The 60,948-nt window shown below is 32.6% G+C and overlaps 3 protein-coding genes and 2 long non-coding RNA genes across 11 annotated transcripts; 1 reads left to right on the top strand and 4 right to left on the bottom strand.

Annotated features, from left to right (window-relative positions):
* Positions 1 to 3,774: 3,774 nt before the first annotated feature.
* On the bottom strand, positions 3,775 to 5,677 carry LOC105797187 (oxysterol-binding protein-related protein 1C). The gene is made up of 2 exons (XM_052628118.1): positions 4,981 to 5,677; positions 3,775 to 4,901 (listed from the first exon to the last, which is right to left on the bottom strand). Exons 1-2 carry the CDS (start codon positions 5,329 to 5,331, stop codon positions 4,494 to 4,496), a joined length of 759 nt encoding a protein of 252 aa, XP_052484078.1. The 5' UTR covers positions 5,332 to 5,677; the 3' UTR covers positions 3,775 to 4,493.
* An 807-nt stretch (positions 5,678 to 6,484) lies between these two features.
* LOC128039754 (uncharacterized) lies at positions 6,485 to 7,397 on the bottom strand. Its single transcript, XR_008194289.1, has 2 exons — positions 7,101 to 7,397; positions 6,485 to 6,814 (listed from the first exon to the last, which is right to left on the bottom strand). It is a non-coding gene; the product is annotated as an uncharacterized LOC128039754 (long non-coding RNA).
* Positions 7,398 to 11,383: 3,986 nt separating this feature from the next.
* Positions 11,384 to 17,169, bottom strand: LOC105797188 (uncharacterized). 4 transcript variants are annotated; one of them, XR_001134671.2, is made up of 7 exons: positions 16,929 to 17,169; positions 16,372 to 16,745; positions 15,845 to 15,986; positions 15,581 to 15,691; positions 15,355 to 15,471; positions 11,824 to 12,210; positions 11,384 to 11,721 (listed from the first exon to the last, which is right to left on the bottom strand). It is a non-coding gene; the product is annotated as an uncharacterized LOC105797188 (long non-coding RNA). The 4 variants fall into 4 exon arrangements; XR_001134673.2 differs by lacking the exon at positions 11,824 to 12,210 and having other exon boundaries at positions 15,365 to 15,471; positions 16,929 to 17,157; XR_001134670.2 differs by lacking the exon at positions 11,824 to 12,210 and having other exon boundaries at positions 16,929 to 17,156.
* An 18,262-nt stretch (positions 17,170 to 35,431) lies between these two features.
* Positions 35,432 to 40,539, top strand: LOC105797186 (histone-lysine N-methyltransferase ASHR1). Of its 3 annotated transcripts, none has more exons than XM_052628116.1 (14): positions 35,432 to 35,651; positions 35,816 to 35,961; positions 36,049 to 36,183; positions 36,278 to 36,332; positions 36,438 to 36,556; positions 37,025 to 37,113; positions 37,193 to 37,274; positions 37,957 to 38,061; positions 38,173 to 38,257; positions 38,336 to 38,455; positions 38,623 to 38,729; positions 39,045 to 39,114; positions 39,444 to 39,507; positions 40,039 to 40,539. In XM_052628116.1, exons 1-14 carry the CDS (start codon positions 35,552 to 35,554, stop codon positions 40,214 to 40,216), a joined length of 1,455 nt encoding a protein of 484 aa, XP_052484076.1. In that variant the 5' UTR covers positions 35,432 to 35,551; the 3' UTR covers positions 40,217 to 40,539. The 3 variants fall into 3 exon arrangements, with proteins under 3 accessions (XP_052484076.1, XP_012482585.2, XP_052484077.1); XM_012627131.2 differs by having other exon boundaries at positions 35,434 to 35,651; positions 38,167 to 38,257; XM_052628117.1 differs by having other exon boundaries at positions 35,483 to 35,651; positions 35,816 to 35,956; positions 38,167 to 38,257.
* Positions 40,540 to 57,012: 16,473 nt separating this feature from the next.
* LOC105797185 (ubiquitin-fold modifier 1) lies at positions 57,013 to 59,736 on the bottom strand. Of its 2 annotated transcripts, XM_012627128.2 has the most exons (4): positions 59,564 to 59,733; positions 59,369 to 59,466; positions 58,140 to 58,172; positions 57,013 to 57,221 (listed from the first exon to the last, which is right to left on the bottom strand). In XM_012627128.2, the coding sequence occupies exons 1-4, from the start codon at positions 59,629 to 59,631 to the stop codon at positions 57,154 to 57,156; spliced, it is 267 nt and encodes an 88-aa protein (XP_012482582.1). In that variant the 5' UTR covers positions 59,632 to 59,733; the 3' UTR covers positions 57,013 to 57,153. The 2 variants fall into 2 exon arrangements, with proteins under 2 accessions (XP_012482582.1, XP_012482584.1); XM_012627130.2 differs by lacking the exon at positions 58,140 to 58,172 and having other exon boundaries at positions 59,564 to 59,736.
* Positions 59,737 to 60,948: the final 1,212 nt, after the last annotated feature.

The raw sequence follows: 60,948 nt of genomic DNA, 5'->3' as shown, positions 1-60,948 counted from the left end.
ACTCCGAAGTAAAGCCGTGTTTTCTTCTATTGTAGGCACCAAATCAACATTCTCGAACATGAAGAAACTATAAGCGGGGTTCCAAAACTGGGCGAGAGCCCGAAACAGACATTTGTCTACCTTCATATCAAGCAAATAAGGTAAATCCCCATAATTTGAAAAAAATAACTGTCTAACCTCGTTATTCCACTGATCCCAAATCTCCTTCAACTTTTGCAAGTCGTTCTGGGTTACGCTAACACGGGTGAAGTCCCATAATTCTGATACGTATCTCTCGGCCAAGCTATCACCTTTTTGGCCCGGGTATAAAAGGTCCAAACTACAACAAGCCTATATGGCCCAAACCCGAAATACAGAAGCCCAAAATACCAGCCCAGTGGCCCAAAACAATGTTAGAAACCCCTAGGGTTTCTGGGGTAAACATTTGTGCTGCATCCAAGCCCCCGCATGAGTCGCACGCCTTCACCTGCACAGCAAGAAAGGAAACATTATATGGAAAGAAAAATCAAAAGATTGCGAATCAAATCGATGTAAACAGATTTGCTTTCTATGTTATTATTTTATTACGGCTATAAAAAGCCATTTAAAAATATTGTAAAAAAAGATCAATAAAAAAAGGCAGCATTTCACAAAAAGAGCAACTGAAAACACCAACAGAGAATCAATCATAAACACGAAGGTTGATACTTTTGCTTCGTTTTATATATGTTTTCTTTTATCTTTTACATACAAAAATAAAATAAAATAAAGGCGAAGAAACTTACCCCCATTCGATTTCGAACGCATTGGGACAAATAGAGATCGTCTCCACTCGACACCAAAAGCCGAAGGGTTTCACGGGGTTTTGGGGTGTTTTTGTTTATTTTTTGAAGGGGTCGAACTCAGATCTGGGCTTGGAAGGGTCGAGAGAGCCGAAATGGTCGTTTTCCCTTTTTTCGGCCACCGCAGACAGCGATGCCGTCTCCAGAGAGCGGCGGCCGGCGCGGTGGCCGACGATCGGCCGATGCCCGGACCCTGGCCGGACGAACTAGGGGGGAGAGCTTTTTTTGAAAGGATTTGTTTTTTTTTTAAATATGCTTAAAATGAATTTTTTTGGAAAGTTAGGGGCTTATATAGGGTACCAAAACGGTGCCGTTTTGGAGATGCCCCATAAGTCCAAAACGGCGTCGTTTTAGGGAGGCCGACCTGAAATCGACCCGACCCAGCCTAGGATCTGCGTGTTTTTATGCGGAGGGGTAAATTGCGCATTTATCCCCTGCGCCTTTTAATGTTTTTACAATTTGGTTTATTTTATTTTTTAAAAATTTACCTCATTACTTTATTTTTGTTTTCAATTTGGTCCGATTTGAACGACGCCGTTTAGAGGAGAAGGGAAAATTTCCTTTCCAGCCCCTCTGCATTATTGGTGTGTTCAATATGGTCCTTTAGATCTCACTTATTTGCGAATTTGCCCCAGATTTTTATCTACAGTTCAATTTAGTGTTTTTTTTATATTTTTTAAATTAATTAATTTCAATAATGTAATTATTATTTTTTATATATATGTAATTTTTTAATCTATATATATGTATATATATATATATATTTTATATATGTACATGTAAATATATTTATATATTTTTAATAAATATTTTTATATTTATATATATATATACGTATATATCTATGTTTTTATTTTCAAAATGCATTATGTATTTTGTTTATATAAATTTTATAATCCAAAATTTTATATGTAAATCATATGTTTTTTATTCTTCATAATTTCAATGTATATATATTATGTACATTTTATTCTTTATATTTTGTTTATTTCCTTCATTTGTTTATTGATTTATATTTTCATTTATATTTTAAAAGAATGTTTTTTTATTTTGCTCATTTATTTGATACTTTGTATGTCATTGATTTTATTTATTTATTTATTTATTTGTTTGTTTGTTTATATTATTTCTATACCATTGTTGTAGTTATTATTGTTATTTGTTAAAGCGACATTTATTCATGCATCAAAGATAGCATTACATCATTTTTTTACTCGAATTTAAAAAAATAGAAAACTTTCAAAATTGAGATAATACTCGTATTTAGGATTTTCAAGAAAATTGAGCCCTAACGTATTGGGTTCCAATTTTCTTCGTTTAATCTAATAATCGAGAATGCTCTTTAATCAAAAATAAAATGAAAAGCTTGTTGTCGAGAATTTAATATGTTGTGTCCTAATGCATTGGATGTGACGTATTGATTTCTCGAGACAAAGATTTTTTTTTTTAAAATTAATAAAGGAAATATTCAAAGTTTAGGATTTTGAGAAATTGTGCCCTAATGTATTGGGCTGCGATTTCTTCATAAATTTTAAACAATTGAATATTCTTTTAAATTTTATAACACAAGTCTTTTGGACAAACTCATTTTTGAAGAAATAAAATGTTGTGCCCTAACGCATTGGGTGTGACATTTCTTCTCCTAAATGAGAGAGTCTTAATAAATAACTTGATTTAATTAGGGATCGTATTTTTTAACTCTCGACATTAAGACATTAATTAATCAACTTGGTACCAATTTTTGGGCGTTACGAGGGTGCTAACCCTTCCTCGTGAGTAACTGACTCCCGAACCTATTTTCTCAAAATTCGTAGACCAAAATAGTTTTTAAGGTGAGCCGATCACACCTCAATAAAAGATCGGTGGCGACTTAAATTTTTTATTTTTTAAATCAATAACTAATTTTTGTTTTTTCAAAATAAAAATGGTTTCGACAATAGGTATACATATATATATAAATGAATAAAATATATATTTATAATATTTTGTTTAAAAAAATACTCATATATATAACATAGAAGATGCATGTATACTTGTATTGTAAAATATAACGTAAAAGATAAACATATTTGTGTATATGTATTATAAAATGTAAATAGATATATATGTATATAAAAATTATGAAAATAAAATATAAAATATATATATGTATAAAAATATATACATGTATTTATAAAGTCTAAAATATATACATATATTTTAAAATATATGCATATATATGTTATAAAAAATATACGTGTGTATATGTATAGAAATAATAATGATAATAATAACAATAATAATAATGCAATATAACAGTATTGATGATATTAAAATATAAAAAAATCTAAAATGACAGACTAAGGATTAAAATTAAAATAAACGAAAATTCAGGGGCAAATCTGAAACAAACAAAACGCAAATGGATCAATTAGAACACGCAATTAACAGTGGAGGATCAAAAGAGAAATTAATCTCGTTCTCCAAAACACTGCGCTGCAACCGATTTGAAATAAAAATAAAATGTGTAGAAAAATTTAAACACATGGCAAGAACAGGGGGACCAATTGCGAAAATATCCCCGCTAGCGAAAACACGCGGGTCACCTAGGCGGGTCGGGTCACACACGCGGGTATAAGCCTATACGGCGCCGTTTTGGCCACTGGAATCAAGGCTCGAAACGACGCCGTTTTGATCCTTTATAAAACCCAATTTTTTTTTGAAATTGTCATTTTCTGTTACTCTTTAAAAGCAAATCAACCCTAGCCTGATCTGCTAGGGTTTCAAATCCCTTTGGCCGCCGCCGCCAGTCCTCCTTCGTCACCGATGCAATCCCACTGCAAAAGTGGTCAAGGCTGCACGACGCTTGGCTTACAACGGTAAAGACTCCTCTACTTTTTCCTTTCTTTTTGCACACAATTTAAAACAGAGAATCAAAGAAAAAAATGGAAAATAAAACACAAAGAAAATCACCTTTCAAAAAATTTCTTATTTTTGCTCCAATTTTTTTTTTTATATATTTTCTCAATAATCTTCTGATACAAAAACGTAACCCCTCTCCTCTCGATTTCTTCTTTTTTTCTCTTAATTTTCGTAACCCCTTTACAAAAAAACAATTGGCTTTATATAGCCAAATCTTTACAGAGAAAGCAAAATAATAATCTTTTTACAATTTTTGCTATATTTTTGGTCATTCTAGTGTTGTTCGTGGTTCGTTTGCAGGGAAAACGTGCATGGTTGGTGCGGGGCGACATGTGCGACGTGCGGGGCGACGTTGAGGCGGTTGCTGCGGGGGTGGTTACTGCGGCGCCAATTTGCTGTCACTGCTAGGTTTTTTTTTGGCTCCGTTATGGGTTTGGGCCATTAGGGTTAGGTCTAGGTGGGCTTGGGTGTAATTTGGGTTTTGGGCTAGGTTTAGTTTTAATTTACTTTAGTTTGGTGTTTATGGCTTTGGGCCCCGGGCAATAATTGGGTATTACAACAATAACATCTATACAACATCTATACCGATAATTTTTCCTCTCATGTTCATTCAAAAACTTCAGAAAAGGGAAAAAAAACAAAAAATCAAACCTAAATTAACACCAATTTAATATAATGTGACATATTTACCTGTTTTATTGAATTTTTTTAAAAAAATATCAATAATCTGAAAATATAATTTTTGATTAGTGAATCGAAGTAAATGTTGGATCAGTTTTTGAAAATTGAATGTTTTTTTCTCATTTTCATAACATATACCTCTAATTGTTGCAAGATGTCGATGAGTAGCCATTGTTTCTGTTTAAGCAATACGAGCTGCTTCTGCAACGTGGCGAATTCGTTCCTCATGATCTGTTCGCTATCTTCGATTGTCGCTGAGTCTAACCCTTCCTGCACCAGCCGTTGCCTCAACTTCTCGGTTGAAATCGCCACTTTGGCCACCATCGGCGCCACTATCTTACTATGGAACACCCTATGGAACATATCCTTAACAGCCTGAAGCGCCTCCATCCACGCTTCTCGATCGTCCTGCGACTCGGCTCGTAAATGAAGCATCTTCGTTCCGGTAAAGATTGAGAATCTCTTATCGTGTGATTTGCTTTGCCTGAAAGTAGAAACCTGAGACAAAAAATAAAATCAATAACTCAAAAATCAAAATCATTTTCGTTTATTTTAAACCTTTTTTCTTGACTTTGACCTCTAGATGGACTTCACCGAAGGGTTTGCGATTGGTTAGCGAATTATTTGAAAAGGAATCGCGATGGCGGGAGATAATACGGCGAGATTTTTCGCCGATAACTTTGCATCCTTTTTCTGTTTCTTGGCTAACAAGGATCTTATCAGGTCCGTCGATTTTATAATACGATAAAACTCCGTCTTGCAAAACGAACCATCTCGGTTTCCATCCTTTCCCGTAATTCACCCATTTGTAAAGCATTCCCGATATCCCATTCCCTACGATGTCGTTTATCTTCAGATCCACTTGCAGCGGAGGGATCGGATCATCCGTTCCCTCTTCTCCCAAAGGTTTCTCGTTTCTCTGGCTCATCCGATCTAAATCCACGCTATCACAAAATAGGACGCTGATGTCGACGATAGTTTTAAGCCAACTGGCCGTCGACCGGTCGGAGAGGAGAAGTAGTTATTAGAGGAGGACAGGGGAATGATCCAATACGGTGGAAGCACAGCAAAAAAGATGCTTTGGAAGATTTAGAGAAAAGGTGATGCGGCGACGGAGCAGGGCGGTTGGCGGGATTGTTTTAAATTGGGTTTGCTTGGTAAGCAGTTGGATTGGCGCTTTGGGAAAGAGAAGAAAGAGAGGAGATGGTTACTTCCACAATGCTTTTGTTTTTGTGGGGAGAATACCTTGCGGAGACGGTTACTGAATTATATTAAAAAACAATAGACGAAATGAAGGGATAACTGCCAGAAGATCGGTGGAGTAAGAGGAGAGGAAAAATACTAAAATCATTTAGTATTTTCTTAAAATTTAACTAATAATGTGAAAATAAATTTAACCATATTATTTCATAAAAAAATGTTATATTGTAGAAATTGTATTATAATATTGTACATTATAAAATTTTAAAATAATATATGAATAACGGATACCTTTTTACAAATTTATAATAATAGCAATACATCAACAAAAATATGTTAATTTAATTGTTTGTGCGAATAAGACTTGAAAGAAAAAAAGAGATTGAGAATGTGGATATTATATTTTTAATATTTAAGAAATTAAACTGCACAATTTTTAATTTATATTAAATACTATGGGGTGTCAATGTAAAATTGATACTTTAATTTATGTCAAATTGTAATTAGAATAAAATAAGGAGGACCAACATAGTAAAACAAGAAGATGGAAGACCCTCTAAGAATAACTCAAAATAGCGGAGGGGTTAAAGTAGCAATTACTCCACCCGCTTTAACTACAAATAGTCTCTTATTTTCTTTTTCTTTCATTTCACTTGTATAGAGGGTAAACATAGTAAATACTTTATTGATTTCCAATACCATGTTAATTAAAATAATAAGGTAAAATATATATCTTTGATTTCACACATTTTTTTATATATATCTAAAAATATTTGTACTTAAAACAATAAGGTAAGTAAATATGAAGGGTAATTAAAGCATATCTATTATAAATTTAGTAATAAAAATTTTAATTAAATTAAATCCGAATGCTTTGCATGTATTCTTAAAGTAATGAATATTTATGCTCGGTTAATTAGTTTTTACATATATTTATGAAAATTTTATTAAACTCTTATCTATCCCAAAAATTATGTTTGTAATTGTAATACCCAATTATTGCCCGGGCCCAACTAAGCCTAAGGCCCAAACCCATTACAAGCCCAAGTCATTAACCCAAATCCCTAGCCTAACTAGCAGAGAGCCTCGACGCCACCATCGCCCCATGCCGCAACTGCCCACGTTCTTCCCTCGCAACAACATCCCACGTCTCAGCAACCTCCAGCGCCGTGCATGCCCCACGTCGCAGCAATTCCCATACACGCATGTACCTGCAATAAAAAGAACCGCGAGCAGAAAGCAAAATGGGGGGAATAGCAAGTTGTGAAAAAGATTTAGGGGGGCTATATAAAAGGGAAATCGAATCTGTAAAAGGGGGTTTAGAAATTTTTTGGTATTGAAATCAAAAAGAAAATATACAGAAAAATAGTTTTGAAGGTAGAATTTTGTTTTATTTTTCTCTGTTCTTTTACTGCCTTTTTTTTAAGTTATTTTGGTTCTTTTCTTTTTATTTCTTAAAAACAAAACACGAAAAGGGTGAGGGGGAGGAGGACTTACCGTCGAGAGATTCGTTGGGCGCTCTCGTTAGCCGTTATCTGGTCGGAAAAGGGAGGAGATTGGAACGGCAGAGGAGGGGTTTTGAGAGGAGTTGTGGCAGAGAAAGGGAATGGCCTTAGGGTTTTAAAATGGGATTTTATTAGGGTTCAAAAGGGGCCATTTGCGCGATTGGTCCTTTTCTTTTTGGGGTTGTTTAAATTAAATTTATTATTTCCTTTAAATTTTACTGCATGTTTTATAATTGTTTTAAATTGGTCCAATGCTGCGCAACATTGTAGGTTTGGGTAAATTTCTCGTTCAGTCCTCCCCCTGTTGTGCGTGTTTTAATTTACTCCCTTTCATGTTATTTTGTAATTAGCTTTTTAAATTCTGTTTTTTTTAATTTAATCCTTAATTTATTATTTTTAGTTTTTATTATATTGTCAATATGGTTCATTTACGTTATTATTACTGTATGGTTATTAGTTCATTATTATATGTTATATTATTATTATATTTGTTTATATGCGCATATGCCTCTTAATATACATATATATACCTTTTAAAACGTTTTAAATATATACTACATACATATCATATATTTTATTATTATTTTATTTTTCTTAGCTTTATATTCATATGTATGCGTATATATTTTATAATATTTATATTTTTTTATATCTTATGATCCAAAATAAATATTTTTATAATATGTATACACATATACTTACGTTATTCCATATTTTTATAAATATATATCCGTTAAATATATATATATATATATATATACATACATATGTCAATATTTTTATAATTACTAAATATTATGCTTATATTTTAGTTTTTATAAACTTTATATATATATATATTTATTTATTTATTATGTTTATTATTTTGTATACATGAATATATATGCATCAATATTTTGTCATACTTTAAAAATAAATATTTTGATTTTATCAAAACATTAAATTTATTTTTATGATTCAAAGGTTTTGAAAATAAAAAACGATATTCAAAGTTAGGGATTCTCGAGGAAAATTGAGCCCTAACGTATTGGGTTCCGATTTTCTTTGTTAATTCCAAATAACCGAGAATATTAGTTATTTAAAATATATAAATAAAAATTATTTTCGGGAATTCAATATGTTATGTCCTAACGCATTGGGCATGACATATTGATTTCTCGAAATGAGGATTTTCTTTAAATTTTTTTTTTAAAAGGTGATATTCAAAATTCGGGGATTTTGAGAAATTGTACCCTAACGTATTGGGTCTCAATTTTTTCGCATGACTTGAATAATTGATTATCCTTTTCGGATTTCAACATTTGAGTTTAACAAAATCTTTTTAATTTTCGACACCAAGACATTAAATAATCAATTTGGTACCGATTTTTTGGGCGTTACTAGGTGCTAACCTTCCTCGTATGTGAATCGACTCCGAACCCATTTTCTCAAATTTCGTAGACCAAATTTGTTTTTAAGGTGAGCTAGTCACACCTAAATCATGGATCGGTGGCGACTCCAATTTTTGTTTTTTTTCGATAACCAAATTTTTGTTTAAAAATGGTTTCGACAGTAATAATAATGAAACTAAGAAAATAAACTTATTTGTCGATTGAGTCATAATTCGATTGATATGGATATTGTTATCAATTCAGGAGGATGTGGATTTGAGTGCGTTGAAACTTATATCCTCATATTTATGTGTTGGGGAGGGACTATAGATGATTTTAAGCATTATGTCAAAAATATCATATATGATTAGAACCGAAATTATTTTTTAAAAAAATTTAACAACGTATCCATTGACAGTAACTCAATAATAAATTACCTTTGCCAGTATTCTAATTGGTATTTATAGCTGATTTTATCACTTTTAATTGAAATCTATTTTAAATTACTTTTAAAATATTTCTTATATAAAAAGCATTATTGATATAAAATAAATTAATTTTACAGTTTAGGTTCAACAATTAATCATTTTCAATTTTTTTTCAATGATCTAAATGTTTTTAATTACCTAAATCATTTTCAAAAGAAAAAACCCCTAAAATATATATATATTTTAAAAAACTAAAATGTTTGGCTGTAAAGAATTATTCAAAACAAATTTGTAAAGATAAAAGATTGACATTTAAATTTAAAAATTCTCTTTTATCTATTAAAAAGAATTGGCCATTTCCTTTTAGGATTTTTCCTCTTGTTCAAATACATATATGGAAATATCAACTACGGAAAAGTAAAAATAACAATGTAAATAGAAAAAAATAATGAATTGAAATTTAGCCGAATTTCTAATTTAATATATAAAAATTATAAGAAAAGAATAAAAATAACTATGAAAGGAGTATTTATCTAATTTAAAAAAGCATTTAAGGAGTAATTTAAAAATTAAATTAACATTTTAATGGGAAATATATATATATCAAAATATATTTTAAAATTAAATATTTTGAAAGGATAATCTGGTTAGAAAATATAAAATAACTTTTTAAAATTATAGAAATTAAACGGATTATGAACAATTAAATAAATTATTTAAAATATAAAAGAGAGATATATGACGTGTGGTAATATGGATTTGTATACCTTATTATATTATATTAGCAGTCAAATTAAAACCCAATAAATAAACAAATATATAATTTTAAATAAATAAGCAAGAGTAGAGTTTTATAATATAAATCCATTTATTTAAACTCAATTCTTTTAAGTCAAAATTTTATGATATATTTTAGTTGAATAAAATTTATATTATTTAAGATAAGCGAGCAACATATTCAACCATCAATGTTAATTAAAATAACCATTTTTTTGGAGTGATTAGCTAATAATAATAGACGTATTTATGATTTTATTTTCAGAGATATTTTATTTGCATTAAGGCTTTTAAAATTTTAAAAAATTATTTATTTAGATAACTATATTGAAATTTTTAAAATGAAATTTCGGTAGCTTAATTTTTTTATAAATTCCACTTAAGAAAGTGGTTTTACAAAATCCATTGTAATTGTACTTGGTTTTATACACATGGTCTCATGATATGATAAAACTTCAAAAATTATTTTATTCAATTTTAATATATATTTTAGAACTTTTTAAAATTTATTTTAAATTTTTACAAATATAATTATGTCCATTTGACTATTTTTATACTATTTATTTTAATATAATATTCTTTTATAATTATTTTTTAATTTATACAGTTCCAATATGATTTCTTTTCTAAGTCACTTATTTATCCAATCAAAGCAATTCAAATGCAAATATTTTAAATTGATAAATTTTGAAATGTTAACATTTTAATAATCTCAAAATTTTAAAATTCTTTATCCAAACACACTTTAACTTTTGATTAATTATATCAAAAGGCAAATTATAATCACTACAAAGAAAGGCCAGACAATTCTAAGTATGGTACAATTATACAAAATAAATTCAACACAAGAAAATAATATAATATATTTATTAAAAATTCACATAAAATTAATTATTATTTTGGTTACAATGGTAAAGTTAATTGTTTATCATACATGGTGCTCTAGATTCAAATCTTAATCTCATCAAATTTCTATTGATTTATTATATAAAAGACTAAAAACACCATATAAAATATAATTTAATTTGTATATGAGAATGTATTTTAATATTTTATAATTGAGCTAATACCTGGTTGACATGTGACACAAACTCAATAAAACACTAAAATAAGTATAGATATAAATATCTCAACTTTCATATGGTATTAGTATAGCCAAGGCTTAATTGGAGTAGTGGTTAGAACTTTTGTCTAGCACCTAGATGACACGGGTCAAAACCCTTTCATCTCCTTCCCCCTCTCGTAATATTGTATGATCAAAAAGAGAAAAAGAATAGTTAATGTAAATTAAAACTTATATATAAACATAAAATATCTTAAATATAAATATGATTATGATGGTTAAAGTTTACCATAAGTCTCCATAAAATTCATTTTAGTCTTTCTACCATTAAAAGGAACATTTACCATTTTGGAATGGTGTGGCTTAACTATGGTTGGTATGACATTAAATTGAATTAAAAAAGCTAAACAACAATTTTGAAGAAGTAGAGGTAAGAAATTGATTTTGCTTTTATTCCGAATTATTTTTGGTTCTATTGTTTTTTTTTACATAATGTTGTGTTTAAATTATTTGCAATTTGGTCCACATCATTCACTACTAAGTCAAGTCATTATTGATATTTTTAATGTGATTTAATGACAAGTTAAGGCTAACGTGAAATGTTAGAATGGTGCGATGGATAATGTGAAAATACATGAAATGGGCAGACTTAGTAAGTGTTTAGTATTCGAAGACGATAGAAACAAAATAACTTTACATTATTTTACATGTTTACAAGTCTGCTCTCTGAGTAGCACGTCTATTGTCTAGCTAGTCTAGGGTTTCACAATTGGTTCATTTCATTGAAGCAATTTTCTACCGCCTAAACCTTTTTATCTTGCAATATTGATTTGTCAACAGATTTTCTTCTTGTTTTTGTTCTCTCACCGCCGTAGAAGTTTTATTTTTCACGATTGCCTACTTCTCTCATTTTGCTCGCGGTCAACGCTAGATTTGGACATCTTTCTTCTAGGTTGTGAACGCAAAATATTAATACTGCACAAAGTCAAAATTTTGGTTAGGGCAAGACAGAGATGGCACTAATGGAGTAAGACCTAATTGATTTGAGTCTTGATGAGGAAGAAGACGAGGGCATACAGTTTGAGACGGAGGCTAAACCACAGAAATCGCTGTATGATTTATGTTTGGTGGGTTGCTGTCTTACAGCAAGTGTGGTACATTTTCTAGCACTAAAAAACACGATGGCCAATTTATGGCATCCATTGGTGGGAATACAGATTTCTGACCTAGGAGAAAAACGTTATCTATTTAGATTCTTTTATGAGGTTGATGTGGAGCGAGTGATAAGTGGAACGCCTTGGACCTTTAACAACCATCTTCTTCTATTTCATAGGCTACAAGTTGGGGAAGATCCGAACTTAATTTCGTTGGCATACTCTGATTTTTAGGTGCAGGTACATGATTTTCCACCGGGATATTTTTCGGATTGTGGCTCAGCAATTAGGAGATTTTATGGGCAAATTTCTGGAACATGATACAAAACAAGTTAAGGCCATAGGAATTTTATGCGCATTAGGGTTCAAATAGATATAAGGAAGGCGTTAAAGAGGAAGAAAAAAAATCATAATTCCCCAATCAGATCCGGTCTATGTGAAATTTAGATATGAAAAATTATCCTTATTTTGTTTCCTTTGTGGAGTTTTGGGGCATGGTGATAGGTTTTGCCAAAAAAGGATAAATTTAGGATTAAGAGAAGTGGAATATGCTTGGGATGCTTCGTTGAGGGCACAACCAAAGAGAGTTATTGTTACACCAAGCGTGTGGATAAAGGAGGATAATTTGGGAAGGCATTTTGGGAAAGTTTGTAGTAAGGAAGAGATGTGGAATAATGACAAAAGGTTAAGCAGTTTCAATGGATATCAAGATATGAGGTTGATTAACCAAACTTGGGGAATTAACTTAGAGGGTAGTTGGAGGCAAGATAAAGGGAAATGAGTGATTTGTCTCAATGAGGGGGAAAATGAGGATATGGAGGAGGAAAATAAGGAGGTACCGCTAGAAAATAGTAAAAGGAAGAAACGACACAGATCGGATGGTCAAGCTCGAAGAAGATGCACGTATGGAGGGAGTGGACAAGGTGAACAACGACGAATAACCAGCATAAAACAAATATCGGTGGCTGCCAATAGGCAAACCGATTGGACATAATGAAAATCCTAAGTTGGAACGTCCGTGGATTGGAGAGTCCATAGAGCGTTAGAAGACTTCAGCATATGCTGAACTTGTATAATCCCTAGGTTGTCTTCTTTATGGAGACTAAAATAGACAATTTTCGAATGGAAAAAGTAAGATGACAGTGTGGTTTTTTCTATGGTATTGATGTCCCGATAATTGAAACTAAGGGTGGTCTAAGTCTCGGTTGGAGAAGTGAGGTATCAGTAATTTTAAGGAGCTTTTTCAATAATCATATAGATGTGAACATTGAGGATACTGAAGTTAGGGCAACTTGGAGGTTGATTGGATTTTATGGGGCTCCGGAGGCGTGGGGAAGAAGTGAGGCATAAGATAGTTTGAGGAGACTAGGTTGTGAGCAGATAATGCCATGGCTAGTTTGCGGAGATTTTAATGAGATTTTTTTTTCTTTTGAAAAAGGAGGATTGCCACGAGATGAAGGGTGAATGAAAGAGTTTAGGTCAGTTCTGAGTAATTGCCAATTAAAGGATGTGGGATATGTTGGTAGGTGGTTTACATGGGAATGATGAAACCTCCTCGAAACAAATATTAGAGAACATCTTGATAGATGGATGGCTAATAAGGTATGGATTTACCTTTTCCCTGAATATACAAGCTAACATTTGTCTCATTCTTTTTATGACCATTGTCCGTTGTTTTTAAAACCAAAACAAAGGGAATTAGTAAAAGGAGGGAAAGATTCAAATTCGAGGCATGGTAGACCATGGAGATGTCTTGCGAAGAGGAAGTCAAGAGACTATGGATGATAAGTAGAGGTGGGGTGGTAGAGAAACTAGACGCTGTAGGAAAAGGTTTGCATAGATGGACAATAGGGATCAAAAAATCTAGAAAGGGATTATTGAAAAAATTACTGGCCCGAATTGAGGAATTGGATGGCATGGATAGGACGGATAAAAATATGGTAAAATTAATTAATGTCAAAATTCACTTAAATTTGGAAATTGAAAAGGAAGAGAAGTACTAGCTAAAAGAAAGATATAAAAATAAAAAATTCTTCTATAACTGTGTGTCTCAAGGAAGAAGAGCGAACCAAGTTGAAGAACTAGAGGATGAACATGGGCAAATAACTTCAGACAGGAAGGTGATGGCAGAAGTGGCAAAAAGATATTTCGAAAATTTATTTGCTTTAGGAGGAATTAACAATGTTAAATATATTATCAAGGATTGATGTGTACGTTTTGGAGGACATGAAAAAATAATTGACAAAAAAATTCATGAGAGAAGAGATTGCTTCTGCTATTGAAAGTATGGGACCAACAAAAGCCCTCGGGTTTGACAGGTTCCCTGCACTCTTTTTCCAAAAATATTGGCATATTTTTGGGAAAGAGGTCGATGATTTCTGTCTGGATATTCTGAATAATGGTAGCCCAATTGATGAAATTAATTTGACAAATATAGTTCTTATTTCCAAAGTAGCAAGCCCTATAAATCTCAAAAATTTCTGACCTATTAGCCTGTTCACATTAATCTACAAGATTATATCAAAGATGGTTGCTAGTCGATTCCAAAAAGTATTGGATGCTTGCATTGATAAAGCCCAAAGCACTTTTGGGCCAGGAAGACTTATTACAGATAATGTCTTATTAGCTTATGAGTTAATGCATACTCTAAAGTAGAGAAGAATGGGTCAAAATGGAAGCCTAACATTAAAACTAGACATGAGTAAGGCATAAGATAGAGTGGAGTGACTTTTTCTGGAAAAAGTTTTGGAGAAGCTTGGATTTGCGGAGTCTTTTGTGGCACTAATTATGCGATGTGTTTCATTGACAAGTTACTCAGTATGCTTAAACGGTGAGCTAGGAGAAAGATTCAAACCGATGAGAGGGTTGCGCAAGGTGATCCCCTAAGCCCATATTTATTTTTAATTTGTAATGAGGGTTTATCCTCACTAAAAAGGTTAGCAACTCAGGAAGGCTCTATCAAAGGGCTTTTGATAAGTCAATGTCATTTTTTAGTTCGAACATACCAAAGACAAAAAAGGAGCAAATAGAAAATATATTAGACGTGCAAACCTCAAGAAATCTAAAAAAAAAAAAAATACTTGGGGTTACCAAACATGATAGGAAGAGATAAAAAAAGAACTTTCCAGCTCCTTAAAGATAGGATGTTAAGTAAAATTAAAGGATGGAGTACAAGACTTTTGTCGATTGAAGGTAGGGAGGTATTTATAAAAAGTAATATTACAGGCAAAAAATCATGACAAACGTGGCATTCATTGGTGTGAGTGGAGAAATCTTAGGGAGCTTAAAGAGGATGGAGGGATAAGATTTAGATGCTTATCTAAATTTAATGTAGCAATGCTTGCAAAACAAGGGTGGCGTTTGCTTTGTTATCTAGATTCGTTATTAGCAAAATCATTAAAAGCTAAGTACTATCCCAATTCAGATTTCATGCAAGCTAGTTTGGGGACCTTACCATCCTATACCTGGAGGAGTATATGGTCGGCGAGAGGACTTCTTGAAAAGGGATTATGTTGGCGGATTGGGTCTGGGAATCAGATTCGTATTTAGGATGAGGTGTGGGTTTCGGGTACTGATGAATACAAAATACATTATTCAAATATTGATCATCGCTTTGTTTATGTATCGGATTTAATAGAACAAAATTCAAATCAATGGAAGGAAGAAGTAATAAGAGGTACCTTTCATCCCAAAGATGCCGAAAGGATTTTATGCATTCTCCTCCCTATGGAGTAAGAAGAGGACAAAGTAGTTTGGAGCGGAAAGGCATCAGGGTCGTATACAGTGTGGAGCTGTTACAAAAAATTATTACAAACTGACAGCTCCATAAAATTACATGAAAACTGTAATTTTTAGAAACCCATGTACAGAAAGCTATGGACGGTAGATTTGCCCTCAAAGACAAAAATACTGGTATGGAAAGCTCTAAATAATTTTATACTTACTTTCTATAATCTATACCAGCGAAGACTAGGAAATACAACCAACTGTTCAAGATCTATCAACAGTCCCGAAACAACAGATCATGTTTTTAAAGATTGCCCTTTTGCTGCTGAAGTATGGTCCAGATTGGGAATTAGGTGGACCCTGGAACAAGATCAGTTACAATATAAGGAATGGTTGAAGATGCTCTTCGAAAAAGAATCAAGTCAATAGATAAAAATAATCGTGGACACCATTTGGGGATTATGGATGGCTCGAAATAAATCGGTACATGAGAAAAAGGTACAATCAGAAGCAAGTTTGATCCAGTTTATTACAAAACATATTTGGGAAATAGAATAAGTTAAAAACAGAATATATGTTAGTGCAGTGTGCAAGGAATATTGGAAACCCTCGAGAGATACAAATGTCAAAATTAATTTTGATGTTGCATTTGATAAACAGAATAAAAGGTCATGCACTAGAATCGTGATTCGAGATAAGTCGGGTGTTATTCTAAAATCAATAACCTATAAAAATGACCACATACCGTCAGCATTTGCAACTGAGGCACTTGCATGCGTCCAAGCGATTAGATTTGGGGCAGACTCAGGGTTCTTACGAGTTGAGGTAGAAGGAGATACACTAGCTATTATTAAAAATTTACAAAGTTAAGAAGAGGACAAATTCGAAATAAGTGCTTATATCGCAGACGCAAAAAGAATACGACGAAACTTTGTTACATGTCAGTTTAATTATGCAGGGAGACAAGAAAACACTGTAGCTCATACCCTAACAACAAAAGGACTAAAAGGAAGGGAAGATACTCATCTGATTTCGGGCATTTCCAGTGCGATTGTTAGGGCTGTCGCGACTGACAGATACGGTGAAACAGTAGGCAGCGGAGGAGTCATGCTTTAAAGACTACAAAATAAGGAGAAGATTTTTTAAAAGCTAGCGACACAGATCTGGAAAATGAAGGACAGAGCTATTGCATTCTCAGAACAAGAAACAAAAGGTTAGTGGAAGGTATCTCAGATTCACAGGAACTTAGTTAAACAGTAACCTAAAAAAGCGAGTTAAATCGCTAATATGAAGAAGACGTACCTTCCATCGGAGACATGCAGAAGGGGATGACCATCTTTCGGTGCACTGAAGAGACGAAATGTTTTCAAGGAGAGATGTGCAGAATCTTGTCGCGGGAAAGTAGTATTAAGGTTTTTGTTTTATTTTTCAAATTTTGATTGGTTTTTAGGAATTGGGCTTAGGCAAATTCTAGGTACTAAAATGGGCCTGATTATTTGTAGGGTATTTACTGTTGAAATTTGTTTTTTTTCTTTCACTTCTTTGATTTGAATAAAACACGCAGACCAAGCTTTTATAAAAAAAAAAAGAGACGATAGAAACAAGGGGAAAAGAAATATAAAACAAAGCATATTCATTTTTTTGGTGAAGAAAGCATATTCGTTTTCAAGGAGAATGAAATTCCTCATTTAGTATAAATACTATGTTAAATAATACTAAAATTTCAAAAGAAATATCACTATATGTTTGGTGTTGAAAATTTTGATATTTATTACTCTTGTTATTTATGAATGTACAATCCTACTTTTAAAATATATTATTGCTTTCCTTTTAATATAGGGTTATAATTTTTTCAACTAATAATTTATATTTAATAATTTTTAACAATATTTTATATTTAACATTTTCATTTTTATTAACATAATATATTAAAATATTTGTTGATAGTTTTTCTTCATCATTAAACCATTTTAATTATCAAATATTATTTTAAGAAATTTGTCAATTTACCAACCTTTGGCTAACTCGACACTCCCTTACATTTGCATTTTGATTTTAAAAACTAACAAAATAACATAGATTTAGAATATATATAATTCAAAAGTTTTGTTTAAAAGAGAGTATTGATGTGGAATGATTAATAATATTTTTTTAACTAAATTAAACTTATTGAAAAATGAAGACCTTATATGTCAATAATAAGTTAAGGGTGGTAAATTTTTAAAAGATCATGGGTATTCATAAATATAGTTAAATACAAATGATGAAATTTTGAGCAATCTTTTACCTTTATTCCACAACAATGGCAGTAAAAAGAAGATGAGGATGCTTTTAGTAATCAAGCAAAAAAAAATGTAATTTTTAGTGTTAGATGATGGTTTTATAGGAAACAAAATAGCATAATAAAATGGATATCATAAATGATATTTAAATACCACTTCCAACTGTTTTCTTTTATCCTTTATATTCACACAAAAAGTCATGTGAGTATATTAAAATATCGTACTTACCAAATTAATTATTATTTCGAAATTACATGATATATCAATAATAACTAATATATCATATCAACATCAGGGATTTAAATTGCGGTCACGGCCGCGTTTTCGGTTGCATTACATTTATCGCGGCTGCGGACATAACGGATGCTATTGCGGTCATTACGGGTACCGCGGTCGTGAATTTTAAAAAAAATCCACACAACTTATTGTAAAATATAATAGCGGTTTCAGCAGTAGCGGTTTCGGACGGTGCCGCTACCACTATATAACGGCCGCTATTTCGATAACGGACCGCTATTACATCCCTGATCAACATTAATACTTACATCAAATGGGGTTTAAAATAATTTTTTATACCAGGATAATTCTTGTCGTGTTTTTGTTAGTTCTATGTCTGGTATTTTAGTTATTCTTTTTCAAGTTATGTTTTTCTTCTTTCATGTATATACCTGTATGTCGACATCTACACATGCAAATGTCGGAAAGAATACAATATGTGATAAGCAACCTTTTGATGACACTAAATGTGGACAAGCAAAAGTTTTATTTGACTTCAAATAAGTGGAATATTCAATTCATCAGTGCAATAATAGTAGACTAATGGCTTGTTTGATAAACCATTAAAAACCTTCATTTAATATTGCATTCAAACACGTTGTTAGTTTCTCCTTACCAACATTCAAACCTATACCAACAAGACTTGCAATTGATTTGTAAGGTATATAAGGTTATTGGATCTTTAAAGATAAAAAAAAATGTATATTGTTGAAAATAGGGGGTTGAAAGCAAAAGGAAATTACAATGTTTGAGGTGTGGCTAGCATTGTCCTTAAAGATATTTCATGGATTGTATATTCCCTAGGGTTCAACAAGCACTTTTGTTTCTAAAAGGAAACAAGAAACGAGAAGAACGTATACAAAATACTTAGATAAATAGAAGAGGAAGGGAGAAAGGGAGAAAGGGAAGGATTTCAGAGATGAGTGAAATGCACATTGAATGATGATTATGAAGATTGACCATGCATGCCTAAATTTAGAAAACAAAATATGTATGTTAGGAATTTTGGATGTTAGTTGGGGTGAAAATCATGAGATTTTAGATAAGCATGTTTAATCAAAATAATTTAAAATACAATAAAATAAGCAAAAAAAAAAAACAGATTGGGTTTTGTATCGTGCATAGGGGAAATAAACCAATTTAACATTGGATTGAGCTTTCGGCTCAATTCTCACACGTGTGTGCCTATTATCTAATCCTGGCTCTTATAAGCCCAATATCAAGTAATGTTATGTAAATAAAACTCAAGGGGCGTCTTTAGAGAACATAGGATTCTTTGAAATATACTACACTCCAAATAATATCACACATATTTCAAATAATAATGGAAAAGATTTTAGCTAAGTACTTCAGTATAATGTACTATTTATGGTGTCCTTTAGACTATGAACCAAAACTTAGATAAATGAGACATAATTTACTAAACAATTGGTGAAACATAAATTTCTATGAACCAATTGTTTATCATGAAAAGTAGCGTTCTCATTCATTACATTATACCTATGATTTGTTATTCAATGTGGTTATGCATTAATAGGCTATATGCGTACTTGGTTTTCCATGAGTGCTCTAGAAACTTTGTTATACATCTCATAAAAGAGGCTCAACTTCACACTCATATAGGTCAATTCATCAAGTTTACTTGTTGATTAATACACCACGTATAAAGGATATGGATTTGATTAAGAGTTTTTACTCATCCTCATCCTCATCTTCATTTTAGTTTTAACATTATTTACACCATAGGATAGGCATAATTTATAGTGCTTAACAAATCAACTAATGGCTCCGTTATTACTCATATGAACCTAATTCATGGGATCTCTAATTACATAGGTTGAGTTCCAATCATTGTTGATATAACTATTTGATAGTAATCATCTTCCCCTCAATGTTTCATTTACTAGTTTCTTCCCAGAGGTTTAGTTAGAAGATCAATAAAATTTATCTCTAACTTCACGTACTCAATTGATATAACTTCATGTTTTGTAGCTGTTTGACCACATCATGCCTTAGACAAATATGTCTATTTTTGCCATTGAAAGTTTTATTTTTTATAATGGCTATTGTTGGCTTCATGCCTAATGGAATACTTGCTAAGAAGTTTTTCAAACACTTAGTCTTATTACCATCCAATTCCAAAGTGATAAACTCAGACTCCATGGTAGATTTTATTGGATAAAAACTGGTTCAAAAACAGTTTTCTTACATAGCGAAAAATAAAAATTTTGAAAACTAACCCGGTTTGTGATATTTATAGCAATAAACTTAGACTAAATTCGCACCTGTGTTTTCAGATAGATGGATCCTTGTCATTCTTGGATTTCAACCAAATTATATTCTCCGCTATTCTCGCACCACAAAATACTTCAAGTGTAGGCTCGAACAAATTGAATCAAACACAGAACTAGAAATAGTTTTCTTTTTTTTTAATGTAAAAATGAATGTAATGGCTCAATTGTTAGATTTAACGAAGAAAATCGGAACCCAATACGTTAGGGCTCAATTTCCTTGAAAATCCTAAATACGAGCATTATCTCAATTTTGAAAAGTTTGAAATCGAGTAAAAAAATGATGTGATGCTACATTAAATATACCATGCAATAATAAATATTACAAGTCAGAGAAATAATATAAATAAATGAATAAATAGAATCAATATACATAATAAAAAATAATCACATACAAAATATCAAATGAATGATCAAAATAAAAAATAAATTTTAACATATAAACGAAAACATGAATTAATAATCGAATGAAGAAAATAAACAAAATATAAAGAATAAAAGGCACATAGTATATATGCATTGAAATTAAAAGTCATACACATAATTTACATATGAAATCTTGGGCTATGAAACTTATACATACATGATGCATTTATGAAAATAAAGGAAAAAAATTATAAAGTATATAAAAAATATATTTGCATTTTTAAAAATAAATATGTTCATATATATAAAATTAGTTAAAAATATTAATATGTGTACATACATATGTATACTAAAATAAATATATACATATAGATAAAAATAATTACAGATAAATAAAAAATAATTATATTATACTACAAAAAAATATATGATATGAAAATATATATACATATATTTTCTTAAAAAATAACTAAATATAAAAAAAGAATAAAAAACTAATTAATAAAAATAAAGAAAATGAAAAAGACTAATTTGAACTGTAAATAAAAACTCGAGGCAAATCTATACATAAATGGAAACTAAAGGACCAAATTGAACGCAAGATATTACATGGAGGGACCGAAGGAAATTTTCCCTATTTCCCTAAACGGCGTCATCCAATCAGGATCGAATTGAAATCGAAAATAAATAAAGGGGTAAATTTAAAAAAAACTTAATTACAAAAACATTAAAAGGCGGAGGGGCTAAATAAAATAAATAAATAAAATTCGCAGTGGTATCACCTTCTCCCTTTTTTAAAATCGTAAATAAGTAAAAAATAATCGAAAGAAAAAAAAATAGTAAGCCACCTTTAAAAAAACTGCCAATCGTTCTCTTTTTTTATTCCTCCATCTTTTTTTTTCTTTTCCTTTTACAATGAAGGGAGAGGCCTCTATTTATAGTTGAGCCTCCCCAAATCCAACGGTACAGATCAATTACATCAACGGCTGAGATTAAAGGGTATCTACAAATTAAATCTCTAAGATTACAAAATCATATCTTCTAAGATTGCATATCATATCTAAGATTATATATCATATCTAAGATTGCATATCATATCTAAGATTATATATTATATCTAAGATTGCATATCATATCTAAGATTGCATATCCCTGAAGATTATGTTTCCATAAGCTTGTAGATGGACCTTCAACCTTTTCAAGTAATGGGCAATTCCGATCGTGCCAAATGATATTACTTTGATTTTTTTTTGGTGAGCCCGGGCTAAAATTGGGTATTACAGATATGATAGGAAAATCCTATGAAAATATCGATAGAAAAATTTTACCGATTTAGTGGTTAGTTAGAAAAAGAAATTATTGAAGAAATTGGGTAAAAACAAGGTATAGAGACCTCGATCTCGTAAAACTGAGTCGGAAATATTTTTATAAATATTTTTGAAATGTTAGTAATGTGGTATTAAAATTTTGTTAGAAAATTTTAATGTTTGGGTAGTTAATTAACTAAAAAGGACTAAATTGGAAAATGTGTAAAAGTGGCTGGGATGATTAAATAACTTAAGTGTCTTATGTGAAAGGATTTAAAAGGAATTAGACCCAAAATTTATTTGGGCTGGACGGCAAGGGCATGAAATCAACAAGAAAATGGAAGATTTAAGGGTAAAATTGGAATATTGCATAATTAACTAAATAAAATTAGGACTAATGTAGAAATATCTAGATTTCTTGTGATTTCTCTTCATTCTCATCAGCCAAAATGCCATAGGAGGGGTTATTTAAGCTAGTATTTCATAATTTTTGCACTAAGTGAGTTAATCATTGCATTTTTCTTGTAATTTTTGTGTTTTTAAGACTTCTACAACTAGGCTCTACTATTAAATTCATTAGTTTTTGATTTCATGGATGAAATTGAAAGTCACCATGGTTGAGTGCTGTAAGTTTATGATGAAATAGCATGAAATTGAAGCTTTAATTTGTTTATGAGATGATTTTATTAGGTAATTTCAATAGATATTAATTTTTAAGACCTAATTGTGAAAAAGTTGGAATTAAAGTCTAGTGCTGAAATTCTGATTCCCAAAGGTTATAAAGTAGTTAAAGCGATAGAATAAAGTGTTAATTGAGAAAAATCAGGTCAATTGAGAGGTTAATTGAGCAGGGACAAAATTATCATTTATTAAAAGCTTAGGGGAAAATGGTAATAAACATCTTGCACTAAAACAGTTTTGGACAGCAGCGGTAGGCTAATTTTGAAAAATCACTATAAATTGCGAAAATCAAACTAGAGGATGAACAAAATATGGAATTAAATCTTATTGAGTCTATTTTCTCATAGAAAAAACGGTGTAAGTAATGGAATTATAAATCAAGAGATATAATAAATTTTGTGAGACAAGGTCAGAATGAATTCGTGTTCCCCTGTTCTGACTTTGGAAAATTATTAAAAATATAATAAAAAAATTAGGGGTTAAAATTTACATGTTTAAATTATTAATGAGTTTATTTTCAATAGAAACAAATAGAAACATCATCCAAATTTTTTACTAAGAGATAATTAATTTTTAGCAAAGAAAGGTCGAAGCTGTCAGACAACAGAACATGGGTAAGTTTGAAAATTTTACTGTACTTATTGGCTGAACCAAAAAATTTGAAAATTTTATGGTAGAAATGTATTTGAGTCTAGTTTTAGAAACACCAAGTGGTTTTTAATTTGGAATTCTGTAACTTGAGATATAAATAATTTAGTGACTTAGACTCAAGTAGACAGCTTTGAGTGAACTATAAATAATAGTGGAATTATAGAGAATGTTACATATGAACATGAAATGTATTAAATTGATAATTAAATTTATTTATTTAGATCCAGAAAATTCAAATATGAAGCTAGATCGAGGAAAGGAAAAAGTTCGGGATTAGTAGATTTTTATGTACGAACAAGAATCAAGGTAAGTTCGTGTAACCTGAATTATATTCTTAAATGCTTGAAATGTATGTTATTGATGTGAATATGATTTAAATGTTCATTGTATGAAAATTGATGAGACATTGATATATTTGATAAAAAGGGGAAGAAATCCCTGTTGAATGAAAGGAAAATTCGATGTATCTTTAAAAAGGACTTGACGGTAAAAAAAAAAGATCTAGCCCGGACGGGTGATCCTATCCTGATATAGCCCTCCCGAAGAATATGTGTAAAATGGATTTAGCCCAGATGGGTAATCCGGGTTAGGGTCTGAATTTAGCCGGGATTGGTAATTCAAATCCAAGCTCATTAGAGTAAATTGTCATTGAAGGGGATTTAGCCTGGACTGGTAATCTCGCTGTAAGGATGAGGTTCGCAGGAGTGTGCTCTCTGAAATGGAAATGTGCGCACATGAATATGAATTGACGGACCCGGAATAGTACGCTAAAAGTGTGCCTCTGAAAATCCATCGAAATTCTATCGAAATTCTAAGAAATTCAACAGGATAAATATAGGAAATAATAAGGGTAATAGAAACATGGAATTGATGAGCTCATCAATAATTAATCTTTGTATTGAACTCATATGATGCTATTTGATTAATGTTTTCGTTGAGTTTTTGTGTGATAGGTAAATGGTAAATTTAATGGATGTATGAATATTTATTGTATTGTGTTTAAAATATTAGGTAAGTATAATTCTTGTTACATGAGCTTACTAAGCACAATGTGCTTACCCTGTTTCATTTTTCCCTGATTCGTAGTATTAAGAGCTCGGGGGTCGGATTCAGTCGGAGACACATCACACTATCAACTTCAACACTTTGGTATATCAAGAAACTTTATTTTGGAAATCAATGGCGTGTATAAGTTGATAAAGTAAATGTTAATGTGAAATGAATGTAAAGTTAGCCATTGGTATTGCTATCAAATCCTGGTTTTGGCATGTGATGAGGTTATCTTATGGATATGTGTAAATCTATCTTGAAAATATGTTGAATTGGATTGGTTGATTTGGTTTGCTATCAATGTATTTTTTGGGCTTCGGAGGCCCATCTAAGGGACGTCATAATATGTTTCAATAAAAGAATAGTATTTAACTCGTAATAACAAAAAAATTAATTCAAAAAACTCCGGTAATGGCTCGTACCCTATTCCGGCGACGAATATAGGTAGGGGGTGCTACAATGAATATCTCTTCTCAAATAGAAACCGACAGGATTATTATTCCGAAAAATATATTTATTTCTTAGAGAATAAAAGTTTCTCTATTTTCAGACAAAATAATGGTGTCTTAAAGTTATGTAAATAACCCTACCGGTGCCATCTATTTATAGGGAGAGAATGTTGAACTCTTATTAAATTGTAGAAGTTTATTTCAACTAGAAAAACGAACTCCTAGTTTAACTAGAAGTATCGTTCACCCCTTTACCATGAGAGGCTTTTGAGCCTCTCTCATATTGGGTCCAATTACGAGTACTTCCTAGACTTTTAACCCAATACTTTATAATTCAATCCAACTTGATATTTTTTTTCTATTTCCCAAAATAAGCTTCAATATATTTCCAATTAAATAATCTTCTTAATCCAATTCAATTTCGTTAAAATCATGACGAATTTACCATAAAAATCTATAAGAAAATATATTTGATATTTCTACATTCAACGATCCATTATGACAAAATGATTTATTTCAATTTTGAACTTCATTTAATTCAAAAACATAAATTTATTTTCGTGTTATTTTCATTTTCATTTTGGAGAAAACCACATTCATTTCCAAATGATTCTATTTCTCCATGTTCATTTTCATTTTAGAGAAAACCATAATCATTTCAAAATGTTTCTTATTTCTCCATTTTCACCATTTCTGTTCATTTCTACTCTTTTAATTCAACATGCAATTCATTTCTGGTTTCAACGGGCTAGTTGTCACATCCCAAAAACCAGGTTAGAAGAAATTGGATCGTGAAATTATGTTAAAAGAAATTAATTTGGTTAAGTGGTTTAGTGTTGTGCTTGTGTGTGCGAGGTTCTGGGCTCAAATTGTAACATCCTGATTTTCAGTGATAAATTATATATCTGAGGCCAAAGTGTAATAGTTAATTTAGTGTGTCGTAATTGTCCACTGAAAGCTGTGAATACCCTGCTGATTCGATGTTGCTACCCTTTCAGGAATTTGATGTTATTCTTGGAATGGATTGGTTATCGATGCATGATGCCATAATAAATTGTAGACAGAAGCAGATTGATCTGAAATGTTAGATAAGAGAGGTGATTTCCGTTGAGTCTGAGAGTTCGTAAGAAAGTTTTAGAATTATTTCAGCTTTTCCTACTCAGAAATTGTTGCGTAAAGGTAATGAGGCATTTCTAGCCTATATTTTTGATACTCAGAATTCTGAATCGAAACTAGATCAGTTACCAGTTATTAGTGAGTTTGCTGGTGTATTTCCTGAAGAATTGTCAGGTTCACAACCTAATTGTGAAGTTGAGTTTGTGATTGATGTGGTTCTTGGAACAACTTCGATATCAGTGACACCATACCAGATGGCACCAGCTGAATTAAAAGAATTAAAGGCACAGTTCCAAGAGTTATTAGATCGAAGGTTTATGAGACCGAGTATGTCTCCCTGGGGTGCACTTGTATTATATGTGAAAAAGAAAGACGGTTCGTTGAGACTGCGTATAGATTACAGACAGTTGAACAAGGTTATAATTAAAAACAAATATCCTTTGCCACGTATCGACGACTTGTTTGATCAACTAAAAGGTAACGCGGTGTTTTCGAAGATAGACATTAGATCCGGGTATTATCAGTTGAAGGTTAAAGAGTGTGATGTGCCAAAGACTGCTTTTAGAACTCTGTACGGTAATTATGAATTTTTGGTAATGTCATTCAGCTTGACTAATGCTCCTGCTGCTTTTATGGATTTAATGAATCGAATTTTTCAACCTTATTTGGATTAGATTTGTGGTTGTGTTTATCGATGATATACTAATCTATTCCAAGATAGAATCCGAGCATACACAACACTTGAGGATTGTGCTACAAACTTTGAGAGAAAAGTAGTTGTATGCAAAGTTTAGCAAATGTGAATTATGGCATCACGAGGTCAGATTTTTGGGTCACATTGTATCAACCAAAGGGATTCGAGTTGATCCGAACAAAGTATCTGCAATGGTAAATTGGAAGACTGTAATAGCCCAATTTTGACCCTAATCGGACATAGTGGTTTCGGGACCACAAATTCGAGTCAAAAAAATATTTTAATATTATTTTCTGTGTTTATTATGTGTGAATTTGCTTGTGTGACAATTTCATGTTTTAATTTCATTAACAGAAAATTAGCCAAGTAAACTGAGGTTTAACATTTGTTGCGAACTTTCGTGTTTACTTTCCGTTTAGCTCTTACGAGCTTCTGTTTAACTCATATGAGTTTCTGTTCAACCCTAATGAGTTTCCGTTCAACTCTTTTGAGCTTCTGTTTAACCCTTATGGGTTTCTATTCAGCTCTTACGAGCTTCTTTTTAACCCTTATGGGTTTCTATTTAGCAGTTATGTGCTTCTGTTCAGCCTTCGGGGTTCTGAAAACGATGTACTCATATCTGTAAGTCGTTCCTCAATTTAGTAAGATTTGGTAAGTGACTTATAAAATTGAAATTGGGAGACTTATTATTATTATTGGTGTTGGTCTGAAATAAGCATATTCATCGATTGAAGTTGTGGTTGACAGAGAATTTACGTTGAATGAATTTATTTAATTGATGTATTATAGTAGGTTCGGTAAGATTTATGTTTAACCTATCGAACTTACAAAGCTTCATTAAGCTTACTTTTGTTGTTTAAAGTTCTTGTAGATTATTGTGAGGTAGGGAGATCGGATCAATACATCAAGCCACACTATCCAACTCACTCCGGTAGTTTTTGCAATGTATATTATGGTTTATATGGCATGTATAGGGTTGGTATGATTTTGAGTTAAGTTGGTTTGTGTAAATATTAAGAATCACATTTTGTTTATATTTTCCAAGCAACTTACATATGTATGGTTTAGTCATGCTTGACATAGGTTTGGAGTGGTTAAATGATAGATAACTTATAGGCATATAAGTGTTAATATAGTATAATTGACATAATAAATCAAATATGTGGTTTGATAAATACAGTAAACTAAAAATGCTAGAATGTAGGAAGTAAGAAATATATGTTTAAAGCTTGATTTGGTTGTATAGAAAGTTTTGATATGGCTTATAAGTATGCAAGTTAAAGTGCTTAGTTAGACACCAAAAATGGGTGAGAAAAGTGGCCTTAAAATGGCCTAATTTCGTCTACACGGACAGAGACATGGGCGTGTGTCTCAGCCGTGTGTGACACACGGCCTAGCACATGGGCGTAAGGTCTGGCTGTATGTCCCCTGCATCTTTAAAATTGAGAAACAGAATGCCCAGGTTTTTGCACACAGGCGTGTGGCTTGGCCGTGGACCCTTACACGTTAATTTCATATCACACAGCCTAGCACATGGGCATGTGGCTTGGCCGTATAACCCAAGTTAGAGAGTTACACGAATATGGACACGGGCTGGAACACGGCCATGTGCCTCACATCCAATGCCCACACGCCTGGCCACACAGGCGCATGTCTCCTGTACTTAAGAAATTTATGAAATTTTGCGAAAAATTCTCTGAGTCTCCGGTTTAGTCCCGATTTATTTCTAACGCGTATTTTGGGCCTCAATGGCTCATACAAGGGACAATATGAATGGTTATGAATAGTTTCTGTTATGTATATTAAATGATATGATATATTTGTATTTAATTTGAAAATTCTGGTAATGCTCTGTAACCCTGTTCCGGCAACGGATTAGGGTTAAGGGTGTTACACAAATCCTGTTCTATGAATTTTGTTATTTTTTGCCCCAACTCCTATCTTTGAGCTTATAACTTAAGTATTATTTTCGCTCAACTAATGATAAGAATAAGCCTGCTGGTTCAGTGGTAAAGTGTCAACTTACCCATTGGTCTTGTGTTTGAATCTCTGCATACGCAAAGTAGGAATTATTTTTGTTTTAAACTTTGGGAAAATTCTGTTAAGGATAACTAATCAGATTTCTTAGGAGTTAGTGGGTGGTTTTTTTTATAAATAAAAAGAAAGAATTATCTCTTAATTTCTCTTCCATGTTCCCCACTTCCCCATTTTTTCCCAGATTTTGTTTTTCATGTTAGTTTTCTGGTGTTGTTGAAATTAATCTGACGTTTTCTTTTCCCAAAATATTCCTTTTTCTTTTCTCTATTTTGATCTCTGCAAAAATTCCCTCTCTTCTCTATTTTGTTTCCAATTCTTATTATGGAGACTATTTTTTTGCTAACCTTTATGTTGTGTGTTTTGGACGAGAGTCAGCGGGTTCATCATTGTGTGAGGATTGTTTTAGCATTTACTCATTCAACGTATAGTGGGCTTTGGGAAATACTGCTGCAAGCATGGGTGATGGAATTGCATTTGTTAAATCATCATTGAAAAACGACTAGGTGTGTAATAAAAACTCGAGAAAGCAGCGAACGGGGAAAGTCGAAAATTAAGACTATCGGCGCCACATAACCGTGTACCAGTGTGCTAGACCGTGTGAGTCACACGGTCTGGGCCAATTGGGTCGTGTGGGCCACACGAGCTGGCCATGTGGGCCTTGAGGGCCATACAGGCGTGTGGGCCCAAAAACTAGAATTTTTCCTTAGAGCCATATTCGATGTATAAGTCAAATATGGGCTGTATGATACAAATTAGGCCATAAATCACGATTTCTAATATTCTGTTAGCATAAAATATAAATTATATACGCATGTTAATAAGATATATATTAAGTATGATATTGTAAGTAGTGTGGGTTTTTAACAAGTAAAAACTATACATTAATTATTTATGTTTAAACGTTAATCAATTATGATTAATATATGTTTTGAATCGTGATTAAATGACGATTGAGAAGTATTAAGATGCTTACCAATTTTGAAACTAAAGTAAGTGCCCTGACTTGTATTTTGTGATTGTTTGATCGGCTGTGTGATAATGGAATATGTTATATTCTGTCATTCATGTTTTGTGATATTATGGCACGATTCTATTTCTGTTAACCTGATCTCTTAATACGAGATAAATTTTTGAAATCGCCATATTTGATTGCATGTTAAGCATGCCATTGTTCTGATTCTATTCTGTGTGTCATATCACATGCATAGGGTTGGAATGATATTATAAGGAGGAAGTTCTGGCAATTTAATGATTTGCCTCATCTAGTGGTTTATCCATATTTCTATTCTCGTAGCTTGGCTGCAATATAGTGGCTCGACCACATATATTCTGATCTGGCAGTTTTAATTACAACTCTGGTGGAAATGTCTACAATTATCTGTTGGTGTGATTTGGTTGGACGAGTTCTGGGGAACTCTATTTTGGTGTGTAGCGGAGTTGGGTAGGAAGTTTTTTGAAAAAAAATATGTATTCTAGTTTTTTGAAAATTCCGCATTGGCATAATTATGCATTCTCAGTTCTGTTTGCTTGTGTGTCACAAAATTCTTTGTGAAACTCTAATTTGTACATTGTGTTATGTATGATCTCTGTTTGGGTTTAGTTATACATTGAACTTTATAGCTCACCCTATTTGTTTTATTTCTGACGTTTCAGGTAATTGATAAATTAGAATAGGACGGCGTGCGGGAGCTCGGATGATTTAATCAGTTAAATTAAAAAAAATGGTGATTTTTGTATTTATTTATTTTGGTCTTTTGGGAATTGTAATTTGTTTTTGGGCTTTGTTTTGGTTTCTGTTTAATTCATCGATATTGATATTTGCAAACGTGATACTGCAAAACCTCACAAGTTAAATTTAAAATTCGAGTTTCAAAATTTAAACTGTGAAAGTTTTCCATTACAACTTAAGTAACCCCTAAAGAGTTTTTCTGTAAATAAACAAACGACATCAATGAGTATTTTCCTTAAAACTAGAAATGATTTGTCAAAATACTTGTTTTCAAACACGATTTTGAACTCAAATTTTGGGATTAAGTTATGTGTTTTCGAAATTAAGTTTTTCTAGACATTTGTGAAAGTTTTTGCCAAATTTTATATTTCCGAAATACGTTTTTAGGTTGATTGAAGCAAAGACTTTTAAACAAGTTAACATAATTCCTCAATATCCGATCATGACTTCTAGGCCGGGTTTGGGGTGTTACATTAGCTGAGAGGTCGATTGGACAGATGCAATTAAGGCTTAATTGATTTATAATTAGGTTCCAGATTTTCACCTATTAATTATAAACTCATTTAGTCACGAAGTCATTCCACTATAGTATCGTGATTGAGCTCTCCCAACGGAATACCACTACAAAAGCAACTTGATCAGTGCTCATCCAATGGCCTTGTCATAAGTGTGTTACCCTCATAGGATATCCTTAATCGCTTTAAGATAATATCCGTTCTCTCAATATGATCTTATTTTATCTCATGGTAACCATTATATCTTCCTTCATGAAAAGTCAATCACTATGAAATAGTGATCAAGTCATCCATCACAAAAATGACGACCCATGGTCACGTTTAACCATATAATGACAATAAGAGGATATCATTTACCCATGTCTCGGGCTATGAATTCCACTGTTGTGAATGACGCTACATACTGCAAAAGTCGTACACCCAATGCACCAACTTTCGATTCCTTATCTATTCAAACTCAGGCTTTTACTTACATCAAACTGTACGAGTCACACATACATAGTTTGTCATACACTCAGAATTTAGGTATGCCACATTATGAACGTTACAAATGAATAAATCCATAAACATATTCAAAATCTATTCTTTTTGGGTCTAGTTTGATGTATTGTCAGTCCAGTCAGTTGCATCTATGTCTCTATCTTCTAGGAGTCATCCACTCTGATGCCCAAGACAAAGTATCTCCCTAATTGGACTTGATAGACGACATATTAGTCATTCAATCAGTTTGCTTATTTTTTATTAGACTAAGGACATGTTTAGGTTTGTCTACTAATACAAGTTGTCTTTCCATATTATGATCTGACTACTTAATATCGTTTAGTATTAGTTTAAACATCAAACAACTACTAGCAACATTTGCTTCCATTTTGCTTTGTGTGCAAAAACCATATGAGGATAATTATACAAAGTATATTAATGTATTCAATGAAATTGTTTTGTTAACCAATTTGTTCAAAAAACCTACAAGTTTACAAGCAAATATACTACACTCATAGCATCAGATCCAACAGTAACACCCTTCGTCCAGTCCAATCACCGGACCCAAACTACGAAATGCTACCACTATTACCGAAGCTGACCACATACAATTCATAGCAATTAATCCATTCCATCACTGATTCATGACATAATTTCTTACGTAACATGATATTCAATCAAAATCAGGCCTCAATCAAGCTTATGAAAGCTCTTGAATTATCCCGAGCATGAAAAAGGATCAAACTATAAACTTTCAAAATCTAAGTATAGGTAACGATACCAAGGCCAAGTACCGATACCATTTTTAGGTTTGATGTTTCAGTAAAAATCAAGTTAAATTAAAAGGTATCGATACTAGTCTTGAAGTACCGATACTTATCATTAGGTACCGATACCTTAATTTGGTTTCAATACCGTTTTGACATTCTGTTTTGCAAAACTTTAAAACATAAGTTCAATAGTATTGATACCTTTGTAAAATATCGATACTCTAGTATCAAGTATTGATACTTTAGTCTGGTATCAATACCGTATTAACATTTGATGTTTGAAAATCAACTGAAAAATGCAAAGTACCGATACCTTTACCAAGGGTGTCGATACCTTATCGCCAAAAATACCAAAACTCCCTCATTTTGGCCCCTTTCTATGCCTAAACCAAACCTTACCTTAAATTGTGCCTTAGGTACACTTAAAACCTACACAAAACAATCCCAAAACATACACAAACATTCATTATGTTATTCCAACATATACTAAATTAATATGTTATAATTTGACACCATAATTTACCAAATATCTCATCTAAACACAACTAAACTTCCAAGTTATCAACCATTCAAAACAATCCAAAGCATAACATATAATCATCCTTCTAAACATCTAAGCAATATGCCACAATTGCCACCAATTCACATCACACCTATTTATACCATTTCATGCACTTAACCATTCATTTCTTCAATTCAATTCATGATCAATTATGCAACTATAGATATCAAACACTCATATTATAACCCATTACTCAGCTTGTGCACATATACCATTTGCCATTTACATTATAAGTTCAATAACAAGTAAAGTTCCAAATCAAACTTGGCATTACAAGGTAGCATGACAACCCTAAGTACATGCCGCGTATAACCGAGTTTAAATGATAAAAAATATATCAAATCAGGAGATGGATAGTGTGAGCTCCTCAAAGATCTGATTGACATGTTCCACAAGTCAAAATCTACTGGAAAAGAAAAACAATGGGGTAAGCATTACGAAATGCTTAGTAAGCTCATATGTATACAAACAATTAACTTACCTTATATAACAAATACATATGTTTAAACTAATGTGTATAATCAAATTTACCTAACACATCAAAACATAATCACAAAAGGTGAGCTTGATTCACATTCAATCATATAACACATCAAGTACAAGCATAACATTTCATATATTCTAAATCCAATTTAACCTCAACTCAATCATATGTATATAATTAACTTGTCACTAAATCCTCCACTTTGCTACCTTTGATCATTAAGTACTTTACATGTTGTTCAATTTCCACATTTAGTATCTTGTAAGTTACTCGATGAAACACCTTAAAAGAACTCGAATACACAAGTACTAATCACATCTGATGCTCGTCTGAGCTACACATATCCGTTTATGTCAGGTTACCTGTCTGGGCTAAGCCTTTTATAGACACATCGAATAGTCTGGCCAGAGTTGTATATACATGTAAGGTTACCCGTCTAGGCTAAACCTATAAAACGACATCAGGTTACTCGTCCGACCTAAACCTATGTCACATGTAAGGTTACCCGTATAGGCTAAACCTATAAAACGGCATCAGGTTACTCGTCCGACCTAAACCTATGTCACATGTATGTTGAGTCCACAACAAATGCTGGATCTCACAATCATCGAAAATCAACGTGTAACCATGTATACGATACATTTATGAATTTTCATCAGAGTAATTTCCATCATGTAAGTTCATGTTTATTCTTTTTCAATTTAATCCCAATCTCACCCTTTAGTACTAAATTGCAAACAATTCAAAGTTCACTAGAACTTATATATATTCACTATATAATATACATAAGGATCAAAACATAATTACACCATATGAACTTACCTGGCAAAAACAACAACCGTTAAGGTGTTAGGAACTAATATGCAATTTTCTTCTTTTCGCGATTATCCTCCAATTGGTTTAAATCTCGATCTATATCATAATTAAGTTAAATTATCAATTCCAAACATCAATGAAAACCTACCATAGTTATGTATCAATTCAATTTCATTTATGGGATATTCCTTCAAGTTTTATATTTTATTCAGTTTAGCCCCTAAAACTAAAATTGCTATAACTTTCGAATTTGAGCTTCGATTTCGAAATTGATCTCAATTTAATCCTTCTATAATCCTCTATTATATATAATTACATAAATTTCATGTTAATTTTGAAATATTTACACTTTAGTTCTTAAGTTCAAAACTAACAATTTTCACTTTACAAATTAGTTCTAAGCATCAAATCTAACCAAGTAACACCAATTTCATCAAACATTCATTAATGACAACATTTAGAAACTTTAACAGTTTTGAAAAATAAGACACAGGTCAACTAAATCAAGCTCCCGAAACCTCAAAAACATAAAAATATATGAAAAAGACTAAATTGAGATACCTAATTAAGAGCCAAAAGCTTCAAACCCTTGAGATCTTTTCTTCAATGAAGCAATCTGTGGAAGAGATGAAGATGAACAATTGTTTTCTCTCTCCTTCCAGTATCACCTATTTGTTTTAATTAATATTTCAAACATATTTTATTTAATTTTGATTTTAAACATTATTTCATAAAAATTACTCCATCAACCGGCCACTATATCATTAAGCGGCTAAATTGTTAATTTAGACTTTGGTTTAATTGTCATCTTAATCCTTTAGCAATTAAAAATCTATAATAATTAACATTTATCGGTTTGCAGTTTAATCCTTACACCTTAATTAATTATTAATTCAATAAAATTAAAGGATCAAAATTTAATTAAAATTTATACTAACCTCATAAATATTATTATATAATATTTACGAACTCACTTGTCGTAAATAGAGTTCAAACCACTAAAAATTAGCTATTACAACTCTCCTCAAGGACAAAATTTTTACTTGAGAATAGATTAGTTACTGCTATTTACATTTTAATTATAAATTTAAATTTATAATTTTATATATTTGAGATAAAATTTAATAGAAAAATAATTATATGCTTAACATAAAAATTAAATAAAATATATTAGAGAACAAATAAAGCTAAAAGATGTCGTTTTTATCCAAAATTACTTTTGAAGAGCAATGAGAGTGCCGTTTTAATTTTTTTTTTCCACCAAGTTTAACTTTCATCTTGTTTACGAAAATCTGACGCCGAGGATTAGTCTTTCATTAGTCTAAAGCAAAAACCTTCCAGAGCTTACTAGTTCTGGCTTTGCTTGTTAATGGAGGAATTGCAGGCTTCTCTTCAACCTCGAGGCTTAACCCTTTCAACTTTCCCCGATAAAGGCCGTTCCCTCCTCGCTGCCAGGGATTTCTATCCAGGTTTTCTTCTTTCCACCATTTTTTCGAAAAAAAAAAAGACAAAAATCTGCCAAGTTTGATCTATTAATCTATCAATTGCATACTTAATGTGATACTTTTTTTCAGATGATTCCTTTTTAGTTAAAATTGCATAAAGAGATTCTAAAAGAAGCTTTAATTTGTAGGAGAAGTGATTATAAGCCAAGACCCATACGTCTGCGTGCCCAACAACTCCTTAACCGAATCAAGGTGCGATGGATGTTTCAGCAAAAGCAATCTTAAGAAATGCTCAGCTTGTCATGTTGTTTGGTATTGTGGGAGCTCATGTCAGGTTTTATCTATGTTCCAACTCAAATTGTTGAATTTTTTTATAAAATATATTGAGAATTTATTGATTGGTTAAATGGCTTATTTACAGAAACTGGAATGGAAGTTGCATCGGTTCGAGTGTCAGTTACTCGCTAAGCTTGACAAAGAAAGGAGAAAATCTGTTACCCCTACCATCCGAATGATGGTGAAACTTTACCTTAGGAGAAAATTGCAAAATGAGAATGTAATGGGGGACTTCTTGTTACTTGTTTAATATTTGAGAATAACGTGCTTTGTTTTTTTTATGGGAATTATTGAAATTCGCTTATGATTTTCAGGTCATCCCTGTTACAGCTATGGACAATTACAATTTGGTGGAGGCTTTGGTTTCTCGTATCCTTTGTTTTTTTTAGTTGAATTTGGTTGATTTTGCTATATTACATCTTATGATGTTATCGTACCACTCAGCTATTTTGTTTAGCCTTAAATTGGAGAAAGACATGTCGGATATTGATGAGAAGCAGCTATTGTTATATGCGCAGATGGCTAACCTTGTTAACTTGATTCTTCAGCTCCCCAACATCGACATAAAGGAGATTGCTGAAAACTTTTCCAAGGTCCATATTGAACGGTTTTAAGCTTCTAATTCCTTAGTTTATCATTTGAGTCATAATTACTTGAAACATATTAAATTTAATATATTTTCCTTCCTCACTCACTCCAAGAAAGAAATTAATGAAGGTTATATCTAGGTACTATGTAAGCAGTCTTGCATTTCTTCCATCTGATCTTTTTCTATTATCATTAAATCTCTTAAATTTCAAATCAACAGGAAGAATGCAAGCTTCTGTTAGGAACTTATGGGTTGCTTAAAACATTATGCAGAAAAGGATCAAGGTTGTATAAGTTATGTTTCAATTAGATGGATGTTCAATCCAAAAGTAAGATTGGCCTGAATAAGCAGTCCCGGAATTTATTACAGTGTAATTTCATGCCTCTTTTATTGTAACAAAGTTAGGAATCTTAACAAGTTCTGTCTAAGCTGGATGAACATATGTTCTTATTTATTATTATGAAAATGGCAGTTTGCATGTAATGCGCATACCATTTGTGACAGTGAACTGAGATCGCTTGGGACAGGACTGTATCCTGTTATTTCTATTATCAACCACAGGTAACATAGCTTATCGATTCATGCTGTGGTATCTGTCACTGTGAGCTTGATGATTTACTAAACAATTACTGTGCTGTAGCTGCTTGCCAAATGCTGTCTTGGTATTTGAAGGAAGGTTGGCTGTGGTACGTGCTGTACAACATATACCCAAAGATTCTGAGGTGAGAAGTTTTTATTTTATAGTATCTGGTTTTATATTTTGTTTTAGGAACCTTTTTAGTAGGACATGTTCATGAGATATAGCCATATAGGTTTTTGAAATGGTCTGTCCATTTTTGACAAATATGTAGAAGAAAACCCTTTTGAAAGGTTCAGTTTCTTAGGGTTTGTGTTATTTAGTTTTGATCCTAAAGCATACATGTCAGTTATTATTCTTATGCGGAGATAGAACTTGCACCATCATGATATACTGCCATTTTGTTTAATAATTTGGTTTTTCTATTTTTTAAAAAGAAAATTATGGCTTCAGTATTTTTTTTCTGTATTTCTATTCAATCGTAGGTTTCCCGCTGCTATTACTGTAAATAGTGCTGCAATACTTGCTCAAGAAGGAGAAAGGTTTCTAGATGTTCAATGGCTAGTTTTGTCTTCTTTTAATCTTGTGATCTATTTGTGGTAAAATGTAGCCTTTGCTCTATTGGATTTCTTATGACTTCCATTTTACAACACCCTCTAGGTATCTCATTATTCTCTGTGTTGCTAACTTTATCTGAGGCTTGAACCAACTTTGAGTTAAATACCAATCTCATGACAGAAAACGAAGAGGCATTACTAAAGATTTTTCATTTTTCAATTAACTAATTATTATCCTGAACTTGCTATTCATTTTCTTTCTTTTCTTAGGTATCAATCAGTTATGTAGAGACTGCTGCAAGTACAATTACTCGGCAAAAGACTCTCAAAGAACAGTACCTTTTCACTTGTACATGTGTTCGCTGTAACAAACTGGTATTTCCTCTGTCAAATTTTTTATCCTCTCAGTATGTGATCTTGTTGCTTTTGGAATGATCCTTTTTCATTCTCTAATTAACCTGTGCTTGTATTCTGCTTAAGGGTCAGTATGATGATATCCAAGAAAGTGCAATTCTAGAAGGCTATCGGTGCAGGGACAACGGATGCAGTGGCTTCTTGCTTAGAGAATCAGGTATATGGTTATATTTAATTCAAGTCTGTTAAATGACCTAAGCAAAATGTTTACACATTTTGTAATTTGGATTTGCAGATGAAAAAGGATTTGTTTGCCAACAATGTGGCCTCATTAGAAACAAGGAAGAGATAAGAAAGATTGCTAGTGATATAAAAGCATTGTCGGACAAGGCTCTTAAGTGTAGTTCCTCGGGCAGTATCCTTCTCTTCTTTTCTTTGTTGACTAACTAGGCATTATTGGTGGAAATTCAATTAAATATCATTGAATATAATCTCATTGGTGAACTAATCTCATCTGGTAATAATTTAATTCACATTCATTGAAGGAAAGGAATGAAAGTTGATTCTTAACCTGAACTTCAGATCTTCAGGAAGCCATTGTTTTGTATAAAAATATTGAAAAGCTCCAGAAGGAAGTGTGCCATCCTTTTTCAATCATTTTGATGAGAACTCGGGAAAAACTTCTTGAGGTACTTCCTTGAGTCATGTTCACATTTCTGAGCAGAATGTAGCTTGGAGAAACTTAGTTTAAAGATGATTCAATTTCATATGATGTAGCAGTAGGATTCTTATTGCTAAATTCAGCTTCACATCACTATATATTCTTGTCTTGTTACTTCCCAATCTGATGAATTGCTAGATCATGTCAGAAGCTAAACTGAAAGCTAACCCCTCTTGTTTCCTCTTCTATCAAACATCCTTTGGTAAAATAACATTGGTTTTATTGGCAATAACAATTGTGTTGATGTGTGATTTGATACAAATTGAATCAATTAATCCTGCAGATATTAATGCAGCTGGAAGAATGGAAAGAAGCTTTGGCAATTTGCAGATTGACGATTCCGGTGTATGAAAGTAGGTCATCTTTCAACTTGAATCATTGACAAGAAACAAATTACAGATCCATTTAGTTGTCAATTAGCAATATGCGTTGAGTTTCTGTTTTCCCTAAATATTGCGAGTTTAGCAAAATCTAGTGCTTTTAATCCCTAAGAATTACCCAAAAATTCATTTCTAAGCCTAGTTCTCACCTCAGCTCTGACATTTTCAACGTGGCCTTAAAAAAAGGACTTTAGGAAATGTTTGCGGTCTTTAGATGACTATACCCTTAAAGTATACGTGGTGTAATGGTCCTGAGTTGAGAAATTATTGGCATCCCAATTTACCTTTCTGTTTTTTTGCAGGGGTTTATCCAGGATTTCATCCTTTGCTTGGATTACAATACTACAGTTGTGGAAAGCTTGAATGGTTAGAGAAATACCTTGCCCTTGTTATTGACATCATTCTCTGGTTCACTTCTTTCTTCCCCTTGTTCATCTTAGAAAATGTTAGTCATATCCAGCACCCTATAAGCTTTATAAAATGAACCGAGGCCATCACTTTCTATGAAGTTGTCTCTCGGGACCTTGTAGCAGCTAAAGTACATACTTTCGTCTGCTCAACATGAAAGTGAAATGCACCAAATTTTATGACTTAACATAGCTGTGTTCATCCAGGAATATAACCAAAAATTCAGAACTGCATCAGATTTATCGGATTATTACTTAATAAGAACTTCAGTATCTTTAGCAACTTTTCTTGAACCTGGCAAAGTTTATTCCAAGGTCCTTTAGAGGCAAATATGCATTCTTTTAGTTGTAGCTGGTAGGTTTTGGGATCTTTAACAGGTCAATGAGTGGGCATGATCTTCAAATAACCTCTCAAAGAATCCCTTTACAAATGGTTTGATAGTTTTACTCAGTTTTGGATTAAAAAAACTTCGATATTTATTAATGACAGGTTGCTAGGGGAGACAGATGATGCTATCAAGTCGTTCACCAAGGCGGTTGACATACTGCGAATCACTCATGGGACAAGTACACCATTTATGAAAGAACTGTTGATGAAGTTGGAGGAAGCTCGTGCTGAAGCGTCGTTCAAGCTCTCATCAAGAGAGGACTCATATATTACGTTGTGAATGTTATTGGCATTGTCTTCAATGTGAAGCTTACAGGCTTGCATCAAGGAATGACTCAATTGTGCTCTTCAATATCCGGAAGCCAAGAGCTTGGTTTCTCTCGGGTTCATTGGAGATTTTTCAGCTTAAATGAGAAAAGGATTATGTATCGACTGAAAAATATCAGTATTAGCTAATGTTGTAAGAATTGGATCGGACTGTGATTAAACGGTGGTCTAATTGGTGTATTACACTATATGAAACCACCCACTTAGATAAAGACCTGTTTTCGTCTTCTTTTTTCATTTTTTATTTTAAAAATGATAAAATTTGAGTTTTCAATATGTTAGTTCTTTATAGGCAATATCATTAAGTTATTGCAGCTCTTACGAAAATAGTTTGTTTATATGTTACTGAGAAGGCTGAAATATGGTTGGATGGTTACTTGATGCAAATGTCAAAAATAAGTTGGGCTAAGTTTTCCGTAGACTTGTTTAAGAGACTGAATGATAGGACTTATTCTGATGTCATAGAAGAGTTTAATCAATTGGTACATTATGGAACTGTAAAAGAGTACAAAGAGAAGTTTGAGGAGTAAAAGACATATAAGGGTTAAAACCAACGAATCATCCACCCTAACTACTTCCTATAGGTTGGCCAAGCTTCATGACCATTCCTTAAGGTAAAGGTACTATGGAGCTTATCATACTAGGAGTCAATTTACATTTTGTTTCCCTTTACTCAAAAAAGAGCAAATTAGGACTTATACATTAAATCAAAGAGAAAGCTAGCCCTTTTAGTTAAATTTTTCATCTATTTCTATGATTAAAAACTGGTGTGATTGATGGAATAATCAGATAGTTATACATGACATGTCACGTGTACCTCATGTTAGTATACAACAACCAGTTTTTAATTGTAGAAATGGATGATATTTTTAACAGAATGACCAATTTGCATTTTGATCTACCATACAAGGACTAATTTACTCATTTTTTTAGTAGAGAAGGCAAAATGCAATCTAACTTCTAGTATAAGGGCCTTCATAATACTTTTAGCTTGAAGGCAAGAAATTTAAATAAGCCAACAAATTGAACCTAAGCCCTTACCAAAACCCTTTTTCCTTTAACCAAAACACATGCCAAAAACCAAACTGTAGTACTCAAAACCAAACAATCAGCTCTACCTCTACTCTTAACCCAAATGAACCAAAGAAATTACCAAACCCTTGCTGCTAGTGTGGGGAAAAATTCACTCTTGAACACGTTTGTAAGAATAAATATTTGAATTCTTTGATTGTAGAAGAGTAGGACCAAGAAGCTATGTTAAGCAAAAAAGAAATAATGGAAAATACAATTGAAGTTCTAGATAACCAAGCAAGTGCATGAAGGTGACAAAGAAAATTCCATAAATGTAGTAACTGGGAGTGTGGGGCGTTGCACATTCAGGATTATTAGGAGTCTTAGAGGGAAGCCAATCAACATCTTGGAGGACAATGGCAGCAGTTATAACTTTTTCACACCAAGAATGGCCATAGAGGGAATAGAGCTACTACATGATCTATTACAATGGCTAATGGGGCAAACATGTTAGCATTGTTAAGTGCAAATAGCTTGATTGGGCAATATAATTTTAGACAAAAAACTGGCTACTGATTGAAGCAAAATATAAGCCATGGTGAAATGGAAACTGCAAGAAATCTCAAATCACTTGGGGGCTTCTTGGGATAGACAGGCTACTATAGGAAGTTTTTAAGAGGTTATAAAGCCCTTTATAAACCCTTCACTGAGATGGTAAAGAAGAAAGGTCTCTAGTGGAGTGAAAATTTAGCTTGCTTCAAAAAGCTTAAGGAAGCTATGTGTAAGGCTCCTGTTTTGGCCTTACCAGTTTAAACTTTCTAGTTCTACTTGGGGACTCAAAAAGGTAGACCTATTGCTTATTGTCTTGTTGGTAGTATCAAAATGGAGGCATTATTTGGAGGGAAGGCTTTTTATCATAAAGATTGATTATGAGGCCTTCAAACATCTTCTGGAATAAAGATTCGTCACTTCAATTAAAAAAAAAACAATGGCTTGACAAAGTTATTGGGGCTTGATTACATCGTCTAAGACAAGTCTAGTAAAAAATAAAAAACAAATGCAGTTTCCAGAAGATTTCAAGAGGAAGGTCACCAGCTATTATTGTCTTCCACAACAATAATTCCACGTTGGGTTGAAGAGATGATGAACAATATCAAAGTATTTGCTCTAACACTTGATCCGGTTCTACATTATACCTATTCACATGGGGTACTAAGGTATAAAAGGAGTTTGCATCAGAAGCTATGGTCGATTCAAGAAGCAAATATACAGAAAAGTCATGATTCCCCGCAGAGAGTGGGCACTCGGGGCTGCAAACTTTCTATTTGTAAACTCGAAATTATATAGGTTTTTTTAATATATTTTTACCACATTTTTACTTAATAATTACGTTTACCTTGAGTAATTGTTATTAAAATAAGTGAAATTTACTTAATTAATAGTATTGGGCATGAATTTATAAAATATGTGAAAATATGGGGTTTTTTTTATTAAAATATTATAAAAAATAAAAATATACCAAAATATTATAACTTTTTTTATTTACCAAAATATATATAATTTTTTTATTTACCAAAATATATAAAAAAAAAACCTGAAAAAAAAATCTGACTGATGTGACGGCACCTTGGTCATGCCAATGGGATTGGCGGCACCAATGATGCTAATGCCATTGGCGGCACCAATGGTGCCATATTGATTGGCGGCACTATTCGTATTATAAATTCGAGATGTGTCCAGCTAAAGGGAGAAAAATCAAAAAAAGAAGAAGAAGAAGAAGAAGAGTTGTTGCGGAAAAGAAGAGAAAAGGAGAGAAAAAGAAGATTTTTTTTTTTAATTTTTGATTATATTGTTGTTATTATTTTGTATATTTTGTAATATTTTTTTGTTTTAGTTTAGTTATTAAGATTAATAAAACTTAAAATAATAGTATTAGTTAGTATTATTATTATTATTGTTGTTGTTGTTGTTGTTAGTATTAAGATGTTATTAGTGTATTAAGATGTAACTTAGTAATATTATTGTTAGCCAAAAACTAGTATTATTATTATGGTTACTTATTATTTTTATTTACCAAATTAATAATTTTAGTGTGTATTATTTTTCGTATAAAATTATTAATATTATTAGTGTGTTAGTTATAAGGATTAGTGGTTAAACATTAAATTTTTTTAAGTAATTTAGTTACCGTTCGAGAATTTTTATGAGATTTTATTTTTTTTGACAGATTAAATATTGAAGATGGATGCTAAGTTTCTTGTATGCGTTTATTTCGATGGAGTCATCTTGACAACAAGTGTTGGATGTGTATTTGAATGTCGGCAACAAATAACAATGAGATTTAATAGAAATGTATCGTTCGATGAAATGAAGGCAAGGATTAATGCAAAAATCCATAGACGTTGTGGGAGAAGGGTATCAAAAATTTTCTACAAGTTTCCAGTTTCGACAAATCCAGTCAAATTCATCGAAATGGAACTTGTAGACGACGAAGACGTGGAGACAATGGTCGATCTCTACTGTGGGAATGGGAGTGAGAAGAATGCACCGATTCACTTATTTGCTGAGTTAGTCGGTATGGAGCAAAATGAAGATGTTAATGCATCTGATGAAGAAGACGGGGCTGAAGAACCGCGGATGGTGGCTCCAATATCATACGTTGATAGTGAATCAACTAGGGGTGGGATGGGTATCGACCTGAATATTACACCCGATGTTGACATGGTTGGTGGTGAAAAAGAAGGTGCCGGCGAAGAAGAAGGTGGCGGGGATCATTGGGATAAAGAGGTCGATAGTGACGCTGATCCCGATGTGGACGATGTACCTGATGATATTGACGATGAAGATGTCAACAACGATGAATGCATTAACGCTTCTTCGGTCGGGGAGTAGATGCGGCATATTGTGATACACAATAATCCTGGGCCACACATGTCGCTCATAGACCCCGACGCAGCGTATGTAGCTAAGTTTCCGGAGTACCCTGAAATAGTTCATTCTCACGGGCTGGCCGTAACATCTGATGATGAAGAGTTATTCATAGGCCAGAAATTCAGCTGTAAAGAAGAGTGCGTATATGCCATTAAACAGTACAGCATGAAGATATCGGTGGATTATAAAGTCTCCGTGTCTATTTCGACAATATATGTTGGGGAGTGTTGGAAGGCAGCAGAAGGCTGCAATTGGCAGGTACGAGCTGTATTTATTAGAAGTTCTCAGATGTGGGAAATACGAAAATTTGTTGGTCCTCATACATGCACATCAACACGTATGACAGAAGATCATAGAAAACTTGATTCGAAAGCTATTTGTACGTGTATCATGCCAATGGTGAAGGACATGCCGACCATTAAAGTTTCGGTACTTATTGCGGAAATGCAAGCACGATTCCAGTATCGAGTCTCATATCGGAAGGCATGGATAGCTAAACAGATGGCGATGGAGCAACTGTATGGGGATTACGATTCATCGTATAACGAGCTTCAAGGTTAGATAGCTGCTATGCAGGAGTACGTACCGGGGACTGTGATTGAGTTGCAGACAAGTCCATATTACGACCCGGATGACCAGTTACAGCCGGCAAAAAGGATTTTCCATCGGATGTTCTGGATGCTCGATCCATGTGTGCCGGCATTTCCCCACTGCAAGCCACTTGTACAGGTGGATGGGACCTGGCTGTATGGAAAATATACACAGAATCGCTTCTTGCGCTTGCTCAAGACGATATGAACGTGCTCCCGATAGCATTTGCTATCGTAGATAAAGAGAACATGGAGTCTTGGGAATTCTTCCTCACAAATCTGTGGAGGTATGTTATTAGAAACGATAACATTTGCATCATCTCCGATAGAGGGAAGGGTTTAATTGCAGCTATTAGGCGTTCCGGTGTGCCGTGGAGATCCGTTTATTGCATTCGTCACATTGCGTCTAACTTCCATAAAGATTATAAGAATGCAGACTAGAAGAGACAAGTCGTGGCAATTGGTAAATGATAACCTTATCTTTTCAATATAAGTTGTAATGTTTGATGTTATCGACTTACTAGAACTTATTTTTCGTATGCAGCGTACGAGTTAGAGCCACATATTTTCAGGCAAAAAATGATCCGACTTGAGAGTGACATGGAGGGGCAGACAAACACATCTTTCCGACAATGGTTGCGTACAATAGAGCCGTTGCAGTGAGCTCAAAGTTTTGACGAGGGCTTTCGTTATGGCCCCATGACCACAAACTTAGTCGAGGGGATCAACGCTGTCTTGTTGAAAACAAGTCATCTTCCGATTGCATCGGTATTTTCTGCTACTTTCTACAGGCTGGCTACTTTGATACCAAGAATGAGTCAGCAGCAAGTCGGCCAGATTCAGGCGGGACATGTGTTTGTCGAACATGTCCAGGATGCAATGGTCGTAAACCGTCGGTTGGCGAGGTCAATGAACGTGGAAATATATTCACGACGACTAGAAACGTTTTGAGTTACTGAGAACATCGGTCGTCGACCTAGGTCCTATGAAGTTGATCTTCGGAACAGACGGTGCGAGTGCAGGAAGTTCGAAACACTTCATTATCCCTGTGCGCATGTCGTGGTAGCGTGTGCTAAAGTCAACCTTGATGCTGAACAATATGTCGATGATGTGTACAAGCTGGAGCGCACATTGCGTGTCTGGGAGAATGAGTTCCCCGTCCTGTCGGACCTATCTACTTGGGAGGTGCCGCCAATCACTTTCAAGCTTATCCCAGACAGAGGGCTACTGAGGAATCCAAGGGGTCTTCCGCAGTCAAGAAGAATCCGTAAAGAGATGGACATTAGGGAGAAATCAGACGGAAAGCATTGTGGAATATGCAGGTTAAGTGATCATAGCCGGAATAAATGGCCTAACCGAAACTTTCATGTTGGGCAGTCGTCGAGATCGGGTCGAAATTGAGCTAATGCTGTAAAATTTTTATGTATATTGTTATAAAAGGTAATTTTATTAATAATAAATTTTTTTATTCGGCTAATGCTTACGCTTAAATTGTATCCAAATTGTTTGCAGATTAAGTTATAAAATACCATGTGCGCATTTGGAATTATTAAGATTATATTGAAAATAGAGGCATTCATAATTCGATTGAGCTTTAATATAATGAAAAAATAGAATAATGGATATTTATACATAAAATTCAGAAGTAAGCAATAACTAAAATACAAATATTAAATTTATACAAAAAGTACCCTAAACCCCTAAAATTGATGGTTCGATGGTGTTGTCCGGGGGGTATACCTACGCGGAGGTTGACGCTCACGGCCTCGGCGATGACTGACATCCTCATCGTCCGTAGGTGAGGGCGTGGAAAACATAGAGGAAAGGTCCTGTTGCTCGTTCGCCGCTGACGAACTTGAACCATCATGAGTCCCATAATGCTGCGGATACGTGTCGGACGGACCGGGCATGCCGTACTGCGGCCGGGGGGATCCAAACAGTTCAAACTCGTAGGCGTATTCGCCCTCTGCGAAGCTCGGATAATATTCACCGCCCACCAAATCCGGACGATAGCCATGTGAATCCACATTTGACTGTGATTGTCCAGGATCTGGCTGGGGGTCTTGCTCGGGCTCTGCTTGTTGCGGAGAATAATATGCTGTCAGATCCGGATCCAGTAGCCTCATGCGTCCGATCCCCAAACTTCTTTGCGTAGAGGGATTACGATCGATTGCCCTCCAAGTAAATACGGCTTCCCGCAGCTATGGTACTATTGTGTATACTCTAATGATGGTTGCAGGTCGGTAGCCATAACCATTTGAGGAATTCGGCGCAATCGATCGTTCCACAGTGCGACGTATTTCTGGTGCTTAAATCCCCAGTCCAATTGAACTTTTCCTCCCTTTGTCAAGCTGTGATCATCCCTCAACTGGCACGGCAGATCCGGGATAGGTTGGATGCAGCCGAACTGCCGAAGCACCCGATCGCTGTGATACCACTCGACGACGTTGAAATTTGTAATTGGTGTGTTAGTACACCATATGTGGAAATCAACGAGTGCGGACGATGGTACAACATTTGTAATTTCTGGCCTCCGGTATGGCATCCATATAAACTGCATGAGTAATAACATTGTAACGAGTTCGACTGATAACATGTGAGTAAGATATAGAAATAGAATAGATGTCACAAATATTAGAATAGCAGCTTACCCCTTCCCGGGCATGCTGTTCAATCCTGAGGTGGTATATCGGGACATCACTCACTTCCCGATGCCTGGACGGGTCGTCCACTTACAAAAAATAGTATAGGGTTTAGGGTTGGTAACATTACCATATATATTATGACTACAAATAATGACAATTTATATTTTATCACCTGAGTGGCAGTGGATACAGATAGGGTGACTAATGCGTGCCAAAAACGGCATCCGATAAAGCGCCCATAACTGCAGCAGTATGAGGCATCCGCCGATGTCTTTAACTTGCGGCTCTGTCGCCCGACAAAGCTCCCAGTACAGCGTTGCTAGAACGGCGGAACCCCAGCTATACGACCTAGCAGTGGAGAAATCAGCTAGTAGGGGCAAGTACGACAAATGCACACTGTCGCCGTTTGCATCAGGCATGAGTACTGCCCCTATCATATGCATGATGTACGCTCGAGCAGCGCACATCAACTCACCTTCAGTGGCGGTCGTTGATAATCCACATATTTTGGCTTTTAGCCATGTAAATTTTATGCCGGAAAAATATTTATCACCATCCTCTGGTGACTCTCCTAAGAGTTGATAGCAAACTGTAGCCGGATCGGTGAATGAAGATACTCCCGTCAATTGGGAGCCCAAGCTGCACTGCAACATCCTCCAAGGTCACCGTGCACTCCCTGCACGGAAAATGGAAAGTATGGGTCTCCGGACGCCACTGCTCCACTAGCGCAGATAATAAATCAAACCGCAAGTCGGAGGACCGGATCAATGCTACTGACCTAAATCCGGCTAGCTCCAGGTACAGCATAAATCGTGCATCCGGAGCTATCTTTAAAACACTCACACGACCCCTTAATACTCGGAACGAGTCCCGATAGTGTAAAATTACAGAAAAAATATTACGATAACATAATTTATTTGTATATACTGCGTATATCGTTTTTAAATAAATAGAACTCCTGATTAACAAATAATAAATCATACCGCGTTATTAGCCGCATCAGATATGTGTCTAATATCGCTTCGTATCAATCGAGCCATTGCGATGCCTGCAAGTTGAAAAAAAGTTAGAAAAAAAAATCTTATTTTAGCCATTTATTCGAATTTTTTTCTCCGCATTTTATTACTTTAAAAAATATCATAATTTCTAATTTTATAATTTTACATTATTTCAAAGGCATAATGTTTGAAATTTATTACTCTAGTGTGTTATTTAAATTAATTTGGTGTAAAAATAACTCTTACCCTCGCCCTTTACTCAGTATTATTTTCTCGATTTTTATTACTTTAAATAAAATATATTATTCTCGTATTTTATTGTTTTATATTATTTCAGTATATTTTCTTTCAAATATTTTGTATTAATTATTTCTGAATTTTATAAAAGTTAGTAATACACTCTTACTTCGCCATTTGTTCGTATTTTTTCTCCGCATTTTATTACTTTAAAAAATATCATAAACTTAGTCTTTTATAATTTTACATTATTTCAGTGCATCATGTTTGAAATTTATTAATTTAGTGTGTTAAGGGGGAATAAAAGAAAATAATAAATAAGGAAGGATTAAAAGGTAATTAGCCACATATTTGTGCTGCCTTTTTTTTCCCCTCCATCACCCTTTTTTTTCCTCTATTATTTTGGTAAATAAAGAAAAAGTTTATAATATTTTGGTATTTTTTTTTGTAATATTTTGCTAAAAAACCCACGATAAACCCTTTCCCCTGCCCTTTGGTCGTATTATTATTTTCCCGATTTTTATTACTTTCAATAAAACTATATTATTTTTGTATTTTATTATTTTATATTATTTCAAGACATTTTGTTTCAATTATTTGTATAAATTATTTCTGAATTTTAAAATTTTTTACTAATACACTCTTATTTCGCCATTTGTTCGTATTTTTTATCCGCATTTTATTTTTTTAAAAATATCGTAATTTTTATTTTATAATTTTACATTATTTCAATTTATTATGTTTGAAATCTATTACATGTGCATTTTTCGCATTTTTCCACATTTTATTATTTTCGATAAATATACAATTCCGTGTTTTCTTTTCGTATTTTATGTTTTCTTAAACATACTTCTTTGTCATTTTACTTGTAATGCTATTTTCCTAAAATTTTAATTTCAAATTCCTAAGTAAATTTCATAAAAAATTCTAATCAACATACAATGGACATACCATTATTTTTTCATTCTAAATATATTTCATAAAATATATATGCTAAATAAAATAATAAAATAACTATAATGTATGTAACACCCCTTACCCGTATCCAACACCGGAATAAGGTACGAGGCATTACCAAAACACATACACTTGTAAACGTATTTAACCGAGTTATAAAATTTCATCTAAATAAAAACTTTCAAAATAATTAACATGTTTCTATAACTTTTCACAATATATCCTCAAAATATTATAATCATAATAATTAGGGCCTCACGAGACCCGGTACATACTCATACAATTCAATGCTTCATTTCCATTTCATTTAATTCGCAATTTCTCATACTCACAATTTAGATCATATCACTAGCAATTTCCATTTAATTCACGTACAATTCAATGTCACTAAGTTTAACACTAATACGTATTTACCATTTAACTCAACGTTTATCGATTATATCATTCAATAACACATTTATGAAATTCTTAATTTTGCAATGAAAATATAACTTTAGCTTAAATAACAACATCATCCCGGTATAAATACACTACCACTTATTCATTTACTTTAATTCATTTGGGCCCATTTGTCACTTACCATCCTTAATCAAATTAGGGAACGGTTACGGAAAATTGAGTACTTCACTTTCACTTTGACATATGACCTCTTATCACTTGTCCTTGATCGATAAGTGTAGCTAGGCTACCACTTATCACTTTGCCACTTGATCGAGATAAGTGTAGTGAAGCTACCACTTATCACTTTATCACTTGATCGATAAGTGTAGCCACTTATCACTTTGTCTCTTGATCAGATAAGTGTAACCACTTATCACTTTGTTTCTTGATCAGATAAGTGTAGCACTTATCACTTTGTCTCTTGATCAGATAAGTGTAGCTAAAGCTACCACTTATCACTTTGTCTCTTGATCAGATAAGTTTAGCACTTATCACTTTGTCACTTGATCGGATAAGTGTAACCACTTATCACTTTGTCACTTGATCGATAAGTGTAGCTAAAACTACCACTTATCACTTTGTCACTTGATCAGAAGTACTCAAATCCGGCGTTCCACTTAATTTGATCATTTATTCGATTTTCACATTTTTATTTTATTCTCATTTCAACAATAAATACATTTCATCATACATTGTATAATTCATGAAATTAACATTTAATCATTAAATTTCAGCCATATGAACTTACTATTTCATTATCTTCCACACTTGTTTCCTATGCACATTACACAAGATATAAACATATCATTCAACCATAGTTGCAAGCTAGTGTATTGAAACATAACTCTTTTTGGAACTAATCACATGATAAACCATTCATGACATTATTTCATGCCAAATCATATACCGAATATACCATACACACATGCTATGAAACTTTATTTTCACACATGAGCTTAAACCATGTCCAATAATGCACAAATTTAAGCATCATTTCTATTTCATCATCTATCAATTATAATCAAACATATGACCAATTATACACAAATCATTCATATATTTCTCAATTTTCCTCCTCCTCCTCTCCATTCCACATCCTTAATGTGTATAACACACTTAAACAACATTAACCATAATTTCAATATTCACTAACATGTATATTCAAAGCTGTTTATCCGAGTCAGAGTCACTAAATTATTTTTACCTAGAGATACAGAGCTCCAAATTAAGATCCGTTAATTTTCCCTGAAACTAGACTCACATATATTCATAGCATAAAATTTTCAGAATTTTTGGTTGAGCCAAATAATACAGTTTATTCTTTAAAGTTTCCCCTATTTCGCTGTCTGACAGTTTCGACCACTCTTCACTAAAAATTAATTATCTCATTGTACAGAATTCAGATGATGTTTTCGTTTGTTTCTTCTAAAAATAGACTCATTAAGGATTATAACCATATAAATTATAACTCATAATCATTTTTTACAATTTTAATGATTTTCCAAAGTCAGAACAGGGAACCTGAATTCATTCTGACCTTGTCTCACAAAATCTATTATATCTCATGATTTACAATTCCATTGCTCACATCGTTTCTTTTATAAAAACTAGACTCAATAAGCTTTAGTTTCATATTTTATTCATCCTCTAATTCAATCTCTACAATTTTGGTGATTTTTCAAAGTTACACTACTGCTGCTGTCCAAAACTGCTTTAGTGCAAAATGTTGATTTCCATTTTGCCCCAAATTTCACAGTTTATACAATTCGGTCCTTTCTCAATTAACCCCTCAATTAATCTAATTTTCTCTATTAGTACTTTACTAGGCATTATAAGTTGTTACACAACTATTGAAATTCAGAATTTCCACATATAACTCTATCTTCAAACTCTTTTACTATTAGGTCCCAAACATTCACTTTCTATTCAATTCTTTCAATAAAATCAGCATATGAACAATTTAAAGCTCTAATTTCATGATAAATCATCATATACTTCCAGCACATATTCATATCAACTTTCAACTTCTTTCATAAAATCAAAAACTAATGAATTTAACAAGTGGGCCTAGTTGTAAAAGTCATAAAAATACAAAAATTTCAAGAAATAGTCAAGAATTGAACTTACTTGTAATAAAAATATGAAGAACCAGCTTGAAGAAGTCCTTCCATGGTGTTTTAGCTGATGAGAATTCAGAAAAAATGAAGAGAAATCTAGATAATTCCACTTTGGTCCAAACTTTATTAAGCAAATTTTGCAATATTCCAATTTTACCCTTAATTCTCTTTACTTTCTGCTGATTTCATGCCCCTGCCGTCCAGCCCAAATAGGCCTTGGGTCTATTTACCTTTTAAGCCCTCTTCCTTTTATCATTTAAGCTATTTAATTATTTCCTATAATTTTGCATTTGTTACAATTTAGTCCTTTTTGTTCAATTAATTATCGGAACTTTAAAATTTCTTAACGAAACTTTAATACTAACTTTTTAACACTCCATAAATATTTATAAAAATATTTATGGCTCGGTTTAAAATCCCCGAGGTCTTGATACCTCATTTTGATTCTAATTATTTTAATATTTATTTCTAGTGCACTATTCACTATTTCAAAAATTTTCCTAACTTCACATTTAACTTATACTTACTAAATTAATAATGTTTTCTACCCATTTGTCGAATTTAGTGATCTCGAATCACCGTTCCGACACCTCTGAAAATTCAAGCCATTACATTTTTTTTTTCGTCGGATTTGTGGTCCCGAAACTACTGTTCCGACTAGGCCTAAAATCGGGCTATTACAATGTACATAACATAAATTTTAAATACACAAATATTACAAAAAAAATTAAATTTATAAATAAAATTACCTTTTTTTTCTTTTTTTTTCCTTCCTTCCCTCTTCTTCTTCTTCTTTTTTCTCTTCTCCTTTCCTTTTCTTTCCTTCTTTCTTTCTTTCTTTTTTCTTCTCTTTTCCTTTTCTTCTTCTTCTTTCTTTCTTTTTTTCTCTTCTCCTTTCCTTTTCTTTCCTTCTTTTTCTTTCTTTCCCTCTCCTTCTGCCCCCCACCACCGACCCCCCCTATTATTAACTGGTGCCACCAATGGTATTGGCACCATTGGTGCCGCCAATGGTTTTGGCACCTTTGGTGCCGCCAATACCATTGGCGTGACCAATGTCCCGTCACATCGATCTGATTTTTTTTGCAGGTTTTTTTTGTTTTTTTATATATTTTAGTAAATAAAAAAAATTATATATATTTTGGTAAATAAAAAAAAAGTTATAACATTTTGGTAAATTTTTATTTTTTTACAATATTTTTGTAAAAAACCTGAAATTGTGTTTAATTACATGATTTTTGTACATATTTTATATTATTTTATGTTAATTTATTAATATGTGATTTTTCACTATGTAGGAGGATAATTGAAGATGTGATTAATGTGAATGAAAGATGGACATACATAAATAAATTCATGTGAACAGCAAGACCATGCAATTTAGGTCATGAGATTGATAATTTGACCTAATAAAAGAGGTACTAAAAGATGAACATGTCTGGTAAGTTATTGGACTGAGAAATTGTCCAACAAGGGGGAATTGAAGCCAAGTTTCGGCACAAGTAGATGGCAGCCCAAAAGTAAGCTTTGAGGTATTTAATTGAAGGTCCTTACAGTTGAAAAATAATCAGAAATCAGCCCAACTACTTTGCTGTTGAAACCGTTCATCCTATGATTATTAATAGCCTTAGTTTGAATTCAAATTGAGGAGACTAAGTCATCCCCTTCTCCTTGAAATATGGCCAGCCATGCATGGTAGAAAAAGAAGGAATTATGTGTCTATTTTTAGTTTACCACCTTAATCCATCATCCATCATCCATCATTCCTCACAACTCATTTCTCTTTTCTCATTAGCATATTTTATTCATGTTTAACATGTTTAGGCCTCAGTCAATCATGTTTTCAAGTAATATCATGATGCATTTCATTCATATGTGATTGGGTGCACCAGATTAGCTGAGCGATCCTAATCAGACGACGGCTAGTAGACACATAATTGAAAAGTGCAATGCTCAATTTAAATCCTTAAACCCGACTAAGTTGAGGTTTGTAATATCTTTAGTTAGCTCTATTGCCTTGCATAGTTTTTAGGTTTATGTAATTAAACTGTTATAAACGTAAATGCCCCTGTGACCTTACATAAGTGCTAAGAAACCCTTAGTTAATATGATCAGTAAAATGCATATTTAGCTAAGTAAAAGATTCCGAAAGGACTTAATTTGATTTCCAAACTCATGAAAGATCGATTTGCCGTGGAAGTATTTCCGAACATTGTTAAGCATGATAAAATAAATTGAATTAATTAATATAATTATCCTAACCCATTTAGTGTCGCTACCTCTAGCAGAATGGCGGTACAACACTAGCCACCATACTACCATAGGCATGTTTCCATTTAAGGCTTTGTATAGTCATCAAGCACCTAAATCTACTTGGGATGCTGGTTCAAGGATAAAAGTTTCTACAATGCAGGAGCCGTTGAAAGATGGGAGCAACTAACTAAGGTCACTGTTGATAAACTTCCAGAAGCATAGGCTCGGATGAAATACTATGTTGATAACCACATGAGTGTGAGAGAATTTCAAGTAGTTTATGCAATTGATGGACACTTTTTATGTCTTCAATTCAAGTGCAGATTATATTCAAGTAATAAAATTTCGAGATTCCGAAGTTGATCCATAGGTAAAATGATTAAAATTTACAAGATTATAAGTATTATACTAGAACAAATATTTAATATTTAATTTTGAAATGAAAGAAAAAATGTTGAGGTTAAAAGATCCACTCCTTGTATCATATTAAGATAAAATTTTAGGATTTAATGTTATTACTCAATTAGAATCCACACAAAATAGAGGTCCCAATCGGATGATCTAACAATTAAAATCCAATAATTAAGCATATGAATCTATAAGCAAAGATAAGTCCGTCAAAAGAGTGTCCAATAAGTTCAAAAGTTTAACAAATGAATCTATAAGCAAATGATGATGCAATATGAAAGTTCAATCGTTTAAGTTCACTAAAAAAATATAACATATGGTATTATAATCACATCGTAACTTCAAAACTTATAAAAAAGATTTCAAATATTTATTATGTCAATTTTATATACAACAAACAAAGGTTAATTTATCCAAGCATTCATTGTGTCATCTATTTGCTATAACAAATAAAAATAGTACTTTACAAGTATTATTATGATAAGTGATTGATAATTAATTTTAGCTCAAATGATGAATATGAAATTTAACTTAATATTTACTAAGAGTTTCACCATTTCACCTCAACATTGAAAACTTGGAATAACATACTAAAATTAAACAACTCAAATTTAAATGAAAAACATATTAGATATTAGAAACTTGATATTTTACAAGTATAAAGAAACAAATAAACACTAACAAGAAAATGATCTTGATCTCAACTCCAAGGTGCTTCCTATTCTGAAACTAAAGGCTATTTATAGAGGTTTGGGAAGATAAAAATGACAATGCAAAGGACTCGCTAGTAATAAGTTGCTAGGCCCACTTCTCTGTTATCTTGTAGAATAATTTTTCATATGTTATTTGATGACTTATTTCGTTTAAGTTAATGACTCTCAATGGGCAAAGTCAAAGAAAATTGATTGAAAATCTGTATATTGCACATTCATTGTGAAAATTTTAGCTCCAAACTCCAAGAATGTTAGAAAGTATGGCTCAAACACGAAAATGCATCAAAATTGTCTATCAATATGAAACTTGTATTGACATTTTCTTCCCAAAAATGTTTTACCTACAAATGTTACATGAAACATTTTATTGAAACTAAATGTGTGAAAAACATAATATTTACAATACAAATATAAACTAAAATGGTTTTAAAACATATAAAAACACTCAAGAAATTAAGAAATATAAATAAGATATAGCCCAAAATAACTATATAATGACAACTTATCAACAGTCTACTTGAAACTTGAGCCATATAGACAAATTTCATGTTAAGGAACCTCAAAACATGTAATCGAGCGGAGATGAGTTCAAGGACATGAAAAATCAAACAGGAACACTATAAAAAACTTAGCTTGTCAAACAAATAAGTTGCTAACAGTGAAGTTTTCGATCATTACCATTAACGGTCAACTTGTTTCAGACCAAGCATCTTAGTGCAGTAGCAATTTCTATTGTACAGAGATGCAACATGTACCAACCCAAATTATCATTGCATATCGGCTCCATAGAATCGAATGAAATGAAATGAAATGGCTGTGCCGCGATGGAGCTTGGAAAGTAATGGCACTTTGGGGGAAGACGGTGGTGATTGTGCCATGACAGAGCTTGAAAAGTAATGGCTAGAAAACTCACACCCATTCGGCGTCGAGATCGGAGTAGGAAACGAAAGAGATAGAGATAGTAGGGAAAAACGGCGGCCGAAGCATATCGAAAGCCAGATCTAGCATTTGTTTTTATGTTATTTAATGCGTCTTTTTTATGAGGATTTAAAAGATTAACTTAAAATTTTGAAATTTTGAAAATTTGAAATTTTTAAAAAAGAATTAAAAGAATTCATTTTGTAAAATTTTTAATAGAATATCTAGATATTAGGTAAAAAAATGCTGATGTGGCAGATCCAATCAGTAATCCATTAATGAGAAAACAGTTTAAGTGATCATTTTGAACCATATTTTTAACGGGAGGATTAAATTAAAATTACCAACATAAAAACCATCCTATTTTAAGGTAATTTATACATAATCAACAATCGAAGGGGTTTAAGATATTCAATCTTTATCTCAAGTCGATCTTTAAAAGATGGTAGACAATTCGAGGCTGGAATTTCTGATCAATCTCAACCTTGAACTCATCTCCTATTTAGTTGAGTAGCAAAACTAACAACTCCATCTATAAACTACATACCCATTATATCATTTTTATTCCAAATATATGTTATCAGCTATGGTTTACACAGTAAAAGTTCAATCATGTCAAGAAAATAGATCCATAATTAAAGGTGGTGATACACTAGTGTTAAGTTTTTAAGCATTCAAAAGGCTCCCACCCTGTCACGGGGAATCAGGCGAAGCTCCGAACCGTGTTTGAGAAAGACATTTCCTGCCAAAACCAAATCAAAGTTTACATAAACGCAAATCGTAAACCTGTGCAAAAGGTTACATGAACAAGGTTGGATCACAACTAAAATGAGATACGCTTTCCCTTACTTTTTCAACAAATTAACTGCCTTAACTATGAAATGACTAGTTTTGCTATGCAATTAGAGAATAGGAGATCGGACTCACTAAAATAACAGAGGATCGCACATGGCATAGTAAATGGTAAAATGAATTATATTTTAGGATTCGTATTGCTGAGCTATGTACTTGCTATCCTTAGGCTATTCATCCATCCTAAAGGTAATAGGAAAAGCGATGACACAACTGAAATGATGAGCATTGGTTAGAGTCCAGAATAATAGCAAATAACTTGTACTAAATGATAAAGTTGCACTTAGCCAACAATCATCACTACTAAAGGCAGTGCTAAAGGGTTTCAAAGAAGTGAGGGATCAGCATAAAACTGACCAACATATCGTGTTCGGATATTTGGTGCACTGATAATAAATGATCTTATTAACCCTCTAGTAGAATATTTATACTAGAATTCTTACTAAAAGTCACGTGACTCATTAAATATTTAACAAAAAATACAAAACATAGACTCAAATAGAATAATGTAGAAAACAAAATTTAAATAATTAGACTAAATTAATGCTCCTGCATCATGTAGTTTGCTAAATGATATGTAAAAATATTCCTAATCCTCTTAGGGAGGTCACAAATCTACTATTATACATTGGATTCTCCAGAGAAGAAAAAAAGGGCAGATGCTTGGTTCAAAGGTGACATGGTTCTAATTTGAAGTGCAAAATTTAAAGAAAAAGGAAAACACAATAAGACTCTATAAACACAAGCAAATAAAAATAAAACTCTAAAAGAACAAAACTAGTTAACAACAGAGTAAGTGTAGGTGCACCTGCACTTTGCTGAGGATTGATTCCCACACCATCTGATTCAGAAAGAACACATAATTCAATGAACCACATGCTTTAGGATTAGATATTTAGATATCAAACATCGTAGATTTGACATGTCTGTCTCATTATAATTATATGTCAATTCATATTTAAAAATGTAGGTTGAACTAAGCTTATTAAGAAAACAAATTATAGATATAAGGGAGCCAAAGCAGCTTATAAAGATCTAACCACGGCATATTCTGATTGCAAAACAATTTAATACATTCTTATGTTATTTTTCATTATTATCAACTCACAACATGTAGACTCAGGTAACAAACATGGTTTACGAAAATTAGAGTTAAAGGTAAACGGATGAACCAAATTATTGAATGCCCAAACATAATGTAACTTCATGTTGTTTTGTTTAAGTTTCTCACTTTGTAAATTTGAATTCTTACATATTACTAAGAATATCTAATTGATTCCCTATCCATTTTGATGAGCTCCAAAAGTCAGTAAATCTATATCAGAACCAGGTCTCATAAAGTATAGATCCAAAGTTCAACCAAGAGAAGGCTCCATTTCAAACATTCGGAAGCTTTTAAAGGTTTTCTTCAGACCATACAGCATCCTCCCGTTATACAAACTAGCAAGATATTCTTACTGATCTGAATAGTCATAGGAAACACAATCTAGAAGTACATCTCAAAGAACTTGCACTCTGTAAGTTGCTATGCTGCTCTGACTATTTTTTCTTGAAATAGCAGTATCCGACACATATTCAGATACGGATACAAGGATATCAGCCTCCAAAGATCTTTCAAATACATTGAAGATATTAGGAAATAATTGAGTATGCCCGTATTAATGACATACCCATATCCGACACTCATAGAGGTGCACCTATGAAGAAACACACTCTATATGTCCAAATCTATCAAATTACAGAATTCAATAAACGATTTTGATAACTTAAGTTTCATCATATGATAACCTTAAAATACCTTTTACTACAATGAATTCTGCCTAGGTCGCTTCATATATTCTGAAATTAGTGTCTTTTTCCCCCCTTCATAAAGATGTAAAATTTTTCATATAACACAGTTTTCACCTCCAAATTCCCGAATTCTTATTTAACAATACCATGTAAAACAATTAACTTAAAAATCACAATAGAAAGGACAGAAAATCAAATTTAATTAGAAAATTAACAAAAAGGAAAAAGAAGCAAGGAATCGATTACCGTTGGTGATGATAGCGCTGGTTTGGGGAGGGACTTTGAATTCCTCGGCTGCGAATTTCAAAACAGCCGTAAATGGGGCTGCTTCAGGAACGCTAAACCTGAAATTCCGAAGATTATATAAAAATAATTCGGGAACAACAACCAGAATTTGAAAGAAAAATTAGTAAAATAAATATTTAAGAGCAAAAAACTCACACTTTGAAAGGGAGCTTTGGATCGGATGTAAGAGTGACTTTGAAAGACACTTTTCCACCACTCGCCATTTCTCCCTGTTTACAGATTTCTGAAATTTCTTTTCAACGACAGAGAGATCCGATTTATATATTTGATAAAATTTAAAACTGTATGTATTCTCGCGTGATTGTTACGACAACTTGGATTTTGTAATAATATTCAGGTTGTGTTCTAAATTATTTGGCTAATATTTAAAAATGCCCTTCAACTAATATGTTTTGTTCAAATAAGCGTTTATATTTTTTAAAATTGTGGATTTGATAACTCATTAAAAGTTTTATTTTATTAAAGAATTTCACATTTAATTTTTAATGTGTTTGATAATGATATTAAATTTTAATTAATACAAAATTTCCAAAAAAAAGTGAATTACTTATCGCATAATGTTGGAAATGATACGTTGAATTTTTTAAAATCATATTTGAAATAAATGAAATATTTAAATTATTATATTTAACTTTATCCAATACTATTGAAGCCATTAGGCTTATATGTTATTAAAGCCCTCAAAAAATGTAAAAAATCAATTAAGTCTCTGTTTTAAATTCACATTCAATTAAGCCCCTGTCGTTAATTAAAATAATCAATTAAGCCCCTCCATTAATGGTTTTCATCATTGATCATGTTGACTGTCAAAATAAATTGACGGATCAATTAGATGGTGACTCGTTGCAGTTTCTGGTTTAATCAAATATTTCTCCCAAAAAATTCAGAAAAAATAAAAATAAAATTATTAAATATTAATTTTTTTATAATAAACATATAAAAATTATAAAAATAAAAAACTAATAAATTATAAAAAATTATAAATATATATAAGTTAATAAAAATATTTAAAATTTTATAAAAACGTATTAGAATTCTATAAAAATCATAAAAATTATAAAATATAATAAAAACTTGAATTGGACCGAATCAGTTGGTTTGACTGATTAAACCGAAATTGACAAGGGTATTGGTCCAAAGAAAGCCATTAGACCAGTTGACCTGAGAACCAGATAGTTGAATCGATTTTTTTTATTTTTTAAATTTTTTATTTAATTGAACTAGACAAATCAATCAAACTCACAAATTGATGGCTTGACCGGTTCGACCATCGATCTGATTCTAAAAACATTGGTTAGAATATTTCATTCTAACATATGCTAGTAGTTGGATAATGAAATTTTGGTTGATAAAACTATTAAATAATAAAAATTGTTCCCAGGTCAATCAATCTAATGACTTTCCCGGACCGGTACCCTTACCGATTTTGGGCTAATAGATCCAAATCACCTTTATACCACTTAGCTACTCCAAAGATCTGATACTTTATGCGCCAAGAACTTTATATAAATCTATTTATC

Source organism: Gossypium raimondii, chromosome 3, assembly GCF_025698545.1.
Source record: "Gossypium raimondii isolate GPD5lz chromosome 3, ASM2569854v1, whole genome shotgun sequence".
NCBI lineage: Eukaryota > Viridiplantae > Streptophyta > Magnoliopsida > Malvales > Malvaceae > Gossypium > Gossypium raimondii.
Note: the sequence above shows the minus strand (reverse complement) of the source record. Positions and strands in the feature narration are given on the sequence as shown.

Excerpts from the sequence above, each read along its gene's own strand:
- LOC105797187 (XM_052628118.1), bottom strand. The coding sequence starts at position 5,331 with ATGAGCCAGAGAAACGAGAAACCTTTGGGAGAAGAGGGAACGGATGAT. Across the intron at positions 4,902-4,980 it reads TCGGTGAAGTCCATCTAGAG|GTTTCTACTTTCAGGCAAAG; the intron begins GTCAAAGTCAAG and ends TTTTTGTCTCAG.
- LOC105797186 (XM_012627131.2), top strand. The coding sequence starts at position 35,552 with ATGGAGGAATTGCAGGCTTCTCTTCAACCTCGAGGCTTAACCCTTTCA. Across the intron at positions 38,456-38,622 it reads TAAGTGTAGTTCCTCGGGCA|ATCTTCAGGAAGCCATTGTT; the intron begins GTATCCTTCTCT and ends CCTGAACTTCAG. Across the intron at positions 38,730-39,044 it reads CTCGGGAAAAACTTCTTGAG|ATATTAATGCAGCTGGAAGA; the intron begins GTACTTCCTTGA and ends TTAATCCTGCAG.
- LOC105797185 (XM_012627128.2), bottom strand. The coding sequence starts at position 59,631 with ATGGCGAGTGGTGGAAAAGTGTCTTTCAAAGTCACTCTTACATCCGAT. Across the intron at positions 58,173-59,368 it reads CAGCGCTATCATCACCAACG|ATGGTGTGGGAATCAATCCT; the intron begins GTAATCGATTCC and ends TTTCTGAATCAG. Across the intron at positions 57,222-58,139 it reads CAATCCTCAGCAAAGTGCAG|GAAATGTCTTTCTCAAACAC; the intron begins GTGCACCTACAC and ends TGGTTTTGGCAG.